The sequence below is a fragment of the Coregonus lavaretus genome (genome assembly GCF_964263955.1).
Source record: "Coregonus lavaretus genome assembly, chromosome: 21".
In the NCBI taxonomy this organism is placed as follows: domain Eukaryota; kingdom Metazoa; phylum Chordata; class Actinopteri; order Salmoniformes; family Salmonidae; genus Coregonus; species Coregonus lavaretus.
The window spans coordinates 25956032-26028120 of NC_140008.1; the positions used below are offsets into that span (position 1 = coordinate 25956032).

General features: G+C 41.7%; 2 protein-coding genes and 1 pseudogene across 3 annotated transcripts; all 3 read left to right on the plus strand.

Moving 5' to 3' along the window:
- The first annotated feature begins 5458 nt into the window (after positions 1–5458).
- Positions 5459–10840, plus strand: LOC311149122 (deoxyribonuclease-2-beta-like; annotated as a pseudogene). Its single transcript has 4 exons — positions 5459–5501; positions 9540–9596; positions 9998–10087; positions 10641–10840. The product of its transcript is annotated as a deoxyribonuclease-2-beta-like (transcript).
- A 15571-nt stretch (positions 10841–26411) lies between these two features.
- Positions 26412–30034, plus strand: LOC311149123 (deoxyribonuclease-2-alpha-like; the record flags this gene model as incomplete). The annotated part of the gene is made up of 6 exons (XM_084186221.1): positions 26412–26485; positions 28315–28480; positions 28580–28664; positions 28941–29099; positions 29343–29534; positions 29694–30034. 6 exons carry the CDS (start codon positions 26412–26414, stop codon positions 30032–30034), a joined length of 1017 nt encoding a protein of 338 aa, XP_084042347.1.
- A 2092-nt stretch (positions 30035–32126) lies between these two features.
- Positions 32127–46583, plus strand: rpf1 (ribosome production factor 1 homolog). Its single transcript, XM_084185443.1, has 9 exons — positions 32127–32430; positions 38490–38546; positions 38742–38822; positions 38917–39012; positions 40650–40803; positions 41130–41212; positions 43428–43609; positions 45585–45711; positions 46181–46583. Exons 1-9 carry the CDS (start codon positions 32188–32190, stop codon positions 46220–46222), a joined length of 1065 nt encoding a protein of 354 aa, XP_084041569.1. The 5' UTR covers positions 32127–32187; the 3' UTR covers positions 46223–46583.
- Positions 46584–72089: the final 25506 nt, after the last annotated feature.

Genomic DNA, 72089 nt, shown 5'->3' on the forward strand with positions numbered 1-72089 from the left:
TCCTGCTTCCACACAGAGAATGTCACAACTAAAGAGACCATGACTAATCTCTCCTCTTTGTTGCAGCCAGAGGATTTTAGGAACCACAACCAGGCCCGTGCTGACATCTGATGGTTGTGTGGTGATAACTGATTGTGAACTCACCTACATACGCAAACAATCAAACGTGTCAGAGACTGGTGAGTTGTCACGTAGAAAGTGGGACCTCCTCCCGGGATCCTTTGATGAAAGGATATATATTGATGGGATAGGAGTACCTCGAGGGGTTCCAGAAGAATTCAAAGCTAGGAATCAGATCGCAGCTGAGTTTGAATCAAGTCTTTTCTGGTGGTCAACAACTAATAAAAACGTAGATTGGATAAATTATATTTACAATAACCAGCAAAGATTTATAAACCACACTTGTGACGCAATAAAGGGATTAGCTGAGCAGACAGCGGCAACTAGCTTAATGACATGGCAGAATAGAATAGCTTTAGATATGCTTTTGGCTGAGCGGGATGGGGTTTGTGTTCTGTTTGGATCTATGTGCTGTACTTACGTAACATTGCAAAAATCAGAAATTTTCTTTCCAAAAATGATGCAGAAAAATTAATCCATGCATTTGTTACTTCTAGGTTAGACTACTGCAATGCTCTATTTTCCGGCTACCCGGATAAAGCACTAAATAAACTTCAGTTAGTGCTAAATACGGCTGCTAGAATCCTGACTAGAACCAAGAAATTTGATCATATTACTCCAGTGCTAGCTTCCCTACACTGGCTTCCTGTTAAGGCAAGGGCTGATTTCAAGGTTTTACTGTTAACCTATAAAGCGTTACATGGGCTTGCTCCTACCTATCTTTCCGAGTTGGTCCTGCCGTACATACCAATACGTACGCTACGGTCACAAGACGCAGGCCTCCTAATTGTCCCTAGAATTTCTAAGCAAACAGCGGGAGGCAGGGCTTTCTCCTATAGATCTCCATTTTTATGGAACAGTCTGCCTACCCATGTGAGAGACGCAGACTCGGTCTCAACCTTTAAGTCTTTACTGAAGACTTATCTCTTCAGTAGGTCATATGATTGAGTGTAGTCTGGCCCAGGAGTGTGAAGGTGAACGGAAAGGCTGGAGCAACGAACAGCCCTTGCTGTCTCTGCCAGGCCGGTTCCCCTCTCCACTGGGGTTCTCTGCCTCTAACCCTGTTGCAGGGGCTGAGTCACTGGCTTGCTGGTGCTCTTTCATGCCGTCCCTGGGAGGGGTGCGTCACTTGAGTGGGTTGAGTTACTGACGTGATCTTCCTGTCTGGGTTGGCGCCCCCCCCTTGGTTTGTGCTGTGGTGGAGACCTCTGTGGGCTATACTCGGCCTTGTCTCAGGATTGTAAGTTGGTGGTTGGGGATATCCCTCTAGTGGTGCGGGGGCTGTGCTTTGGCGGAGTGGGTGGGGTTATATCCTTCCTGTTTGGCCCTGTCCGGGGGTTTCTTCGGATGGGGCCACAGTGTCTCCGGACCGCTCCTGTCTCAGCCTCCAGTATTTATGCTGCAGTAGTTTATGTGTCGGGGGGCTGGGGTTAGTTGGTTATACCTGGAGTACTTCTCCTGTCTTATCCAGTGTCCTGTGTGAATTTAAGTATGCTCTCTCTAATTCTCTCGTTCTCTCTTTCTCTCTGAGAACCTGAGCCCTAGGACCATACGTCAGGACTACCGGGCATGATGACACCTTGCTGTCCCCAGTCCGCCTGGCCTTGCTGCTATTCCAGTTTCAACTGTTCTGCCTGCGGCTACGAAACCCCTACCTGTCCCAGACCTGCTGTTTTCAACTCTTAATGATCGGCTATGAAAAGCCAACTGAGAGACCTGAGCCCTAGGACCATACGTCGGGACTACCGGCCGTGGTGACTCCTTGCTGTCCCCAGTCCGCCTGGCCTTGCTGCTATTCCAGTTTCAACTGTTCTGCCTGCGGTTATGGAACCCCTACCTGTCCCAGACCTGCTGTTTTCAACTCTTAATGATCGGCTATGAAAAGCCAACTGAGATTTATTCCTGATTATTATTTGACCATGCTTGTCACTTATGAACATTTTTGAACATCTTGGCATGGTTCTGTTATAATCTCCACCCGGCACAGCCAGAAGAGGACTGGCCACCCCTCATAGCCTGGTTCCTCTCTAGGTTTCTTCCTAGGTTTTGCCTTTCTAGGGAGTTTTTCCTAGCCACCGTGCTTCTACACCTGCATTACTAGCTGTTTGGGGTTTTAGGCTGGGTTTCTGTACAGCACTTCGAGATATTAGCTGATGTAAGAAGGGCTATATAAAATAAAATTGATTGATTGATTGACTTTCATCTCCAACAACACAGCACCAGACGGGTCCGTGACCAAAGCGCTTCAGGGACTCACCACGTTGGCGAACGAACTGGCTGAGAACTCTGGTATTGATAGCTCCATAAACGGTTGGTTTGATAACATATTTGGTAAATGGAAAACTATTGTTGTAACTATTCTGGGTGAAGTTATAGCTTCTATGGGTATACTTGTTCTTTGTGGATGTTGTCTTATTCCCTGTGTCTGAGGTTTGGTGAGATAGGAGATGGAGAAGGCGGTTTCCCAACAGATGGTGAGATACGGCCCAATCCCGGACTCCGACCTAAGGAATGAAGGATATGACCTACCAGGCTTGGTGGAGTGACACCCTAGAGGGTGTCTAAAGGGGGCCAAAATGTACTTCCCTGTTTGTGTTTTATGTTTTAATAATCTTATGTTTTGTGTTCTATTAATCCTGTGTTTTATGCTTTATTAATCAAGTTAACCATTGAGAATGTTTGTCTTTCCTTATGTGAAGGTTTGAAGTTCCTGGGTGACTTGTAGCCAACCGTTTGCAAGTTGGGTGTAGATGGAAGGACTGAGGGTTTTTATTTTTCAGTATCATTATTGCCTATTAATAAAAGTGTGATTCTTTTTGTTTGTATTGTATTTTAATGAGTGAAACCCTGTGTTTTCTTATTTTGGGTTCACACCCAGTGGGTGTGAAAAGGGGGATTGTGGGGTTCTATTTTATCATAATTGGATCTGTATGTGATGAATAGCTTAGAAGGAATGCATTAATGATAAGCATAGGTTTGTACTATACTGATATAAATTGTTTCACATAACAGGCTGTGATTCATGTAAGGAACGTTAGGGGGTAGGACAGATAAGACTTGTATTTCTTACAGATACGAACACTGCCTCTTTGTTGTCTGTGAACCGTTGTCTGTGAACCGTCCTTGAACTAGGTACTCACAGTACAGTGGAATGGTGTCTTTTGGGTGCTAACTCCACAGGTTGTTATGATAAAAACTTATGCCTGGCAACAGTGTGCAACAAGGGAGCGCCAAGGGAATGGGACCAGCCGGTGCGCCAACGGATTGGCTGAGTAAGTCTAAACCACGCTCAGTCTCTACTCTGATTGGCCAGCAGGGAGTGGGAAATATCTCTGTCAGAGTATTTGAAGAAGAACCTGTAACAATGGATTAGTTCTCTGTCTGCCCTGCGTGGTATTTCAGTGAGCCCGTATACGAACCATCATACTTATCATACATACATTTTGCATATAATAAATTTAGCTTGGATTGAATATCTCTTGATTATGTTTTCTGTTATTCCAATACCAGATTTGAATTACGCAATTTCTAACACTACCTTTGCATGTTGTACAGCCCAACTTTGAATTCTGCATGACAAGCTAGGGGTTATACGTTTCATTGTTCTTGAACTGCAAATTGCACCTGCTCGGAGCTCCCCGTCTCCCGTTGAGTCTTACTCGCTAGTAGGCCTACTAGCTAGTGGAGGTGCCGGTGGTGATGCTGAACTGGCGGCAGCGCTGCTAGCTGAGGCATCGCCATCAGGAACAGTTTGCCCCTCACTCCTCTCCTCCGGCAATGACAGTTATCTGGCTTGTTCTGGGTTCGATTCACCATCTTTCTCTGGATTTTTGGGCTTGAAAAATGTCATCAAACTCGATTGCCTTTTCTTATCCATTTTTTGTTTGGCTTTCCCACGATTCAAATTCAGTAGGGAGATGACTAAGCCTAGGATACGTGACGTGATTACAAAGGGACCTCTTTACTAGCTGACCACCACTACCAAGACCTGTGTCAAGATCAGTTACTTACAACACCGGCCCTCCCCATAACCTCTATGTACAAATAAGAGCGCAAGTCTGGAATCAGTGTGGCAGGATAGGATGATTACACAGAAGGATCACCGCGCTTTTACATGATGGTCTTTCTGGGGGGCGGGAGAAATGACGAGGAGTCAATTTGATTTAACGCGGATCGCTTTTATTAGAATGTCTACAGTGCGAACAGTGAAACAATTAATAAATCATGCCGCGAGAGGTACCTGATCCGGGAAAATAGGTGCCAGAACAAACAAAGTCAAATCTGAGAGGTGCCGGATCCTGTTCCGGCAGGATCCGGCTCAAATTAAGCACTGGCTGATGCCATTGCGACAGCTAGTCTTCCAGGAGTCCACAAGGCAGGTTCTGGCTATCAGGGTTGGGGTCCATTTCATTTACATTCTGTAAATGAATAGGGCTGTGGCGGTCATGAAATTTTGTCAGCCGGTGATTGTCAAGCAAATAACTGCCTGTCTCACGGTAATTGACCGTTAATTAACAAAAACACATTTAGCTTCTCCTGGCTTCCACACATAGCCTACAAGCCACTGATGCAGACCTTTGGAACATCTACATTTAAAAAAGTCTAATAAATCCATGTAATATAGCCTACACCATCACAATAAATCCATTATTTATTTTAGACAGGTCAAAAGAAACATGATATGAAGAAAATGTAGTCTATTTCAGAAGAACAGAATAGCATACTCTGCATTGTCCTTATGTTAGGCCCTGATCTGGCTATGCCATATGGCTGTGGGCTACACAAGTTAATTTAGCTGACAAGATTTGCTTAGAATTCCGTGGCATTATTTTATATATTTTTATAGTATGAAGAATACAATTGAACATAGCTGAATAAATTAGAACAGATATTTTCTCCAAACGATTTGAGGGAGTGCGCACATGTGGCTATTCTGTGTTGAGCAGTTAACAAAGAAAAAGGTACTCCTATATGCTTAATTTATTGTTATTTATGTAACTTTAGTTGTGATACAAATGTTGGACTATATGTTTAGATTTGTAATACATTCGAAGGCTGCATGGTGTGACTCTCATGATGATTTGAAAAAAGTCGCATGAAAGGCATGAGCTCTGCTTTGTTTTTTGCGCAGGCTGTACACACTTCATCAGTCTCTCATTCACAATTTGACAAGCACTTGATAATGCCTAAGATTTCCTGGCTGCATCCCCTTTGTGTGGCCATAACCCCCCTAAAAAGATCCATGCCTTTTGCAGCCAGTGGCTGTTGTGCCCTTGGGCTGAATATAATAATTATAATTCCCTTCTCCCCGCTGCGTGCCGAAGCACCTCTCACTCCCATGGCCCTCAGTCACGTGATCAAGTCTTTCTCACAGGCTACAAGTGAAGACTGACACATCGGGGACACAGCTGCGTGTGTCCTTATCCAATTCCGAGGCGCATATTGAAGATATTTCAATATGGGGCGGCAGGTAGCTTAGTGGTTAAGAGCGTTGTGCCAGTAACCGAAAGGTTGCTGGTTCTAATCGCCGAGCCGACTAGGTGAAATATCTGTCGATGTGCCCTTGAGCAAGGCACTTAACCCTAATTGCTCCTGTAAGTCGCTCTGGATAAGAGTGTCTGCTAAATGACTAAAATGTAAATGTAAATATTAGAAGAACTGAACTGTCCACATTTACTTTTCGTCAGCCAACAAGATGAGTAGGCCTAACGAACAGCAAAAGCACTAGCCCATGTCAATCTACTCTCCCCCATATGACAAAAGTTGACCAATTATTTTCTGTGCGAGAAATAAATATCCCAAACATAGTCCGGGACAGTTGTGGGATACAATAGATCCCAAATTAATACAACCACTAGCATCAAAAAAACTGTTTTAAGCAATGAGCCTGACGCAACAGATGAGAATGTTTAGCTTAAAATGTTGATAAACTATTAGGCTATTTCTTCACATTATAAGCGCAGCAATGTGCACACGACAGTAGGCTATAAGCGCGAATGTTCCATTAGCAGGAAAACACAATTCTCAAAAATGACCACAAATGCGATTATGCATGTCATGCTTTTATTATAAGGGTTCATTTTTATGGTGAAAATTATCTTCCCCAAACTTGAAAATCACACGCTACATATGTATGCCAGTTAGGCTCTACACCCGTTGTAAAGCGGACTAATGTGCTTCATTTTAAGAAGTTATTTGGCCACTTTAGTTGTGATACAAACCTTATCAAAACATATAGGCCTATGGGCTAGGCTACATGGGTTGTGCCACTATGACTTGAAAAAGTTGCAAAAAAAAGCATACGCTGTTTGCCTTAAGCTGGGCATCCTTCACAAGTGATAATATATCATTCACAAGTGATAGGCTAATATTGTCACCCATCACACTATTCTTGATTTAATCTTGACTTTACATATACTAAATAATATATGTGTGAAATTTGTTTTGATTTAGAATGGACCATTATCATACACCTGTCTCGAAACAGGGGCCGCGGGGGAAAAAACACGTCATCTACGCACATAAATAGCCAATGGAGGACGCTTTTCCCGTGGTTAATTTTCATGCCAGCCAGGTAGGCTATACTCCTGTTTTAAAGAGAAGTAATGTGCTTAATATTAGGAAGGTTGAGAAATAAATATAGTAGGCCTAGCCTATAGAAAGCTGATGGGATCCTCCTCTTTTTAAGAGGCCATCACTCTGTTTTCTCATGCAATTGCATAGCCTATAGAAATGTTGCGCAACATGAGCTCATGGGCTCTCATGAAGTGTTTAATTCGATTTTCGATACATTTGCATTGATGTCAGAGTGATTAGAGGGACAATAGAGTGTGGAGTACCAGGCAGTTGGCAAGTTTGGTAGGCTACTAATGACCATGAGCAGCATCAGAACTTGGAGAAGCCTAATTACGGTGACTAAATGGTCACAAGTGAATTGAAATTCCAATTCAAGAGCTGAAAGTTCCTCATTGGAAATTAATGAAGTGGAGTAGAATTTGTGTTAATAAAATGGAATTGACCTCAACTCTAGGATATTCAACTGGCTTCATGACTAGTCTTATTTTCCCATTCATTTCTGATGTTCGTGGGGAATTGTGGTGGTGGATAGGATGGATTGGTGTTCAGTCAGTTTCTTGTATTTTACAAAGCTTTCTTTAGTCCAACAGCTATGCCTACGCCCTGTATAATGATGCTCCTCCAGTGCTGGATTACCTCAAAAACTACGGACACACCAAAGGTAGAGACAACATGAAATGTTAAATGTGACACAAGGTTGTTACTGTACTTAAAACTGCTCTTAGTGGGGACATGTTGTGATAAAAATGCACTCATTGTCCTGTATAGAGTATGTGTCCACTATTTGCCTTGTTCTCTGGAGAGTTCCAATGTAGTCATCTGATGGCGCACAACATGCTATTATTCTTCAGAAATGAGCAGACCAATTTGTGACCAACCGCCTCGATTCGGTCTTATGTAGCAAAATTTGAAATGGTGTTTTTTTACATTGGATAAAAGTAGAGACTCCGAGCTAGAAAATGGAATATCATACACTGTAGTTGAGGAACAATGGGAAAGTAATTCTGCTTTGAAAGTTAATAAACTTGTAACCCCACTTTTGAGAAAATGCATCGTTCACACCCTCTTAAGCCTTAGCCCCACCCATCTCTTTAAGAATTCACATGTGAGGCCATGTGCTAAACATAATGAGTAGTTTAGTAAACAACCAAAGAGTTCAAGACTAAAAGAGGTAAAAGTAGTGGCCTACAATAAGGAAAAAAATACACTTTATCTAGTCCTTGGCCTATATCCTAATCTGACTTTGGTGCAGGTCATGTTGTTATTCACATTACCGTATCTGGTAAACACACACTTTATCAAATACAATCTACGTTTATTTGTCACATGCACATGATACAGAAGGTGTAAATGGCACAGTGAAATGGTTACTTGCATAGTAGCAATATCAAAAACAGAAAGTATCCAGATAAAAATATTGTATAATTATTAGATGACGCTTGCCCGACACACTTGTCTAAATTGATGGGTCATGTGAAGGAAATTATATAACTACCCCCCAGCCACATCTAGCTAAGTGGATGGGTCACTATTGTCTAGACATGTACACATGTTCATGAAATAAAAATGATGGCCGTAATCACCCCCAGACACACCTGGCTAACTTGCTAGGTCATGTAATCATCTGGCGAAGTGGAGTCTTTTGTTTAGACATGTAGCCAGCTAGGTAGCTAGCTAAACAATGAACCGGCATAATCCCAACTCATACTACTACCAATACAAACATTGTCATAGCTGTTGTATGAATCTGCAGGTAGCTAAAGCAAACCAACTAGGTTCAATGTTAGCTAGCTAACATTAGGCTATAACTAGCAATGCAAATGGGTTTCTGATTCAAATAATATTAATACACAGATCATACACGTAACGTTAGCTAGCGAGCAAGCAAGTTAACGTTCACTAGCTAGCTAACAGTACGCTTTAACTTGAAATGAAAATGACTTGACAAAATTAGAAACTAATAAAATCTCTTACCTGTATACATGGATGAACGATTTGTGGCAGACTGGAACCATTTAACGCAGTTTCATTTGTAGCTACATCTTGTTTGGCCAGCGTTGTGTCAAATCACTCCGGTTCACACTAACCGACAGATCAGTTGGAAAAAGTGCATGGGCTACTTTCTGCACGAAAGTAGCCCATGCACCTTTTCCAACTGATCTGTCGATAGCGCCTGCTAAATTCAGGGCATCAATTTTGCTGAGACAAGTAGCAAAACGTTTGTAGTTCTCGATCGCTAACATTATATCTTTAAAAAACGGTCAACATATTGTCACGATCGTCGGATATAGAGGACCAAGGTGCAGCGTGGAAGGTGAACATACTTATTTATTAAATGATACACGAACAAAACAACAAATCGATACGTGACGTCCACAGGTGCAACACACAAACCAACACGGAACAAGATCCCACAAACACTGTGGGAAAACCACCTGACTAAATATGGTTCCCAATCAGAGACAACCAGCAACAGCTGATACTCGTTGCCTCTGATTGAGAACCACTCTGGCCAACATAGATATACAAAAACTAGACTAGACACAACGAGCACAAAACATCAACTCTACACACCCTGGCTCAACTTAAAAGAGTCCCTAGAGCCAGGGCGTGACACATATATTGAACAGCTCACATTATAGACAGAAGCATGCTACATGGCAGACCAATCCAAACTCATCTCCCAGCATGTCCAGCCCTCCCATTTTCTCAGCCAATCATGGCTAGCGGGAAGGTTCCTGTCTTTTTCCGTGGCTAAACCAACTAGGCTCGTAATTTTTATTTTAAAAAATTACGTTCAAATGCCTCTCCTGTGAAGTAGTGACATGACAAATCTGCCAAAGTGAATGGCCAGACTGCACTCTGTGTCACCTTTAAATAAGGACAGTTCCCCCAAATAGGTGAGCATACACAAGTCCTAAGGTCTCGGGACAAAGGTACTAATCATGCAACAGAAAGACATCCGCTATACTTGCACTCATTAATCCTTTTTGTCTTCTTCTAATGCCTCTTAAAGGGAAATACATCCAAAAGTAACTGAAAGCAATCAGATTACGTTACTGAGTTTGGGTAATCCAAAATGTATGTTACTGATGACAATTTTGGACATGTAACTAACTGTAATGGATTACATTTAGAAAGCTACCTATACCCAACCCTGTATATGCATGTTAAAAATTAGCAACTTAACTTCTTACAGGCTCTAAAGTCGTGGCTTTGGCCACTGACATCTTGAAATTCCTCCCTCAGTTTGTGATATGATGTGAGAATTCAAACATGTTTCTCCCTTTTCCCCTCACAGCCCAGCAGCTCCTGTACTATAACCCACATGTTTATAACTGCTCTGTAACTGTGGCGTTCCAGCCAGAAATGGCTATGTTAGCACAGCTCTGTGAGGGTTCCAAACCACCAAAGGGGAGAGATTTATCAGATTTTCCAAATCACAGCGCTTTATCAATGCTAAGGGTGTTTGTTATACAAATTAGATTGTATGAGATTAATAATGATAACACATTTAACTTTTTTGTGAGATTGTAGGCCTGTTTTGGGTCACGTAATTCTTTATTGACACTCATAAATGCCAAAGTTCAAGAGTGTTCTAAAGTAACTATTGACGTTTCTCACTTAACATAGTACTGGAAATTAAAAGGGGGAAAGTACTTGTCGTTTCATTATGCTGTTTTGCTTTATCCGTCATTGAAATCGTGCAATTTTTATTTTTGAAAACTCTACAAACCATTATTCATACAATGTGGTCATTTTCTGTTCACAAGCTGACCTTACAGCATTTTCTTTCAGATATAAATGATCAGAACAGCGCAGAGCACTCAGCTTTGACTCTGCTATGTTATACTGTAACAAAAGCCTCAACATCCAACAGCTGTCCTTCAAACCATCCAATAGATATAAAGAGTGCCCATTGACCTCTATTGACCTTCCTACAGACATCTACACTGGCTGGGTGGCCCAGGCCTTGGGCACCGACCTGCTGGTGGAAAGCTGGCAACGAGATGGTCACAAGCTGCCCTCCAACTGCTCCATCCCCAAACACACACTCAATGTCAAGAGGGTTATTCGGCCCGGGCCCGTGTTCAGTGGACCTGTCTGGGTGGGTGACCTGAACATAGGAGGCTCAAGCCTGTAGGGGTCTACTGTGCTGCCGTAACCCAGTCATCTACAAGGCCTTCCACCAAGCTGTGGCCTGGTAGGTCGGCTGCTAGAGTGAGAGAGGTCAGATATCACTCACTCCAGTGTCGTGTTCATTAGGGCATGCAGCAGGAAAACATTTTGCAACAGAAAACTAAAATTATTCTAAGTCCTGGTAGTCCCTCTCCGTTTTAGTCTGTTTTATTCCATTTGGTGTCTATGACCACAACCCGGTGTGATGTTGATTATCCTAGTTGTCACGAACATTGAGAGACGGGTCGGACCAAGGTGCAGCGTGAAAAGCGTACATGTTTATTCACCCAATACACATACAAACCGAAACAACGTAACGTGAAGTCCAAAGGGCTATACACACACCAGCCTAACAGGAACAAGATCCCACAATACACAGTAGGCAATGGGCTACCTAAGTATGATCTCCAATCAGAGACAATGACCGACAGCTGCCTCTGATTGGGAATCATACCCGGCCAGACATAGAAATAGAATAACTAGAACATAAACATAGAATATACAACATAGATTTCTACACCCTGACTCAACAAACAAGAGTTCTATAGGTCAGGGTGTTACACTTGTCAAGTATATTACAAATCAGTAAAATGTGATCTCTGCTTGTGCCTCTCTTTTGGTTATTTTGGTGTTAGAGAGTAAAACAAACATTTGCCTGGTATTTAATAGAAAATGATATGGTAACAATGGGTACTTTCTTGTAGGCCTACGTCAGCGGTTCCCAAACTAGGAGGTACGACCCCATGTGGGGTCGCTGGATATGAAAATGGGGTTGCGGGAGAATTTCAAGAATCCTTAAGAAAAAAAGAATATATATTATAATATCGTCTTTGTATCTAAAATATCAAATTCAACCAGAGCGCGCCCAAGATCATGGGAAAAGGCCGCACTTGACAATGGGTACATATTGAAGATGCGCATGCTCACCCCCCCCAGAATCTTTTTATGTGTCTGTTTTCAAAGCTAAGAACATTAACATATTCATAGGGGGTGCGTGCTCAGCCCCCTCCTGTACTCCCTGTTCACCCATGACTGCGTGGCCACGCACGCCTCCAACTCAATCATCAAGTTTGCAGACGACACAACAGTAGTAGGCCTGATTACCAACAATGACGAGACAGTCTACAGGGAGGAGGTGAGGGCTCTGGGAGTGTGGTGCCAGGAAAATAACCTCTCACTAATGGTCAACAAAGGAGATAATCGTGGACTTCAGGAAACAGCAGAGGGAACACGCCCCCATCCACATCGACGGGACCGCAGTGGAGAAGTTGAAAAATCTTCAAGTGCCTCGGCGTACACATCAGTGGTCCTCTGTAGCTCAGCTGGTAGAGCACGGCGCTTGTAACGCCAAGGTAGTGGGTTCGATCCCCGGGACCACCCATACACAAAAAATGTATGCACGCATGACTGTAAGTCGCTTTGGATAAAAGCGTCTGCTAAATGGCATATTATTATTATTATTATCACTGACAATCTGAAATGGTCCACCCACACAGACAGTGTGGTGAAGAAGGTGGAACGGCGCCTCTTCAACCTCAGGAGGCTGTAGAAATTTGGCTTGGCCCCTAAGACCCTCAGAAACATTTACAGATGCACAATTGAGAGCATCCTGTCGGGCTGTATCACCGCCTGGTACAGCAACTGCACCGCCCGCAACCACAGGGCTCTCCAGAGGTTGGTGCGGTCAGCCCAACACATCACCTGGGGCACACTGCCTGCCCTCCAGGACACCTACAGCACCTGATGTCATAGGAAGGCCAAAAAGATCATCAAGGACATCAACCACCCGAGCCAGGGCCTGTTCACCCCGCCATCATCCAGAAGTCGAGGTCAGTACAGGTGCCCTATGTACATAGACATGGAATCACTTGTCACTTTAATAATGGAACACTAGTCACTTGAATAATGTTTACATACTGTCCTCCTGTAGCTCAATTGGTAGAGCATGGCACTTGCAACGCCAGGGTTGTGGGTTTGATTCCCACGGTGGGCCAGTATGAAAAATGTATGCACTCACTAACTGTAAGTCCTGTAAATCTGGATAAGAGCGTCTGCTAAATGACAAAAATGTAAATGTAAAATGTTTTACTAAATGTAAATGTAAAATGTTTTACTAATTTCATATGTATATAATGAATTGTACTGTATTCTAGTCTATGCCACTCCGACATTGCTCGTTGTAATATTTATATTTCTTATTTCCATGATTTGACTTTTAGATTTGTGTGTATTGTTGTGTATTGTTAGATACTACTGCACTGTTGGAGCAGGGAAGACAAGCATTTCGCTACACCAGCAATAATATCTGCTAAATATGTGTATGTGACCTATAAGATTTGATTTGAGTTAGGAACACTATAACAATATGGAAGAAAAATTAACATATTTACAAGAAACAATATCACTCCCTAGAAACACAACCGTATGGAACGATCCTTGGAATTCGTCGATAAATTGGCCCACATGAAAAACTAAAGGCATAGAAACTGTAAATGACTTGATAATAGGAAACACATTTACTGTATTTCCATGAAAGCTTTAAAAAGCAATTTTGGGTTGGTCAATGTAGATATTTTCAAATACATTCAACTTAAAAGTTTTATATCACAACATTTTGGAGCAATCTTGAGGGAATCCTATTTGAGTGAGAAAAGGATATTAATATGATAGGTAAGCTATACAAAAACTTACAGAGAGCCTATACAACTGACAATCTCTTAGAAAAAAAATATTAACTATTGGAACCAAGATTTAAAAAGAACTGATATTGGCACAAGATGGAGGGAATGTTGGATCATAACTAACGAGATTACAGTTAACTAAAATGTACGCTTAATTCAGTATACATTTATTTATGGAATTTATTATACAAGAAAATTAATTCACAAATTCTACAGCACAATGGCAGAGTCATGTCTGAAGTGTAAAACTACTAATGACTCAATAATTCATGCCTTCTGGGAATGTTACAAAATTCAAAAGTTATGGGCTCCTTGCCTATGTAACAAAACATTTCTGAAGCATTGAAGGTCCCCAAGAACACAGTTGCCTCCATCATTCTTAAATGGAAGAAGTTTGGAACCACCAAGACTCTTCCTATAGCTGGCCGCCCGGCCAAACTGAGCATGGGAGAAATTCCCCAAATACAGGTGTTCCAAGCTTGTAGCGTCATACCTGTTGCTGTAATCGCTGCCAAAGGTGCTTCAACAAAGTACTGAGTAAAAGGTCTGAATACTTATGTAAATGTGATATTTCTGTTTTTGGAGTTTTATAAATGTACAAACATTTATAAAAAACAGTTTTTGCTTTGTCATTATGGGGTATTGTGTATAGATTGAGGAGAAAAAAAAAACAATTTAATCAATTTTAGAATAAGGCTTTAAAGTAATTTACAATTGACTGTCATAGCCCCACATTAGAAAAATGTGATGGTGAGTTGAGAAGACAATCATATAGTTGAAGTCGGAAGTTTACATACACTTAGGTTGGAGTCATTAAAACTCATTTTTCAACCACTCCACAAATTTCTTGTTAACAAACTATAGTTTTGGCAAGTTGGTTAGGACATCTACTTTGTGCATGACACAAGTAATTTTTCCAACAATTGTTTACACAGATTATTTCACTTATAATTCACTGTATCACAATTCCAGTGGGTCAGAAGTTTACATATACTAAGTTGACTGTGCCTTTAAACAGCTTGGAAAATTCCAGAAAATGATGTCATGGCTTTAGAAGCTTCTGATAGGCTAATTGACATCATTTGAGTCAATTGGAGGTGTATCTGTGGATGTATTTCAAGGCTTACCTTCAAACTCAGTGCCTCTTTGCTTGACATCATGGGAAAATCAAAAAAGAAATCAGCCAAGACCTCAGAAAAAAAAATTGTAGACCTCCACAAGTCTGGTTCATCCTTGGGAGCAATTTCCAAACGCCTGAAGGTACCACGTTCATCTGTACAAACAATAGTACGCAAGTATAAACACCATGGGTCCATGCAGCCATCATACCGCTCAGGAAAGAGACGCTTTCTGTCTCCTAGAGATGAACGTACTTTGGTGCGAAAAGTGCAAATCAATCCCAGAAGAACAGCAAAGGACCTTGTGAAGATGCTGGAGGAAACAGGTACAAAAGTATCTATATCCACAGTAAAACGAGTCCTATATCAACATAACCTGAAAGGCCGCTCAGCAAGGAAGAAGCCACTGCTCCAAAACTGCCATAAAAAAGCCAGACTACGGTTTGCAACTTCACATGGGGACAAAGATCGTCGTTTTTGGAGAAATGTCCTCTGGTCTAATGAAACATAAATAGAACTGTTTGGCCATAATGACCATCGTTATGTTTGGAGGAAAAAGGGAGATGCTTGCAAGTCGAAGAACACCATCCCAACCGTGAAGCACGGGGGTGGCAGCATCATGCTGTGGGGGTGCTTTGCTGCAGGAGGGACTGGTGCACTTCACAAAATAGATGACATCATGAGGAAGGAAAATTATGTGGATATATTGAAGCAACATCTCAAGACATCAGTCAGGAAGATAAAGCTTGGTCGCAAATGGGTCTTCCAAATGGACCCCAAGCATACTTCCAAAGTTGTGGCAAAATGGCTTAAGGACAACAAAGTCAAGGTATTGGAGTGGCCATCACAAAGCCCTGACCTCAATCCTATGGAAAATTTGTGGGCAGAACTGAAAAAGTGTGTGCGAGCAAAGAGGCCTACAAACCTGACTCAGTTACACCAGCTCTGTCAGGAGGAATGGGCCAAAATTCACCCAACTTATTGTGGCTAAGGTGTATGTAAACTTCCGATTTCAACTGTAAATACTGTTAGAATGTTTTTCATTTGACTGACATGGCCCCAAATAAAAAATTAAACATTGGCTGTTAATTTCATACTTCTTTTCACATGGTAGGGGTCGCGAGAAATTTCATATATCAAAATGGGGTCGTGGGCCCAAAAAGTTTTGATACCCCTGGCCTACATACTTTTACAAAATTCTTTTTTTATATACTTTGTTTATTGAATTTTCAGTACCAGCATTTAGTAAATAATTGCACTTGAAAGTTATTTGGTATGAATATGGAACAACAATTTGAAGACAACGATACAGCAAAACATAGAGAAACAGACATGAAAGAAAAAATAGACATTAAATACATAAATAAGATAAAACACAAAAAAAAAAAAAAAAAAAAAAAAAAAAGGGAAAATATCTGTTTTGATCCAGTTGTTATAGGTCAGCTAGCACAGTTATTACCATCCTTAACATCCGAGATGTCGTATATGCACATACCAGGCTTCTTACATCATCAATATATAAATATACATCACTCTGGAACTGCAGGGAAATGTATTCTTTTAACATAAGAAAAGAAGGGAGCCCACTTTGCATAGAATTTGTCTACAGACCCATTGAGTGTCTGTTTTATTTTCTCCAACTTTATGCAATTCAAAATAGATTTAATCCAAAGAGCATGAGAAGGGGCTGCAGAGGATTTCCATCTAAGTAAAATTAATCGTCTCGCTAACAACGTGACAAAGGCAATTACATCCTTATTCATTTTGGTCAATTGTATTGTGGGTAAGGAAACTCCAAATAATGCAATGAGAGGGTCTGGCTCGATCTGTGTGCCGCTTAATTCTGAGAGTGTGTTAAAGATGTCTTTCCAGAAACCAACAAGAGATGGGCAGCACCAAAACATGTGCACATGATTAGCAGGGGACTGGTTACATCGAACACAATTAGGGTTCACATCCTTGTAAATTTTTGATAGTCTTGCTTTGGTCCAGTGGGCCCTATGAATGAGTTTGCATTGGATGAGGCCGTGTCGAGCGCAAATAGAAGAGCTATGTACCCTTTTGAGTGCCCCTTCCCATAGTTCATCAGATATTTCCTCACCCAGTTCCTCCTCCCAAGAGGATTTGATATTGTTTAATGAGATGGCTTGTAGTGAGCAAATTTGACTATAGATTATTGACAATGTGCCTTTCTGGTTAGGAAGTGGGGTGAGAAATGTGTCGAACTGTGTTCCACCAGAAAGGTTGGGGAATCCTGGATCTATGCTGCGGACGTAACTCCGGACTTGTAGGAACCTAAAAAAATGATGTCTGGGGAGACCAAATTTAGCTGATAATTGTTGAAACGTACTAAATGTATTGTTAGTGTACAGATCTCTGAATCTTTTAATACCGAGATTAGACCATGTTGAGAAAGCACCATCAATCATAGATGGGGGAAAAGCTGGGTTTGAGGCTACCGGAGCCAAGGAAGAGGTTGTTTGAAACCCAAAGTGGCGCCTAAATTGATTCCAGATCTTCAATGTTGTTTTGACACATGTATTATTGGTGAAGGAGGAGTAAGGGCCTGTAATAGAGGAGTGAGCGAGGGAAGACAGTGATGCCGGTGTTGACGAGGCAGCCTCCATCTCCAGCCAAGTTGGGGGTGGGAATATCACTCTGCTCTGCAACCAGTACTGAATGATCCTAAGGTTAGCGGCCCAATAATAGAATCTGAAATCTGGTAGAGCTAGACCGCCGTCTGGTTTGGGCCTCTGCAAGAGCTGTTTTCGCATCCTAGGAGGCTTTTTGTCCCATATAAAGGGTAGAATTAGGCCGTCGATCTTTTTGAAAAATGTATTGGGTAGAAATATTGGAAGGCACTGATAGAGGTATAAGAATTTAGGGAGAGTATTCATTTTAATAGAGTTAATTCTAGCAACTAAGGAGAGGTGTAGCAAAGACCACCGTTCCAAATCGTCCTTAGTACGGGTTAAGAGAGGAGCAAAGTTGGCTTGAAAAAGGTCTTCAAACCTAATTGTGACATGTACCCCGAGATAAATAAAACTACTGTGAGCTATTTTAAATGGCAAGTTATGTAAAGGGGATTTTTTTGCAGCCATGTTAAGTGGCATCAATTCACTTTTACTGAGATTTAGTTTATACCCTGATAAGTGACCGAAGGATGCGAAAGTGGCAAGGGCAGCAGGGACAGAGACAGAAAGATTGGATGTGTATATTAATAAATCATCTGCATATAAAGACAGTTTGTGTTCGTGCCCGTATCTGACTATGCCTTTGATGAGGGGGTTGGAGCGAAGTGCTATTGCAAGTGGCTCTATGGCGAGGGCAAACAGTAAGGGACTTAAAGGGCAACCCTGACGTGTCGATCTTTGCAAAGGGAAGCGATCTGATTGAGTGTTATTAGTCCTGACAGAGGCTTGGGGGGATGAGTACAGAAGTTTTATCCAGGTCATGAATTTGGAGCCAAAGCCAAATTTATTTAGAGTGTAAAAAAGGTATTTCCATTCCACCCGATCAAACGCTTTCTCCGCGTCCAGGGATATAATGGCTTCAGAGGTATTGTCGACAGAAGGATTGTATATAATATTAAATAATCTTCGGAGATTGAAGAATGAGTGTCTATTTTTTATAAATCCTGTTTGATCCGGAGAGATAATTGATGGGAGGACTGTTTCTAGCCGCGTTGCCAGAATTTTGGCTAGAATTTTATAGTCCACATTTAGCAGGCTAATTGGACGGTATGATGCACAGTCAAGAGGGTCTTTGTTTTTTTAAAGAATAACACAAATGGTTGCTTGAGTGAGAGTATGTGGGAGAGCACCATTTACAAATGCATCATTGTACATTTCAATTAGAATAGGGGCTATTTTGGTGATAAACTTTTTATAAAACTCTGTCGGGTAGCCATCAGGCCCTGGGCTTCTCCCAGATTGAAGGGATTTGACAGCGTTAGACAGTTCTTCAACAGTGATCGGCTGCTCTAATTTTTTAACCAAATCCCGGCCGACCGAAGGCACAGATAGTGAGTGGAAGAAATTATCCAATTCCAGTGTATCCGCTTTACTTTCAGAGGTATATAGAGACTGGTAAAATCTCTTGAACTCCTCATTGATCCCCCCAGGATCTAATGATATCCCAGATGATGTACGAATTTTTGTAATCTGAGATGATGATGATTGTTGACGTAACTTGTGAGCTAATAATTTACTGGCTTTATCTCCTTGTTCATAGTAAGTGCTCCTAGACTTGACAAGCATTTCAGTAACCTGGTCTGTTAATAGTGTGTCAAATTCTGCTTGCAGAGTTAAACGTTCCTTATAAATATCCGGGGATGGTGAAACGGCATAAATGTCATCTAATTGGGCAATACAGCGTGTTAGCATAGATAACCTATTCCTTTTCAATTTGTTCTCATGTGCGGTGTAGGAGATAATTTCACCTCTGATATAAGCTTTCAAAGTTTCCCAGAGAGTAGACGCAGAGATGTTTGGGGTTCTATTTGTAATCATGAAAAAGTCGATTTGACTCAAAACAAAATTGACAAAGTGTTCATTACTGAGCAGTTGAGTTTTTAGTCGCCAAGGCGGTCGCTGATTGTCAACATTTTGAAAAGCTACTTCCATAGTAACAGGGGCGTGGTCAGATACAACAATTGGGTTATATGAACATGAAGATATGGAGTGGAGGAGCCGGTCATCAACAAGGAAGTAGTCTATGCGCGTAAAAGTGTGGTGAACCGATGAGAAAAAAGAGTATGCTTTCCCAGCTGGATTAACCATTCTCCAAGGATCTGAGACTGCGAATTCAGACATAAAGGTTCGAACAACTCTAGCTGAGGTTGATAAGGTGGTAGGTTTAGTGGAGGATCGATCCAATTGTGGGTCTAACCAACAGTTAAAGTCACCTCCTAAAATCAACATATGGGTGGACATATCTGGGAGTGTAGAGAAAACCGATTTGAAAAAATCACCATTGTCCCAATTAGGAGCATAGATATTAACAAGAAGAACCTTTGTATTGAGCAGCCTACCACTGACAATTATATATCTGCCATGGGGATCTGCGATCACCTTAGAACATGTAAAAGGTACCGATCTGTGAAGTAAAATAGCCACCCCTCTCGCCTTACTCTGAAATGAGGAATGGAACACCTGACCCACCCATCTGCACCTAAGACTTGAGTGTTGTGATACCTTCAGATGAGTTTCTTGGAGAAAGATGATGTGAGCTTTCAAATGATGAAGATGGTGTAGCACTTTACTACGTTTAACTGGGTTATTTATGCCCCTGCAGTTCCAAGTAAGAAAATTAAAGCCATTCCCTCCAGCAGTATGGGCTACACTAGGCTGAGTCATATCTTAAGAGAGAGAGAGGATGTGTAAAGGACAAGGTACAATGTAAACTGAAGATCTTAGTTGAACCTAAAAGCGCAAATGTAAAAAACAAAGACAAACGAAGAGGCACAAAAAACATATACAAACTATATACAAATAGAGAGTGAACAAACCCTTCCCTCACACCCGCCCTTGCCGAAGCATCTCCCCAAATGAGATGCAAGCAAAACCCTAAATACGAAGAAAGTTTAGAGCTAAGCATGATAACTCTTACTCTGTGCTACCTAAGATTAGTGACCATTTAACTAGAGTAAGCCAAACATGGATAGAATGGTCCCCAATAGAGTCTAAGGAAAACTATCGTCGATTAAGAGAGGTTTAACCTCGACGCAGATGGTAAATGATCAAACTGAAACAGCCATGCAGACCCCCAGATATTGGCATTAGAGGCGGCAAACCTGGGCTGGAAATAAAGAGATAAAAAAGAGAATGACATTCATATGTCGATGAACCCAGCAAAGATGGCTTCGTTAGTCACCCATTCGGCCTGCTAACTAGCCTGCTAGGAAGACCAGCCAGCCAACCATTTGTTACACACCATGCGGTACAACAGCCGCTTTCACGTTCTTGTTGATGAAATCTGCCGCTATAGTCGGGTCCTCGAATCTGTGCATGGAGCCGTCCGGTAAAGTCAGTCTCAAAACCGCAGGGTAGATGAGGCCGAACTTCACGCCCGGGCAGGCGTGTAGTTGGCGTTTCACAGCTCCAAAGCTAGCCCGCCTCTTAGCCACAGCTGTTGTGTAGTCCGCAAATATCGAGATTCTTTTACCTTTATGTAGAAGAGGGGATGCTTCTCCCGATCTTCTCAGTATGTCGTTGCGGACGTGAAAGAAATGCACCCTGATGACAAATGGTCGTGGTGGTTCTCCATCCCTGGGTCGGCTACGCAGAGTGCGGTGAGCCCGGTCTAGCAATGGCTTCTCCTCTAGCCCGAGCAGCTCCTGAAGTAGCTGGGCCATGTACTCCGTGGGCCTTGGGCCCTCCACTCCCTCCGGTATTCCCAGTAGACGAATGTTGTTCCTCCGCATTCTACTTTCCATATCTTCGCATCTATTATCGAGGAATGCCACCCTAGTTGTCAATGAGCCGACGTTAGCCTCTAGCTCGCTAATGCGAGTGCTGTGGTCTGTAGCACCTCGCTCCAAATCTGATAAAGTCACCCCATGTGCGTCGAGCTTATTCTGTATACTCTCGATAGATTTTTTAAGCTCGTCTTTGATCGTTGATATCTCTGACCTGAGATTGGTAGAGAGACAGTCAATTTTTCCGAAAATGTCGGCTTTGAGGGTACCTATCACGGATTGCAGCATCTCCACAGTCAGTGTTTCCGTGGGGCCGGCATTGGCACCGTTCGGTGGCGGGGGTGAGTCGGGAGAAGTTGCAGGCTTGTTGCGGCCTGCTCTTGCAGACTCTGTTTTTGGTCGGGTTGATGTCATTACGAATTTAAATTTATTAAACTTGAACTGAGTTGTTTATGGGTCTCTTCAGACGCCTGGGCAAACAGAAATGTATGCAGTTTTGCAAAGTTAAATATATAAATTTGGTCACTAACTCAGGAGCGATAGGGAGACGCGTGCTACATCCTTGGCTTCCAACAGCGCCCCCCTACTTTTACAAAATTCAACACAATTGTTAACTAGTAGGCCTACCTGGTGCCTAATGCTGCCTTGTGGTAGTTGAATGAATCCCATAGAAACAAATAAGTAACTCAGAGGTTATTACTGTGTAATTACCATCATCATTCTGCCACAGAAAAGTCGACTACAAGCCACCTCCAGCTTCCTACAATAGTCCACTTCAAGCTGCATTAAAGTAGTCAAATGTATTGTCACTAGCTAGGTTTGATGTAGTTAAAGGTCCAATGCAGCCGTTTTTATCTCTATCAAATTATTTCTGGGTAACAATTAAGTACCTTACTGTGATTGGTTTAATCTAAAATGGTCAAAAAGAAACAAAAATAGCTTTTAGCAAAGAGCAATTTCTCTATGCAAGAATTTTGCTAGGACTGTCTGGGAGTGGAAAACTAAAAACGAGCTGTTATTGGCTGAGAGGTTTTGAACTCTCTCTATTATTGGTCTTTTAACTAATTTACCACCTGGTGATGTCACCAGACAGGCCAAAACTCCATCCCACCAAAACATGCTGAAATTTCAGGTGGTCTTTTCAAACAGCTCTTACTTTAAAAAAGTGCATCATCATCATTTTCACAACTCATAGTGTGGAAATATACACTGCTCAAAAGAATAAAGGGAACACTAAAATAACACATCCTAGATCTGAATGAATGATATAATCTTATTAAATACTTTTTTCTTTACATAGTTGAATGTGCTGACAACAACATCACACAAAAATTATCAATGGAAATCAAATTTATCAACCCATGGAGGTCTGGATTTGGAGTCACCCTCAAAATTAAAGTGGAAAACCACACTACAGGCTGATCCAACTTTGATGTAATGTCCTTAAAACAAGTCAAAATGAGGCTCAGTAGTGTGTGTGGCTTCCACGTGCCTGTATGACCTCCCTACAACGCCTGGGCATGCTCCTGATGAGGTGGCGGATGGTCTCCTGAGGGATCTCCTCCCAGACCTGGACTAAAGCATCCGCCAACTCCTGGACAGTCTGTGGTGCAACGTGGCGTTGGTGGATGGAGCGAGACATGATGTCCCAGATGTGCTCAAATGGATTCAGGTCTGGGGAACGGGCGGGCCAGTCCATAGCATCAATGCCTTCCTCTTGCAGGAACTGCTGACGCACTCCAGCCACATGAGGTCTAGCATTGTCTTGCATTAGGAGGAACCCAGGGCCAACCGCACCAGCATATGGTCTCACAAGGGGTCTGAGGATCTCATCTCGGTACCTAATGGCAGTCAGGCTACCTCTGGCGAGCACATGGAGGGCTGTGTGGCCCCCCAAAGAAATGCCACCTCACACCATGACTGACCCACCGCCAAACCGGTCATGCTGGAGGATGTTGCAGGCAGCAGAACGTTCTCCACGGCGTCTCCAGACTCTGTCACGTCTGTCACATGTGCTCAGTGTGAACCTGCTTTCATCTGTGAAGAGCACAGGGCGCCAGTGGCGAATTTGCCAATCTTGGTGTTCTCTGGCAAATGCCAAACGTCCTGCACGGTGTTGGGCTGTAAGCACAACCCCCACCTGTGGACGTCGGGCCCTCATACCACCCTCATGGAGTCTGTTTCTGACCGTTTGAGCAGACACATGCACATTTGTGGCCTGCTGGAGGTCATTTTGCAGGGCTCTGGCAGTGCTCCTCCTGCTCCTCCTTGCACAAAGGCGGAGGTAGCAGTCCTGCTGCTGGGTTGTTGCCCTTCTACGGCCTCCTCCACGTCTCCTGATGTACTGGCCTGTCTCCTGGTAGTGCCTCCATGCTCTGGACACTACGCTGACATCTTCAATGCTCTTACTGAGGGAAGGAGGTTGTTGGCCAAGATCTTGCGATACATGGCCCCATCCATCCTCCCCTCAATACGGTGCAGTCGTCCTGTCCCCTTTGCAGAAAAGCATCCCCAAAGAATGATGTTTCCACCTCCATCCTTCACGGTTGGGATGCTGTTCTTGGGGTTGTACTCATCCTTCCTCTTCCTCCAAACACAGTGAGTGGAGTTTAGAACAAAAAGCTCTATTTTTGTCTCATCAGACCACATGACCTTCTCCCATTCCTCCTCTGGATCATCCAGATGGTCATTGGCAAACTTCAGACGGGCCTGGACATGCGCTGGCTTGAGCAGGGGGACCTTGCGTGCGCTGAAGGATTTTAATCCATGACGGCGTAGTGTGTTACTAATGGTTTTCTTTGAGACTGTGGTCCCAGCTCTCTTCAGATCATTGACCAGGTCCTGCCGTGTAGTTCTGGGCTGATCCCTCACCTTCCTCATGATCATTGATGCCCCACGAGGTGAGATCTTGCATGGAGCCCCAGACCGAGGGTGATTGACCATCATCTTGAACTTCTTCCATTTTCTAATAATTGTGCCAACAGTTGTTGCCTTCTCACCAAGCTGCTTGCCTATTGTCCTGTAGCCCATCCCAGCCTTGTGCAGGTCTACAATTTTATCCCTGATGTCCTTACACAGCTCTCTGGTCTTCGCCATTGTGGAAAGGTTGGAGTCTGTTTGATTGAGTGTGTGGACAGGTGTCTTTTATACAGGTAACGAGTTCAAACAGGTGCAGTTAATACAGGTAATGAGTGGAGAACAGGAGGGCTTCTTAAAGAAAAACGAACAGGTCTGTGAGAGCCGGAATTCTTACTGGTTGGTAGGTGATCAAATACTTATGTCATGCAATAAAATGCAAATTAATTACTTAAAAATCATACAATGTGATTTTCTGGATTTTTGTTTTAGATTCCGTCTCTCACAGTTGAAGTGTACCTATGATAAAAATTACAGACCTCTACAGGCTTTGTAAGTAGGAAAACCTGCAAAATCGGCAGTGTATCAAATACTTGTTCTCCCCACTGTATATGTTAATGTCATCGTCACCAATCAACTGCATTACAGTTAAAAATGACTTTTACTACCACCACCGATTTCTCTATGCTACCAGCTTATACGAACAGGAGTAAGCATTTAGCAGTCACTTCTTCTAAACCTGAAAAGAAGCTACTTCTAAATGTTATGCAGCGAAAACAGCCTAATACTGTATATCCAAATTGGACTTTAGTAACCACATTGTGGGCCTGTTATAATACATGAGGGGTAGGCAACCCTACAGGGCTTTGTTCCAACTAGGCACCACACCTGACCAACTGAGCTAATTGATCAGTTCTGTGATTTGCCTAAATTCAACACACCTGGTCTTCCAGGTTGGTTAAATCAAAAACATGAAGTGCCTGCGGCACTCCAGGACCAGGGTTGCCTACCCCTGCAATACATCAATCATGATGTATTTGACGTATATCCACTTTGTTAAATCAGATTTGTTGAATGTGCGCCAATCCGGCGTCCTTCCTCTACGCCCCCACGGTCTGCATTCCATTGACCTCTTTACCGCATCTATGGCTCTCTCAGTCACCAGATCTCAACCAATTGAACACTTATGGGAGATCCTGGACCGGCACCTGAGACAGCGTTTTCCACCACCGTCAACAAAAGACCAAATGATGGAATTTCTTGTGGAAGAATGGTGTCGCATCCCTCAAATAGAGTTCTGGACACTTGTAGAATCTATGCCAAGTTGCATTGAAGCGATTCTGGCTCGTGGTGGCCCAATGCCCTATTTAGAAACTTTACGTTGGTGATTGCTTTATTTTGGTAGTTACCTGTATGTGGGGTATGATGTTCGCTGGTGCCCTGGTCTTGTTATGCCATGACATGGAATATAGAGGACATATCTATTTGCATGCTCTTCGTCTGGGAGAGGAGATGTCCTAAGAATCTCAGCTGGTGACATTTTACTCACTGTATGGGTTGCATTCATGACCTGTACGTTTGACATTGAGAAGGATTCTGTAGCAGGATGTGGCAACAGAGTTTATTTTATTTTCTAATCTTGATTGATAAACCATGATTCACAACCATAATGTAAGATGTTTCCTGATGTTGTTTGGAAAGGTTTGACCTTCAATTCTAAAGGTACTGTGTGACTGCATCTCTCAGGACTTTCCAGTCAAAACCCAGATTGAGGCGACATATGCAGCGTTTACCGTGAATGCAGTCTCAGTGAACACGGGAACATTACCTTGAAATTTCAATCGCGCTACAGCGTGGCTTTTCAGTGCTACAGAATGAATGTAGCCCAAAGTCACGGGATAGGAACAATAACTACTTACATAAAGGAACATCAAATAAGGAACAAGTGGACCCACTCAAATAACTCAAAACATGAAGAGTGATTGAGCGATAAGCATTATTGTTTTTGGCTTTATGTTATCAGGCACTGGTTATAACTTAAATCACTTCTTATAAACATGGTCTTTATCTATGCACACTAATGAGTGGCTGATTCTTGTTATAAATTGAGTTGGAGAACTCCAGTAGGTCGGCGGATCTCAGACAGACAACTGCTAGGAGCTGCTAGGAGACAAAGTACTACCCTCAACCTCTGATTTTGGTGGGTTTTGAAGTGATTCCTATAATATTTTGTCTGTTTTGTATGCTATTGCTTCAAAATAATATGAAAGTATTAATTCATTAAGACACGGAATGAAATATGACTCAGCATTCTGATGTATTAATATATTGTCTACATCCAGCTGTTTAATCTGTTACTGTTTTCACATGTATTGTAAATACATCAATGCTATAATCATAACCTTTATCTGATGCATTTGTGCTTTGTCCTAGTAAGTGATGTGGAGAGTGTTATTGTGTTTGATGCTCCTCTGGGGTGGGAGTGAAGCCAAATCCACAGTGTCCTGCAGAAATGAGCAGGGAGATGCTGTGGACTGGTGAGTACACATACAGTGGGGAAAAAAAGTATTTAGTCAGCCACCAATTGTGCAAGTTCTCCCACTTAAAAAGATGAGAGAGGCCTGTAATTTTCATCATAGGTACACGTCAACTATGACAGACAAAATGAGAAAAAAAATCCAGAAAATCACATTGTAGGATTTTTAATGAATTTATTTGCAAATTATGGTGGAAAATAAGTATTTGGTCAATAACAAATGTTTCTCAATACTTTGTTATATACCCTTTGTTGGCAATGACACAGGTCAAACGTTTTCTGTAAGTCTTCACAAGGTTTTCACACACTGTTGCTGGTATTTTGGCCCATTCCTCCATGCAGATCTCCTCTAGAGCAGTGATGTTTTGGGGCTGTCGCTGGGCAACACAGACTTTCAACTCCCTCCAAAGATTTTCTATGGGGTTGAGATCTGGAGACTGGCTAGGCCACTCCAGGACCTTGAAATGCTTCTTACGAAGCCACTCCTTCGTTGCCCGGGCGGTGTGTTTGGGATCATTGTCATGCTGAAAGACCCAGCCACGTTTCATCTTCAATGCCCTTGCTGATGGAAGGAGGTTTTCACTCAAAATCTCACGATACATGGCCCCATTCATTCTTTCCTTTACACGGATCAGTCGTCCTGGTCCCTTTGCAGAAAAACAGCCCCAAAGCATGATGTTTCCACCCCCATGCTTCACAGTAGGTATGGTGTTCTTTGGATGCAACTCAGCATTCTTTGTCCTCCAAACACGACGAGTTGAGTTTTTACCAAAAAGTTATATTGACCATATGACATTCTCCCAATCCTCTTCTGGATCATCCAAATGCACTCTAGCAAACTTCAGACGGGCCTGGACATGTACTGGCTTAAGCAGGGGGACACGTCTGGCACTGCAGGATTTGAGTCCCTGGCGGCGTAGTGTGTTACTGATGGTAGGCTTTGTTACTTTGGTCCCAGCTCTCTGCAGGTCATTCACTAGGTCCGCACGTGTGGTTCTGGGATTTTTGCTCACCGTTCTTGTGATCATTTTGACCCCACGGGGTGAGATCTTGCGTGGAGCCCCAGATCGAGGGAGATTATCAGTGGTCTTGTATGTCTTCCATTTCCTAATAATTGCTCCCACAGTTGATTTCTTCAAACCAAGCTGCTTACCTATTGCAGATTCAGTCTTCCCAGCCTGGTGCAGGTCTACAATTTTGTTTCTGGTGTCCTTTGACAGCTCTTTGGTCTTGGCCATAGTGGAGTTTGGAGTGTGACTGTTTGAGGTTGTGGACAGGTGTCTTTTATACTTATAACAAGTTCAAACAGGTGCCATTAATACAGGTAACGAGTGGAGGACAGAGGAGCCTCTTAAAGAAGAAGTTACAGGTCTGTGAGAGCCAGAAATCTTGCTTGTTTGTAGGTGACCAAATACTTATTTTCCACCATAATTTGCAAATAAATTCCATAAAGATCCTACAATGTGATTTTCTGGAGAAAAAAAATCTCAAATAGTCTGTCATAGTTGACGTGTACCTTTGATGAAAATTACAGGCCTCTCTCATCTTTTTAAGTGGGAGAACTTGCACAATTGGTGGCTGACTAAATACTTTTTTCCCCCACTGTACATGCTCAAAGGAGAATCTCCATTAAAAGTGATTTTTAGTCTAGGACTAGGCTTAATCTATCTCAAATAAACTTGCCCTTGGAGTTATCAAAAATTACTAGATTATTGTTATACACATGATGAAATACTCTCGTGATAAAATAAATATGCTGATCTACTTGCAAATCTTTTAGCAACCATTGACATACCTTGTGCTTGTGTTTTTGTTCTGACTGTCCATCAGGTATATTCTATACAAGCTGCCCTCTATTGACAGTGACAACGGTTTGAAGTACTTGTACATGGATGAGAGCACCAATGGGTGGCTATATGGAAAGACAAGTATCAACGACAAGTCCAGCGCTTTGGCTCGTACACTTCAGCCCCTCTATGAGCACATCACAAAGAAGGTGAGAGCAGATGATTTGCCTCTCTTTCTTGTGCTGTAAATAATGATTAAACAGCTCATTATAATCTACATTTGTTGCTTGTTTTTGTATTACTATTAGACAGAGAGCTTTGGATACATCCTTTACAATGATCAACCACCAAAGCCCTTTCATACTTCTGCCTCATCATATGGACACAGCAAAGGTGGGTGGCGCCTTGATGCACTGTTCATGAATAAACAGTAACTCACACTGAATGCTCCAGCTCTTCAGACATTGAATAACACTATTGAGATAGAGGATATACATATCCAGTTATATTCACTAAGCAAATCATCTCTCCAGGTAAGCAAACGTTGTTTAAGGAAAATCAGTCAATTTAAATGTTTTTTAAATGTTTTTTTTATGTGTTCCTGGTGGGTCACCTGATGTTGTCTCGTGTCTAGTACTGAAAATACATATTTTTACATGCGTGTTACAGGGGTTGTGATGATGGACAAATACACTGGAATTTGGCTCTCGCATAGCACACCTCACTTTCCAGGGATGAAAACAACCAACTTCTGGCCCGACAGTGGATACCACAACGGTCAAACATTCATCTGTGGGACCTACAAATACAGCGAATTCAGAAATATTGGTAATGTATCCAAATACATAACCTATATTGAGTATGTGATTGAAACAGCATAATCTAGATTTTACAAGTTTGACTCCTGACAATGTTATTTGAACACCACTGCCTATATGGTTCCTTCAAATATTGAAATCAACATGTGTTTTGGTTTCAGGATAAATATAATTGATTTTACAGCATGGTGATGGTGTGCTAAATTGGAGAAAGAAATATAGTATCTCTACCCACTATTTTCTGTATTCACAGCTATTCAGCTCCAGTACATTCATGTATACTCATATGACTTCAACATCCCCAACTCATTCTACCCCGAGCTCCAGTGTGTGGCCCACCGAGGCTGCTATCCCAAGAAAGGGCCCTGGTACCGACAGCTGAATATGACATCATTGGCAGGAAACAAGTTTGTCAGCTATGTAAAGTACAGCAGATTTGATGACGGTAAGGCACTTTTTTGGATATGAGCCTAAAAATACTACCTCTGTATTTATTCTTCGTCCACATTGATGTAACATGTAAAATTCTAAAGGAATTGTTTTCTGACATATTTGTACTAGTCCAATCATGTCTATCTTTTTTGTGCCTCTTTTGTTCCTGTAGATCTCTACTCTGGTCTTCTCTGTAAATATTTGGAGAGTGCCCTCTATGCCAAGAGCTGGGGCAGGATGCACCAGCCCCTGCCATCCAACTGCACCATTGCCCACAATGTGTACAATGTGATAACGCTGCAGCTCCCCTCGGTTAAGTCATATAGCATCACCGTGGATCATTCCAAGTGGTGTGTGACAACGGCGGGCGCCAAGTATCACTGGACCTGTATTGCTGACATGAACAGAGAGGTTAGCCAGGAGCGCAGAGGTGGAGGGGCCATATGCACAGACAACCAAGCTGTGTGGAAGACTTTCAACAATGTTGTTGGTAGTTATGAGCCATGCCTTTAGTAGAGTCGAATGTCGATCTCTCTTCCTGTGTTCCGTCATTAAATAAGAAACAGCGGCTGTTGAAAAAGTTTATACCCTTTGCAGTCTTAATGTGTAGCTGTTTAGTTGGTTAGGTCTAGAAGCACAGTACTAATGCTCTCAGGAAATCAGACAATAAAATGTAAGAATTGCTATGCATTTATACATAGGACATGCATAACTGTCTTCATTGTATCAACCATTTGTTTTGTTTGTTTCTCACTTACCCACCATCATGTCACATAATATTGTAAACAGTACTTTGTATTGTTATATGTAAGCTATTGCACTAACTCTCAGAGCCCTATCATTCTGAACTGCCTAGTTGTCACAGTAGGCTATTTGCCCTGATTAAAATAGAAAAGTGCTGAAAATGTGAAATATTATCAAGAAAAAAGCTCCCAACTGTATCATAATATGCCCAAATATAAGGTTTTATTTCTCAATTGTTTATAAATATCAATTATATAAACAACCAATGTCATGTGGTTAAAACGATCTCTTGGATGTCATGGACTGTTAGTCCTTGCATATACAATACACTGAGTGTACAAAACAGGGATGCTGGCCCATGTTGACTCCAATGCCTCCCACAGTTGTGTCAAGCTAGCTGGATGTACTTTGGGTGGTGGACCATTCTTGATACACACAGGAAACTGTTGAGCATGGAAAACCCAGCAGCGTTGCAGTTCTTGACACAAACCAGTGCACCGGGCACCTACTACCATACCCAGTTCATAGGCACTTAAATATTTTGTCTTGCCCATTCACCCTCAGAACGGAACTCATACACAATTCATGTCTCAATTGTCTCAAGGCTTTAAAATCCTTCTTTAACCTGTCTCCTCCCCTTCATCTACACGGATTGAAGTGGATTTAACAAGTGACACCACAACATCAATAAGGGATCATAGCTTTCACCTGCACTCACCTGGTCAGTCTATGTCATGGAAAGAGCAGGTGTCCTTAATGTTTTGTACACTCAGTGTAGTGCGCTATCAATTCATGTTTACCAAAACAAGTGACTGTTTACCAAAAGTACCTATGTAAATTGTACTCACAATTCAGCCTGATGCCACCAGTTGTACAATATTGTTGAAGAACAGTAAAAAAAAACATGATTTTATGTTTGACACATAAGTTGGACACTCGATGTAGATAGGCCCACAGGACACGTATATCAATAAACCAATACAATTGTCCTATATCAAAAACGGTTTTCCCCAAGACAGGAGGCCAACCTAACATCCCAAACACTCACATTAAAGTAACCGACAATATGACTCGCGAGTGGCGCAGTGGTCTGTCCCACTAGAGATCCTGGTTCGAGTCCAGGCTCTGTCGCAGCCGGCCGCGACCGGGAGACCCATGGGCGGCGCACAATTGGTCCAGCGTCGTCCAAGGTAGGGGAGGGTTTGGCCTGCAGGGATGTGAAAAATAAAAATACATGTACGCATTCACTAACTGTAAGTCGCTCCGGATAAGCGCGTCTGCTAAATGAGTAAAATGTATATGTAAATATACATTCTGAGGTCAGCTATTACTTTTGTTTTCTGAAATACAATTATGTCTTGATGTAATTGTTTTCTGTCCAAAATAACCATCCCATGTAAAAAATAAAATTATAATAATAATAAATAGCTATTTTCAAAATCCATTTTATGGTTCTCAGTGAAGGCAATCTCTGTTGAAGGCAGATGGGACCTGGACAAAGAAAGATACACAACCCAGAAAGAGTGTCTGAATGCTTTATTGAGGGGGCTCTCTGTAGTAATCACCTTAATACATGAATACAAGTTCTATAAAATGGGTTGGATCTCTGAGGACTCCTTGATCTTTGTGAAATAGTTATTTCATTATAACATAAACAAATGTATAATCTGCCTTTGTGTCCTGTATGATTGACATGGGTTTTCTAAATGTATTATTATTTTCCCCAAGACAGTTGCACGCAGTTGTTCTGTAATGATTTTAGAACTGTTTTCTTCCTTTCAAAATAGGAGCAACGAAGAGGCGGGATAATCTTTGAGAAAGGGCGTTTCGTTTTTCTACTGAACGTAACTTCCTTTTACATGAGGAAGCAAGGCGGAAGTACTGGAAAGCACACGTGAAAGAACATACATTCAGCTGACAACATGGACGTCGTAGAAGAGCATGACATACAGGATAAACCCACGAAAAAGAAGACGAAGAAGCCAAAGAAACAGCCAAAGCCTCAACATGAAAATGGTGACGATAGCATGGTTGAGAAAACAGATCCAGAACATGTGGATGCGCCAGCAGAATTCTCGTTTCCACCCACATTCAGTGTGTCTGAAATAAAAAATAAACAACGCAGACACCTCATGTTCATGAAGCTGAAGCAGGAGAAACGGAAGGTAATGAACGTTTAGCATGCAAATGTGATTTCCACTTCATAATTCTTTAAAGTTCTCTATTTCAGGGATGCAAACTAGTCATCTTTCGGCGAAATTCGCCGTTTTGAATACAAAATAGGTGACCTACGTGATTCGTGTAGATCCGATGAGAAAAGTTTGGGAGGGGTGGGCTTTGGATCAGTACTGACTGTAAGCGAACGAGTGATGCGCGTTTCGAGCAATACTGGCTGTATCCAAGGCTCAGCCAATCGTTCACATAACAACAGAATGCAGCACGCGACTGGAGAGAGAAGAGACAACCAATTTGCTAATTACAGCATCAGCGCGCGCACTAGAAAGACAGCGGAGAGTGGAAAGGTAGTTTGCCAGTTACAGCAGCGCGTCCCCTGAACGATAACGAAGAGGTAGGTGAGAAGCCTGACCACGGAGACTGGGGTGAGAAGGTGATGAAGCGGACTTCATGAGCTGTAACCGAAAAAACAACTGCCATTTGGAAAGTTTGAGGTGAGGGAGAAAGTATTGTTAGCATTGTTAAGTATCTTGCTAGCTGGATCGAATTCTCCGTCAGCTAGCCAGAGAAATGTTGAGCAACGTTAGCCAACTTAACTGATCAAAAATTGAGTTTATGGTGTGAATATTAGCTGGCTAATAGTCAGACAGCTAACGTTACAACATCAGATGAGCTAACGTTAGTAACGTAACCAATTCGCTATAGTATTAACTGGTATACGACTCTTTACCGTTCCTCAAGTTATAACGCGGTAGTTGCTTACTGGACCCTGGCAATCTGTATGAAATGTTAACTAGTTAACTAGCTAACGAAATAACTACTATCTGTGAACTAATGTTTTCCCTCTACAGTATGTGGTTAATTTTCAGAATGAGTGAATTAGGTGACAATGAGGCGTTGCTTGTTAAACAAGTGGATTCAGGGATCAAGTGTAGCTGGAGCTGGGCCTGGCTTAAACTGGATGCCACTATAATTTACATTTGAGTCATTTAGCAGATGCTCTTATCCAGAGCGACTTACAGTTAGTGAGTGCATACATTTTTCATACTGGCCCCCCGTGGGAATCGAACCCACAACCCTGGTGTTGCAAGCGCCATGCTCTACCAACTGAGCTACAGGAGGTTACTATAGAGGTGAAAGGAACACCACACACTTTCCCTCTTTCTCACTTTTTCAATACAGTGGATAATGGGGTATGCCAAGTGTACTCTGCCTGAAAGAGATCAGTTATGCCAACAAAGGGTCTCATGCTCTGCTGGCACATTGTAGAACAGATGTCCACAGGCAGAAAGTGTACAATGTAATAATATGCCGTGTAGCCCAAAGATATTGCTTTTGTTGTGTTGAATTTGACAGTAACACGTGTGTGAGTGAGGGGGGATGATTTAATTTTTTACTCAGTGAATGTTATTTTTGCACACATGTAGTCTTGTGCACTTTATCAATGTCTACTATAGTGGCCACTAATAGAGCAAAAATAGAATGCCTGTTTATTTCTACTGTTCTATTTCTACTTGAATAGGTTTTTTTTCCCCAAGTGCAATATTTAGATGTGTGTGTGTGGTCACAGGCGTTCTATTATAAAGGCTGCCATGGCTAACTGCAATGTTAGTGTATTGTTTTTTCTCAAGACTTGAGTGTCATTTGCAGTAAATTCTAGGCAACAAATAACATTGGATTGCTTTCTTTACATTTTTTAGCTGTGAGTTAGGTTCACATTAACCACTTTTTTTTTTACTGATCATGTAGATCATATTCTTTGTTGTTTAATTAGTTAAAACCTGCATTTCCCCCTAGCAGGGATTTTTTTGCATGTTTCAGTGCAAAAAAAGTGCCACCTTTTTGGGCCCTCAACAGTTTGCATTACATTACATTTTAGTCATTTAGCAGACGCTCTTATCCAGAGCGACTTACAGTTAGTGCATACATTATTATTTTTATTTTTTCATACTGGCCCCCCGTGCTATTTACTTCTTCAGCCGGGTCATCTACGAAAATAGTGACTTTCCAGTCCCCGCCTTAACCACCACCAAAAACACTTAAATGTCAGAATCTCTGACACAATGTTTTCTGTTTAAATTAGTGTTTTATTTTTAAGAAAATATGTATGTAAGACAGTTACAGTGAGGGAAAAAAGTATTTGATCCCCTGCTGATTTTGTACTTTTACCCACTGACAAAGAAATTATCAGTCTATAATTTTAATGGTAGGTTTATTTGAACAGTGAGCGACAGAATAACAACAAAAAAATCCAGTAAAACGCATGTCAAAAATGTTATAAATTGATTTGCATTTTAATGAGGGAAATAAGTATTTGACCCCCTCTCAATCAGAAAGATTTCTGGCTCCCAGGTGTCTTTTTATACAGGTAACGAGCTGAGATTAGGAGCACACTCTTAAAGGGAGTGCTCCTAATCTCAGCTTGTTACCTGTATAAAATACACCTGTCCACAGAAGCAATCAATCAGATTCCAAACTCTCCACCATGGCCAAGACCAAAGAGCTCCCAAGGATGTCAGGGAAGAGATTGTAGACCTACACAAGGCTGGAATGGGCTACAAGACCATCGCCAAGCAGCTTGGTGAGAAGGTGACAACAGTTGGTGCGATTATTCGCAAATGGAAGAAAGACAAAATAACTGTCAATCTCCCTCGGCCTGGGGCTCCATGCAATACCTCACCTCGTGGAGTTGCAATGATCATGAGAACGGTGAGGAATCAGCCCAGAACTACACGGGAGGATCTTGTCAATGATCTCAAGGCAGCTGGGACCATAGTCCCCAAGAAAACAATTGGTAACACACTACGCTGTGAAGGACTGAAATCCTGCAGCGCCCGCAAGGTCCCCCTGCTCAAGAAAGCATATATACAGGCCCGTCTGAAGTTTGCCAATGAACATCTGAATGATTTAGAGGAGAACTGGGTGAAAGTGTTGTGGTCAGATGAGACCAAAATCGAGCTCTTTGGCATCAACTCAACTCGCCGTGTTTGGAGGAGGAGGAATGCTGCCTATGACCCCAAGAACACCATCCCCACCATCAAACATGGAGGTGGAAACATTCTGCTTTGGGGGTGTTTTTCTGCTAAGGGGACAGGACAACTTCACCACATCAAAGGGACGATGGACGGGGCCATGTACCGTCAAATCTTGGGTGAAAACCTCCTTCCCTCAGCCAGGGCATTGAAAATGGGTCGTGGATGGGTATTCCAGCATGACAATGACCCAAAACACACGGCCATGGCAACAAAGGAGTGGCTCAAGAAGAAGTACATTAAGGTCCTGGAGTGGCCTAGCCAGTCTCCAGACCTTAATCCCATAGAAAATCTGTGGAGGGAGCTGAAGGTTCGAGTTGCCAAACGTCAGACTCGAAACCTTAATGACTTGGAGAAGATCTGCAAAGAGGAGTGGGACAAAATCCCTCCTGAGATGTGTGCAAACCTGGTGGCCAACTACAAGAAACGTCTGACCTCTGTGATTGCCAACAAGGGTTTTGCCACCAAGTACTAAGTCATGTTTTGCAGAGGGGTCAAATACTTATTTCCCACATTAAAATCCAAATCAATTTACAACATTTTTGACATGTGTTTTTCTGGATTTTGTTGTTGTTATTCTGTCTCTCACTGTTCAAATAAACCTACCATTAAAATTATAGACTGATCATGTCTTTGTCAGTGGGCAAACGTTCCCTCACTGTAAATTGCTAAACAAATGTTGTAATATATTGTCCAACCCGGCCAGTATCATGAAATGGGCTTGTCCCTCTGGTCATGAGTCAAGGTTTAGTGACACATTTTTTGTAAAAATATTTTTCTCCCACTTTAAATGTCATAATGTTAAAGAAAGTATTAGCTTTATTTCGTGGACTACTTAAAAAACTAAAGATAAAACGTTATTTACAGGGAATAGCTGTCCCTCAATTACATGTCAATGGTGTTACCCTTTATTTAAAAAAAACGCATGGTGTGTCTGCACTCTCTTAATATGTTAGCAATTTGATGATTCATTTGGTAATTTCATGCGAAGCCTTAAGATGTCACTGGTGTTAGACAGTTTTTATAGTAGGGGGACATTTTATTAAAATAATTTATAAAATCACAAGATCAAGTGATTTATTTACAATTTAAGAAGTGTGGTTTGAGCTACTGTGGCCGCCATATTATCTATGCCATCTTGTCTGCAGACTTGGCACTGGTGTTACCGTCACTGGTGTTACTGTTCCTGCTGTTGTTAATAGAAGTATGATTTTTTTTTAAATGTATGCACTCACTAACTGTAAGTCGCTCTGGATAAGATTGTCTGCTAAATTACTAAAATGTAAATGTAAAATGTTTTAATAATGTTATTGGTCACTGGTGTCACCATCATTGGTGTTACTGTCATTTTGTTACCGTCACTGGTATTACACAATGGTACTTTACACATACATGTTTTAAAGTAAATTATTACTAATCAAAACATTGTCTTAATATTATCATTAACATTTTCTCTTTGATTATATATGCAAATTCAATAGTCAAATAGAATTTTGGAAAGCCTAAATTGTCATCTAAAATATAGGTAACACCAGTGACAAAAAGGAACGCAAGCATTTAACTAAAATGTAAAACAAAAAAACGAAGAAAAAAAATGTAATGTAGTAAAAATATCAAAATACATTAAGCTGTCATTTATGTTGATTTATAATGTTAATGAGTTTTTAACTATCTGACTATACATTTTGGTTAAAGAAAATAATAAACTTTTTTAGTAGTTCGTAGTTGAAAAAGCCACCATTTTCGTAGAACGCAGTGTTTTCCCAAAGTACATAGAGTAGTTGTAGTAATTTACTAGTAGTAGTACATTTTTGCAGAACAAGCTCTCTTTTGGTGACCTCTGGAACATTCTAATGCCTTGATTCCATCCGAAATACACTGCGAAATTATTGAATACTTTATCGAGTTTACCTCCCAGGTTGGTACATTTTGTTTTGGTATTGTGTAGAAAGAAATTACTTTACAATTTAAATTACTGAAAATGTATGAATTTAGTGTATTGTTAGTTCTTTTGGAAATCGTCTAGGCTATATGATCAGGACTATTTTCTAAGTGGAGAATATTAAACCTTTTTTAACATTAAATGTCTTATTTACAGTTTTACTGCAAGATAGGAATTGCCACAGTGATGTTTGTTCAAATTATGTATTTTATTAAAACAGAAAAATTAAGTAAATAGGGCACATTATCTTGAAAAATAAATTAAAGGTTAAATTGAAGAAGAAAAAAACCTATTGTTCCTGCAGTGAGGATTCACAATCTTCATCGAATGTTTTCAATATAAGTATGCGAATGAGGAATTTGCACATGGCATGTGCAAATTCACTCACAGAGATGGAGCACCATGCTCTCTCCCTCCTCCAGCTAAAGAAATTAGACACCCCCTCCCCCCACAGCGCACACACATCACTTTGTGACTGACAGGCGCCTGTCCTATCCATAGATTGATAGAAGATGCATATCCTTTATTCTAGCGGGAGATGGCTCAGCTGACTTTTCTGACTAGCGAATTGAAACTTTTTTTAAATGAAAAGTAGCAGTAATTATTTTTGAAGAAGTAGCTGGCTAAAAATAAGTCTGTTACCGGCTGTTTGGCTGATGGCCGGCGCTTAGGGAAAACACTGAGAACAACCCAGTCCTCAAAATAATGATAACCATTTGGTGGATCCTTATATTTGTCCTGTTTATACAAGTGTGTAATGGAAATGTGCGTTTTGCATATTCCAACTCCTCCTGAGACACCCGCAGGGAGTGGGATCACGGCAAGGTTCACCATTGTCCAGCACCCCTGGAGCAATTGGGGTCAAGTGCCTTGCTCAAGGGCACAATGACAGGTTTTCACCTTGTCAGCTCCGGGATTCAAACCAGCAACCTTTCGGTAACTGGCCTAACACTCTAACCTCGAAGCTATACCTGCCGCCCCGGTGGAAAGTCTTACCAGTGGGAACTGGACGAGAGCATCTATGCCGGTCTTTTAGTGTAACCATGTAACATGCAGTGTTTTTATTTAATTTCAGCAAAAGATGGCAATGAAGAAGAAAAAGAAAAAAGAGAGGGATGCTCTAGGTGACAAGGTAAGTAGGTTGGATGCTGCAACACATGACATCACTTGGTCCCACTGATCTGTAAATGAATAGAGACAACTGTTAGAGCCCTCTGTGTGCAGAAAGGCTATAAGAGTAGCCCGTTATTGACAGACCAAATAATTCAAAGATGTAGGCCTAAACATAATTGATATTAAGATGACTCTTCTTACCTTTCCAATGTAGGCTCCCCCTAAGGAAGTTCCAAAGACGATAGAAAACCAGAGGGTATACGACGAAACTACTGTTAACCCTGAAGATGAAGAGGTACTGTCTTTCTGCAGAGCTGTTTGATGTCATCTTGTGCCTTTACAGTATAGTGTTTTGATGTTGCATATTACTCAGATACCCTCCATTGCAGGTTGCCTTTGATGAGGGAACTGATGAGTTTTCGGCCTATTTCAACCGGCTGACCAACCCCAAAGTCCTCATCACCACATCGGACAGACCTAGAGGGGTGAGTGGACTGGAACAGCACCTGTTGACGGAGGTTGCGTTCCATGTCGTCTTTATTGCAGTCCCACTGTGAATCTCAGAATATTGATATCACGGGGGTGATACCTTCTGCAAGCTTTCGCTCTAAAGGTGCTTACACTCCGAAAAATAAAATGCAGCCGCCTCCATTGGTTTCCATATAAAGCCGGCGTCAAATTTGCCTCACACCCCGGCAGCTGCGGCACCGGGAGGGACAGCAGCTGCCAACCACATGCACAAGCAGGGAATCTTTCACTGCCACTTTCACTGACACATTTTGTTGAACCGCTTTCTTTTAAAATATTTTTTTATCAACTGGAGGGGGCTTGGCTGGTGTTTCCCACTTCCTGGCTGTAGGCTCCTTAATGCTGATCTAGCATACCTGATTGTATTAGGCCTAAATACCTGCTGGTTCAGGCGTTAAGACATGGGGGGAAAGCCTGTGTACCCAGTAGCTCTCCAGGAAGAGGGTTAGCCACTCCTGCTTTATCATATTAAAGAAACTACCCAGTGAAAATCTAACTTTTAAAAGTTGATATTCTGGTAACTCATACCCAGTTAATGTTGTTGACTCATTTGTGGCCAAAGCATACATTTGAGAAAAAACCTGTATATCAAACAGATCATAGAACATGACCTCATGTTGGCTCATTGGCTGATCTGGCCAATAAATGGTCTACTCACATTAATATTTTTAATGACAAGTATACGCCCATACCATTCAAACACAGAAAAGCTGCTTTTTAACATACTTAATTACAATTTATTGGAAGGAAAACAATTTCATTAATATTGTAATTAATTATTGGTCATATTTCATAGACATCTATAAACACTGGACAGTTTAATATTGGTCATGAAATGTTCACTTCTCCAGGCATCTGCAAATCAAGTTTATTTGCCATATGCACATGAACACTGTACTCCTGAGTGGCGCAGTGGTCTAAGGCACTGCATCGCAGTGCTAACTGTGCCACTAGAGATCCTGGCCGCGACCGGGAGACTCATGGGCGGCGCACAATTGGCCCAGCGTCGTCCAGGGTAGGGGAGGGAATGGCCGGCAGGGATGTAGCTCAGTTGATAGAGCATGGCGTTTGCAACGCCAGGGTTGTGGGTTCGTTTTCCGGGGGGGGGGCAGTATAAAAATAAAAATAAAAAATATGTATTCACTAACTGTAAGTCGCTCTGGATAAGAGCGTCTGCTAAATGACTAAAATGTAAATGTAAACACATGGTGTACAATGAAATGCTTATGAATATGACCTGGAACGTGCACACTTATGTGTTCATGAGGTGAAACGTGCCCGACTTGTGTGTTCGTGAGGCTGTCTGAGCCGGGCGCTGCACAGCTGACCTGTAAATCACCTCAAATTCCAAACAAAGCGAAGAAGTCCTTTAAAGATTAGACCTACCGAATCTAGCTCAGGCTGATCTCTGTGGACAAGCAGGTTGACGGTTATTGATGCACTGCAATGTAGGAGACTAATACTGTATGTAGGGTTGGGCGATCATTTGTCACTTAATATTCCTTAACAAATAATCAGATATGCACTAACATTTTATGGTAGTTATTACATGTTTATTGCATAACTGTCTGATGCTTTCTGCTTTGTCTTTCAGAGGACAGTGAGGTTCTGCAACCAGCTGGCTACAGTCATACCCGACGCACACGTGTACTACAGAAGAGGCTTGGCACTAAAGAGGGTCATTCCCCAGTGTGTAGCCAGAGGTTTCACATACCTCATGGTCATCAATGAAGATCGTAAGGTGCCCAGTATCCTTTGGTTGACTGACTGAGGGACTGAATAGATAGATTCTACGTTGCGACTGTTCATATGTTGACTGTTTATGAGGCATGATGCTTCTGATACTCTGATGCTTCTGATATTCTAATGCTGTTGTTGGTCTGCGTCCTTATTACATGCACTCACTTTTAGTCACGGACCAGGCTTCAGTATCACAATCCTAAAAGCCTGGCACTAAGTTAAGTCCCGTTTCAAGTTGGACCACCCATCTCGAGGTGGAAAGTTGCTGTTGGGGTCAGTAATAATGCAAAGTCCCTTGTAGATGTCTCTATGTTTCCTTCACCACAACACTAAGATGGTATGGTTCTCTGCCACCTCCCTGATGGGCCTACTGCACACTTCAAAGTCAGCAGTGTCCGACTGCGGAAGGAGATGAAGGCAAGGCATTTCAAAACTGTTCAAACAGACATGTCAATGTCTCACTTAGAGCTACAGTATGTAATTAGAAAAACAACAAACCTGATGCCCTGCCACTTATTTAGGTATATAGCTGAGGGGTAATAATGACATTCTCTAAGGGATGGGGCTGGGTAAATGTAACCTCTCAATTTCATAAACAGTGCACTAGATACAAGGACCGACAGTCCATGTGTTGAAACTATAATTATTAATTTTTTTACAATGACACTGTTTGCAAAAAATGGAGTAAAACAAGCTAATATTTTGGGTTCTGATGGGGTAAGACAGTTGTACTAAGCTCATGAGGTATTTCCAGGTTTTATTCTTCAAGAATAAATAGCTGTCATTCGTTTCAAATTCCCAAAATGTATGTATCAATCCCAGACTGAATGTTTAAGTGTTGTATCCATGTGCTTTAAAATGAATCAAATTAGTCTGTACTCAAATGAGTCTGTACTTTCGCAAGTACAGTGGCTTGCGAAAGTATTCACCCCCCTTGGCATTTTTCCTATTTTGTTGCCTTACAACCTGGAATCAAAATTTGATTTTGGGGGGGTTTGTATCATTTGATTTACACAACATGCCTACCACTTTGAAGATGCAAAATAATTTTTATTGTGAAAGAAATAAGACAAAAAAACAGAACTTGAGCGTGCATAACTATTCACCCCGCCAAAGTCAATACTTTGTAGAGCCATCTTTTGCAGCAATTACCGCTGCAAGTCTCTTGGGGTATGTCCCTATAAGCTTGGCACATCTAGCCACTGGGAGTTTTGCCCATTCTTCAAGGCAAAACTGCTCCAGCTCCTTCAAGTTGGATAGGTTCCACTGGTGTACAGCAATCTTTAAGTCATACCACAGATTCTCAATTGGATTGAGGTCTGGGCTTTGACTAGGCCATTCCAAGACATTTAAATGTTTCCCCTTAAACCACTCGAGTGTTGCTTTAGTAGTATGCTTAGGGTCATTGTCCTGCTGGAAGGTGAACCTCCGTCCCAGTCTCAAATCTCTGGAAGACTGAAACGGGTTTCCCTCAAGAATTTTCCTGTATTTAGCAACATCCATCATTCCTTTAATTCTGACCAGTTTCCCAGTCCCTGCTGATGGAAAAACATCCCCACAGCATGATGCTGCCACCACCATGCTTCACTGTGAGGATGGTGTTCTCAGGGTGATGAGAGGTGTTGGGTTTGCGCCAGACATAGTGTTTTCCTTGATGGCCAAAAAGCTCAATTTTAGTCTCATCTGACCAGAGTACCTTCTTCCATATGTTTGAGAAGTCTCCCACGTGCCTTTTGGCGAACACCAAACGTGTTTGCTTATTTTTTTCTTTAAGCAATGGTTTTTTTCTGGCCACTCTTCCATAAAGCCCAGGTCTGTGGAGTGTACGGCTTAAAGTGGTCCTATGGACAGATACTCCAATCTCCGCCGTGGAGCTCTGCAGCTCCTTCAGTGTTATCTTTGGTCTCTTTGTTGCCTCTGATTAATGCCCTCCTTGCCTGGTCTGTGAGTTTTGGTGGGCGGCCCTCTCTTGGCAGGTTTGTTGTGGTGCCATATTCTTTCCATTTTTAAATAATGGATTTAATGGTGCTCCGTGGGATGTTCATAGTTTCTGATATTTTTTTATAACCCAACCCTGATCTGTACTTCTCCACAACTTTGTCCCTGACCTGTTTGGAGAGCTCCTTGGTCTTCATGGTGCTGCTTGCTTGGTGGTGCCCCTTGCTTAGTAGTGTTGCAGACTCTTGGGCCTTTCAGAACAGGTGTATATATGCTCAGATCATGTGACACTTAGATTGCAAACAGGTGGACTTTATTTAACTAATTATGTGACTTCTGAAGGTAATTGGTTGCACCAGATCTTATTTAGGGGCTTCATAGCAAAGGGGGTGAATAAATATGCACGCACCACTTTTCCGATTATTTATTTTTTAGTTATTTTTTAGAATGTTTTGAAACAAGTTATTTTTTTCATTTCACTTCACCAATTTGGACTATTTTGTGTATGTCCATTACATGAAATCCAAATAAAAATCCATTTAAATTACAGGTTGTAATGCAACAAAATAGGAAAAACGCCAAGGGGGATGAATACTTTTGCAAGGCACTGTAGAAATTCAGCTCACTTAGGGGATGTATCTGGAAAATGTATACATTGTAAGAATATAAATACTGAAAGAAAAACCTTTTACAGAGGCGAGGGAAGGACCCGACAGAACACTCCCCCGAGGTGATCCTCAACAATTTTACCACTCGCCTGGGCCACAGCATGGGACGCCTCTTTGCTGCCCTTTTCCCTCATGACCCCCAGTTTGTGGGACGCCAAGTCGCCACTTTCCACAACCAGAGAGACTTCATCTTTTTCCGATTTCACAGGTGAATGTTCATTAGAATGCCTAGAAATAATTAGCATAAGGATAGCACACATACTTCTGCCCAATGTAGGCACGACGTATGAAGGATACATCGGGAAGATGCTGTTTAGACATTGTTTACTAATTGGCAAGACGTCTTGCAGATGTATTTAGAATACTTACAGTGAGGGGAAAAAAGTATTTGATCCCCTGCTGATTTTGTACGTTTTCCCACTGACAAAGAAATTATCAGTCTAATTTTAATGGTAGATTTATTTGAACAGTGAGAGACAGAATAACAACAAAAAAATCCAGAAAAACGCATGTAAAAAATGTTATAAATTGATTTGCATTTTAATGAGTGAAATAAGTATTTGACCCCCTCTCAATCAGAAAGATTTCTGGCTCCCAGGTGTCTTTTATACAGGTAATGAGCTGAGATTAGGAGCACACTCTTAAAGGGAGTGCTCCTAATCTCAGCTTGTTACCTGTATAAAAGACACCTGTCCACAGAAGCAATCAATCAGATTCCAAACTCTCCACCATGGCCAAGACCAAAGAGCTCTCCAAGGATGTCAGGGAAGAGATTGTAGACCTACACAAGGCTGGAATGGGCTACAAGACCATCGCCAAGCAGCTTGGTGAGAAGGTGACAACAGTTGGTGCGATTATTCGCAAATGGAAGAAACACAAAATAACTGTCAATCTCCCTCGGCCTGGGGCTCCATGCAAGATCTCACCTCGTGGTGTTGCAATGATCATGAGAACGGTGAGGAATCAGCCCAGAACTACACGGGAGGATCTTGTCAATGATCTCAAGGCAGCTGGGACCATAGTCACCAAGAAAACAATTGGTAACACAATACGCCGTGAAGGACTGAAATCCTGCAGCGCCCGCAAGGTCCCCCTGCTCAAGAAAGCACATATACATGCCCGTCTGAAGTTTGCCAATGAACATCTGAATGATTCAGAGGAGAACTGGGTGAAAGTGTTGTGGTCAGATGAGACCAAAATGGAGCTCTTTGGCATCAACTCAACTCGCCGTGTTTGGAAGAGGAGGAATGCTGCCTATGACCCCAATAACACCATCCCCACCATCAAACATGGAGGTGGAAACATTATGCTTTGGGGGTGTTTTTCTGCTAAGGGGACAGGACAACTTCACCACATCAAAGGGACGATGGACGGGGCCATGTACCGTCAAATCTTGGGTGAGAACCTCCTTCCCTCAGCCAGGGCATTGAAAATGGGTCGTGGATGGGTATTCCAGCATGACAATGACCAAAAACACACGGCCAAGGCAACAAAGGAGTGGCTAAAGAAGAAGCACATTAAGGTCCTGGAGTGGCCTAGCCAGTCTCCAGACCTTAATCCCATAGAAAATCTGTGGAGGGAGCTGAAGGTTCGAGTTGCCAAACGTCAGACTCGAAACCTTAATGACTTGGAGAAGATCTGCAAAGAGGAGTGGGACAAAATCCCTCCTGAGATGTGTGCAAACCTGGTGGCCAACTACAACAAACGTCTGACCTCTGTGATTGCCAACAAGGGTTTTGCCACCAAGTACTAAGTCATGTTTTGCAGTGGGGTCAAATACTTATTTCCCTCATTAAAATGCAAATCAATTTATGACATTTGACATGCGTTTTTCTGGATTTTGTTGTTATTCTGTCTCTCACTGTTCAAATAAACCTACCATTAAAATTATAGACGGATCATGTCTTTGTCAGTGGGCAAACGTACTAAATCAGCAGGGGATCAAATACTTTTTTCCCACTGTATAGAGCTAAAATGTATGTCTGGGTCAATGCGACTGGAGCAAGTCACATATTCCCTACGCAATTTGTTACGTCAGCCAAAGGTGCGTGTTTACTGAGTTTGCTACTCTCTTCCCATAGAGTATTGTTGTCTGTCCATTGTTGTTTCCCATTCTAATGGGATCTGAATGATGGGGTTATAGAGTTGTCCGCAACATGTCAATGCCCTTGTACTCTCCAAAGGTACATCTTTAAGAATGAGAAGAGGGTCGGCATTCAGGAGCTGGGACCACGCTTCACTCTGAAACTCCGATCATTACAGAAGGGGACCTTTGACTCCAAGTTTGGGGAATATGAGTGGGTTCTCAAGGTGAGTTGCTCAGTCCTGTTTTGTTCTTTAATTGTGGAACAATTGAAACTGACAGTGACTGCTCGTTTAGCAAAAGCAGTAGAACAGTATACCTTTACAATAGCACTGTGGGAGTAAAGCTCAATTTGGAATAATTCCTCATCTCTGCAACCCATAACCAAATCTCGTGTGATTTGGTTTTGAGGGAGAAGTTGAGATCAGTGCTGTAGTGGAGGGTAAATTCCTTTTGCGCACCTTTTTTGTGTTGACTCACTTTTTGCCGGAAAATGCATTGAAAAAATACATTGAAAATAGACAAAGGTAGTGTTACTTTACTCACCGCGAAGGGCGATCAATGTTTACCCACCAATTATAATTTTTTACCACTACATCACTGATTTTTAGATATTGGACTAGTGTGAGTGGCAGAATCAGGGCAGATCCTCTTTGGTAGCAAAATAATTCCTAAATTTGCTTTTATACTTTTCAGCGACATGAAAATGACGTCTGCAGAAGGAGGTTCAACCTTTGAGTGAAATGTCAACATCATCCACATGAGACATTTGCTACAATGAATACCAGTTTGTGTCAGATTTTGTCCAGGCAAGAATTGCGGTCGTGCCTTTGGCCATGCAAGTCTCTTAAAATGTCACAACTTGTCGTATGTTGTAATTTTAATTTGATGGCCTCTTGTTCACATTTGATGAACAGTCTTTGTGAAAGAGAAAAGCAGTCTGATAGTCTGGCTTTGGTAAAAACACTTGTGTTACCTTTTTATTTGCTTTAGAGAAAACATTCATCTGTACCTGTATTTCATATTTTCAAGTAAAACATGTACGTACTCTGAAATGTTAGTCATTTATTATCAAAGACATGTAAAATGTTGTACAACCACGTGGTATGCAATTTCCTCTTGACTTTACAGTGTCTTTAAGGGGCACCACGAGATGCGTAGCACGTCGCATTGAAGAACAAAGGAGCTGATTCGCTGACACTGCCATTCCAAAATGGCTGCTGTGTCTACTGCTAGCTAGCATACGGACGCAAAGGGCAATTTTCCAGGGGAAAAAACTGTATTTCAATCTTCTCGATGGATCAGTGTGAATGAAGGTAAAATTGAGGGCAATGGCATATCCCATCCCTGCATTGAGGTACGTTTTCTGACCCATATCTTGTGCTGGCTCCATGGTGTTAATGTAATAACCTTGATTGCGTTCTGACCTCAGTGCAGCTCAGTGTAAAAAAGTGTAACTGTAGGGTCGGTATCTTCTGGCAACTCTTCTACTGCATATGTTGTTGGTTTGCGGTGGTTCTGTTGCATGAGCTCCTCTCAATGAACTTGGTGAAGGCCTGGCAGCAGAACTAATCAGTTGGACGGGCCTTTGATTTCCATAGGGGGGGGCTTACAATTTATCCTACCATTTCTACCGACCTTCGTGCCAATTTTAAATTATTTTTATATGCACATTTTCGTGGAACAGTTTAATTTCATTAACGTTTTCGTTTATCAAAATGATTGTCACGTGGTTAATCATAATCTGAATTTTAAATGATGAATCTAAAAGTAAAACTTCTAAGGCGAGCGCACCAGCCTTTGCCATATGGACACATTGATGGCCTACACTGTGATCCCATTGGCGGCTAAAGAAATGAGCACATCGAACTCAAGAGATAGTTTATAAGCCAATGCAGCACTAGACCTATAACGTCCATCGTCAACTAAGTAAAATACATAGGCCTTACATAGGCCTAAATTCCAGATCTTTCAAATAACATTAATCTCTACCCAGCCTGTCAGACAGCTGTTTCCACTGGATATATGGGATCATCAGATCATATGTTCGTCTTTCACAGCGAGGCTTGGTGATTATCGAGGACGGGAGAGTTGGAAAGATTTTTCAAATACTGTGAAGAACTATTATTCGCAAAGGATAATAAAAACAAAAACACTTGACTTACTGTGAGGTGAAGAAAAAAAAGAATGAGGAACTCATCTTATTAGTGGTGGACGCGATAATCAGGAATCCGACATCCCAAATGGGCACTTTCCTCCATATGCACGCATCAGGCCAGGTAGGCCTTATTCTATGCATGTTCAGGCGCGCAAGCTCCCTCTGTATGTTCCTAGATAGAAACCAGACACATGCTCACATGGAGCACATCAAACAAAAAATAATGCAAAAAAAATGACCATAAATGATGGTTATGAAATAAACCAAAACTTGTTTCTCACAAGTGTAGCAGGTTGTGAACTCCGATAATGAGAACGGTAGGCTAAATGACTAATTAATACATGCATTAACAGAAATTCATGTAACCAAATGAGGGAGGACTAACGGTACATTTTCTAGACCTACGACATATGTAATGGGGAATTGATAACGAATATACAATCAAAGGGCAAACAATTAACACAATGAATGAGCAAGAATAGGCGGGAGACAGCTGAGCGCGTTCTGGAGAGCTGAGTGCATGTATTCTGGAGAGAGACGTGCCTGAACACTTAACACACATTTTAGATGCCCTTTTACTGACAGCCGCAACTCAATCAGCTAGGCCTATTGCCACAATCTGCCCAAATTGCGGGCTTCCCAAATAGGCATAGGCCTACGCACTTGTGATTCGAAAGAATCCCACAGCATAAAAAAAAAAAAAAAAAAGCTAATGATCCTCTGTGGCTAAGTCATGCTCTCTGGTGAAGTATTCTCAAAGGAGTAATTATGTAATTTTGGCTACATCTATTTGCTTTAGGGGAAGCCAGCATCGAACCGTGCAATTGCCAACTGTCCATTCCAATTCGCAAGAGCCTGAAACCAGAGATCTGTATATAATGACGAGATGCTCATGTTTCCGCCCTAACAATGTGACTTATTGTCCTAAAGGCAGGAAGGCAGGCTACAAGTTTAGGTGTGCATACTATGCCCATAAAAATGCATTAGGCGTATTCTGGACAGATTTTGGCGAGAGTAAGCCCTCTTGTTTCGCCGCCTCTTCCTCGCTGCAGAAACTTTCGCCGGAGAAGCATCCAAGCGAGCCAAACAGCGCCCCTCTGTCTTACTATATGTAGCACATGTATCTGATCCTGTCTAGCCAGAAAATGTATGACATGTCATACTCTTTTCGTCCAGACAGAAGACGGTGGGGGCGCTGTTTTGAGACGGTGGGGGCGCTGTTTTGCTCGATCGGATGCTTTATCTGAGATTGATGCGTCTTTCTGTTGGCGCGCGTCTCTGTCAAATAAATGATCATTTGGACCGGTAAGGAGGTACGGTAGGGCGGGCCAGGCCTCCTAAGGTCCGCCCACAACGCCGGTCCTGGTGAAGGCCCTCATGGAAAGATTAGAAACCTACAAAAAGAGGGAAAAGCTGTGGATTATTACAATTCAAATGAGCAGTTGTACATTTCAGAATTAGAAAGTTAAATGACATTAAAACATTTTAAACCAAATATTGAATTGTGAAAAAGAACCAATCTGTGCTGTTGGATTTCAGGAGATTTTTGGATGACGTTATTTTGTGTTTGTTAAATATTTAATTGTTGTTTGGGAAAAACAAATGGCTATGTAGGCTACTCTGAAAGACCTGTATGTCACTCGCGTGTGTTTTAAATGAGCAGACTTTCTGTGGTCTGAATTACCTGGCTACCCAAACTCCATGCTCCGGCCAAACACTATGCCACGACCACGGACGTTAGTTTCTTCTCCGCAATGAGTCTGGAACTGAGTACCTCCCCGACAATTTCTAGAATGGAAATCCTTTCGAAACCGTCTGATTGGTCACAGAAACCGATGGGTTGGGCCAGAGCCAGAACACTTGTGAGTAAAGCGTTTTTACATTTCGTCATTGGCTTTGATACTCTGATTGGTTAGAGATTATCCAATCGCTGATGACTTTGTTTTGTACAATACCCCTCATTCTCACATCAAGGCACTGCTTCAAGGCCTTTCTCTCGTTTCCGGTGGGGGACATCAGGGAAATCCTACATCCGGTGTATGGTCAAAGAAAGTACAGTAGAAATAGTGCAAACCAAGAGCAAGTCCTGTTGTAGCGTACCTCTGCCGTATATAAAAATGGGGGAAATATGCTTACTTTCTTATGAAACACCGTTTTCCACCACCATGCTAGAGTTGCTAAATGCTAATCCCGGATGTTGTGTATCGCGTTCAGCCAATCGGGTTGAAACTGACCGGGGTTCCGTTTCTTTCACACCTGCTGCATTAGCATTGCATTAGTGGAAAACAAGACTGTTCTCAGGGCAGACCTGGTTGTTTAGCATTTTAGCTAACCCTAACCCTTTTCCTAACCTTAACCTAATTCTCCTAACCTGCTACGAAAAGTCACTTCTGCTAGTCAAAACCGGCAGACCCGCCCTGAGAACAGTCTTGGTTTCATCTAATGCGATACAGCGCTGCGTTAGCAGCCTGATTGGCTGAACACGATGCACAACATCCGGGACTAGCATTTAGCCACTCTAGTATGGTGGTAGAAAAATTATGTTTCATAAGGAAAGTATGCATATTTTCGCCGGTTCTATTTCCCGCAATCTCGACACTAAATAAAGTTGAGGAAATCAAAGCCTGTGCAGCCTGAATGGAGAATGTTTTAGGTACGAACTGGTCCACGAGGGTTTACGAATGTATTGCTGGCTGCAGACAATGCATTTGGACAGTAAGATGAAACGACTCGATATTGCCATCTGCCGGCCTTTGGTCTAACCACGCTGTAACTAACGTTACCCCATACTCCTGATGCCAGCTAGCCAAATGTTCACTTGCTAGCTAGCTAAACAGTTATCATCATCGCTTGCCTAACAGGCTAGCTAGCTTAAGCCTTAATTCCTAACCTTGCTTGCCATGGTCAGCTAGCCAAATGTTTCGCTTCCTGGCTAGCTAAACTGTTATTGTCGTCGCTAGCATAACAGGCTAGCTAGCTTAATTCCTAACCTTGCTTCCCGTGGCATTGGCTACTAGCTAGCAGGCTAACCAACCACACCAGACGACAGGTTCGATAGGATGTAGCCATTGAGAATGATAGAGGCCTCTAGTGGCAAAAAGACTGTATTAGCATGGGCAGCGCCATTGAGGGCTTCCACCATTTTAATATTGTCTACTGGGTGGGACTTCCAACTTCATTGGCTGATCCCTCCTGGTGACCCTGTTGGAGTCATTTTCAACCGGGTCATCAGGAGGGAGCAGACAATCTTGAAGAAGAAAATGTACTACTTCAAAATGGAGATGGCCTCAATGGCGCTGGCCATGCTGTCACAGACACTATAATGGCACAGATACAAAGATGAGTCTTATCTATCTCTACAGATCAGGGTTTCCAGTTAAGAAAATGTGGTGCCAGACAACATTACTGGCCATTTGAGAAATTTACCGGACCCATATGCATTGGATGCATAACCCATTAGGGCGTCCACCCATGGTGCTCAGAATGACAGATCACATTTAGATTATGCTAATACATCTTAACAGAACATGCCAATTATGTAATGAAGCAGCCAATGAAACTTCAATTTCAAACATTTGTCAAAATGCAATTAGTGGGAAAACACCATTCTAAACATCGCACCTCTTGAAAACACCATTCTAAACAGCGCACCTGATAGCGGTTCAATATGTGACAAAGATGAAAATCTCTATTATAAACTTAGAAAGAGGGTGACTCTAAAGATGCAACAACTAGGATGGGTTGCTAATATGACTAGGATTGTGCCTTTGGCTTCTGGACAATGAAAGAAAGTTAATATGAAAACCAATAGAACAGGAGAGAAATGGCATAGCGGTGGGTCCTATAAGGAAGTAAATGGAAATACATTTGCCAAAGTTATATAATTACTCCTGTCTATACAGAAATACATAAAATACTTCACCAGAAAGCATGACTTAGCCACAGAGGAATCAAGGATCTTTAGCTTCTTTAAAAGAATAGCTGTGGATTGTTGCAAATCAGAAGCTCGTAGGCCTATGCCTATTTGGGAAGCCCGCAATTTGGGCAGCACACGCTGCAATAGGCCTAGCTGGTTGAGTTGCGGCTGTCAGTGAAAAGCATCTAAAATATGTGTGAAGATCATGTCTCTTGAGTATAATTGAACATGTTGAGACAAGAAGAAGGGGAGGGATGTGTTGTGAAGATATAAGCAAGTCTCTCTCCAGAATGGCTCAGCTGTCTCCTGCCAATTCTTGGGCATTCATTGTTTAATTGTGTGACTTGTTTGCCCTTTAATTTATTTTGATAAATTTCTCATTACATGTCACCAGTAGTAAATGTACTGTTAATCCCCATCATTTGGATTTGAAAATGTATGCACTCGCTGGATAAGAGCGTCTGCTAAATTACTTAAATGTAAAATGTAAAGTGTTGGTCTCATATTTCATGAGCTGGTCATACCTGTATGCATTTTGGGGTATATTGAGACAGAATGGGCAGTATTGAGATGTGCTTTATTATCATATGGTACCCTAGATGATAACTACACCAAATTTCCCACAGAACAACGATACCCATTGGAAAAGTTTCAGAGTCATCATAGATTTAGTGTAAAATCTGTCACAGCAGCCTATTTTCAAGTTGGCCACCATTAATTTCAATGTGGAGGAACTGAATTGATTTTTCAATGACATAAAGGAATATATATTGGTGTAATAAGACCAACAAAGGCTGAACATGTCTGTTACTGTGAGGAAAATGCTAAAAGATAGCTCAGAGATGTGAGTTACAGTATATGTATTTAGCAAAATATTACCAGAGTGTCTGCTAAATTACTTAAATGTACAGTAATAATGGCAAAAAAATAACATGACAACGCTGAAAATACGGTCTGAGATTAAGACTGGTTTAGGAGATCTTTTACGTTTTCTTCTATGAGATAATATCAGTCATTGAGGGAGATTTGTTTAGTGGACTATGAGATAAAACTGGGTTAATCACGAACATAGAGTTAGAATTCTTTGTTGCTAGGCAAAGAACTTAATTGGGTCCTTTCACTGTGTGTGTGTGGGTGAAGTGGGAATCTGACCTAGGGTCGAATTGCTCGCTCTTACTTAAATCCATGGCTGTCCTACCTTATCAGAGACTGAAACCAGACCGTGGCCTAATGCATCTCTACTCAAACAAAGGTTCTGAGAGCTGGGGTTGAACAGAGTTTAAACTAAACATTAGTGTTTTTGTAAGATAAGGGATTGATTGATTGTATTACTATTGATTCTGAACTGAATGAAAGTCGAATTTAGCCGCCATCATAGACAAAGGAAGTAGGCGGAGCAATAAAGAGCGGGAAACTGAAGAGGGAGGGGTTTTGAGCTAGAAGGGATGAGAATGTGACTATATATAGACCTCCTCCAGAAAATCACATTGTATGATTTTTAAGTAATTAATTTGCATTTTATTGCATGACATAAGTATTTGATACATCAGAAAAGCAGAACTTAATATTTGTGACAGAAACCTTTGTTTGCAATTACAGAGATCATACGTTTCCTGTAGGTCTTGACCAGGTTTGCACACACTGCAGCAGGGATTTTGGCCCACTCCTCCATACAGACCTTCTCCAGATCCTTCAGGTTTCGGGGCTGTCGCTGGGCAATACGGACTTTCAGCTCCCTCCAAAGATGTTCTATTGGGTTCAGGTCTGGAGACTGGCTAGGCCACTCCAGGACCTTGAGATGCTTCTTACGGAGCCACTCCTTAGTTTCCCTGGCTGTGTGTTTCGGGTCGTTGTCATGCTGGAAGACCCAGCCACGACCCATATTCAATGCTCTTACTGAGGGAAGGTGCAGTCGTCCTGTCCCCTTTGCAGAAAAGCATCCCCAAAGAATTATGTTTCCACCTCCATGCTTCACGGTTGGGATGGTGTTCTTGGGGTTGTACTCATCCTTCTTCTTCCTCCAAACACGGCGAGTGAAGTTTAGACCAAAAAGCTCTATTTTTGTCTCATCAGACCACATTACCTTCTCCCATTCGTCCTCTGGATCATCCAGATGGTCATTGGCAAACTTCAGACGGGCCTGGACATGCGCTGGCTTGAGCAGGGGGACCTTGTGTGCGCTGCAGGATTTTAATCCATGACGGCGTAGTGTGTTACTAATGTTTTTCTTTGAGACTGTGGTCCCAGCTCTCTTCAGGTCATTGACCAGGTCCTGCCATGTAGTTCTGGGCTGATCCCTCACCTTCCTCATGATCATTGATGCCCCACAAGGTGAGATCTTGCATGGAGCCCCAGACCGAGTGTGATTGACCGTCATCTTGAACTTCTTCCAATTTCTAATAATTGTGCCAACAGTTGTTGCCTTCTCACCAAGCTGCTTGCCTATTGTCCTGTAGCCCATCCCAGCCTTGTGCAGGTCTACAATTTTATCCCTGATGTCCTTACACAGCTCTCTGGTCTTGGCCATTGTGGAAAGGTTGGAGTCTGTTTGATTGAGTGTGTGGACAGGTGTCTTTTATACAGGTAACAAGTTCAAACAGGTGCAGTTAATACAGGTAATGAGTGAAGAACAGGAGGGCTTCTTAAAGAAAAACTAACAGGTCTGTGAGAGCCGGAATTCTTACTGGTTGGTAGGTGATCAAATACTTATGTCATGCAATAAAATGCAAATTAATTACTTAAAAATCATACAATGTGATTTTCTGGATTTTTGTTTTAGATTCTGTCTCTCACAGTTGAAGTGTACCTATGATAAAAATTACAGACCTCTACATGCTTTGTAAGTAGGAAAACCTGCAAAATTGGCAGTGTATCAAATACTTGTTCTCCCCACTGTATAGTCTTATTCAAACATCATTCAGAAAACTAGCAACAGACTGTCTTCATTCAATAATTGTCAACATGAACTGCACCACTGGTTAGTTGAAGTAATCTCTTAAATAATGGTACCTCACCTGTTTTTGACTGGGGTCACTGGGGAACAGTTATAGCCGTGGAATTAGTGTTTCCCTTTTCACTGTCAGATAGAGCATCAGCTCACAGTGTACATCTACGTTCCAAGACAGTAATCTCAATATAATAGAGATAGGTGAGAACTTGGGATGGAGAATCTTAGCATGGAATCGGGTGACCTCATGCACTTCCTCAAAATACACTCCATGTTCCTCTACATGAAGAATCTTCATCTCATTCCTCATGTAAGGTTTGGTCCCTGCACAACACAATAAAAAGGAGATAGAAAGACAAATGTTGTATTATTCACCAAACTAAAACATTAAGAATATGCAGTGCAAGATCACAGTAAACTCAAACTCCAAGAATAGTTCATTAATTTATTCAGAAACAGAAACTCAGTTATATGGAAATGTCTTTCTGAATACTATTTTACCTAAACAGACACAGTGTGGCAGATGAACTTCCTCCAGTTCACCTAACTCCATAGTGATGTCCAGCAATGGACCACCTTGTGAGTCCTGCATGAATTTCAGATGTTGACTATAGGGTTCCCAGTTCCTGAAGTGATACTTCAGAATGACATCTCTCTCACAAAATGCTTCACAGAGTTCAAGTAACAGACACATCCCAACATCAACTGTTCAGAGGAGACTGCGTGAATCAGGCCTTCATGGTGGAATTGCTGCAAAGAAACCACTACTAAAGGACACCAATAATAAGAAGAGACTTGCTTGGGCCAAGAAACACGAGCAATGGACATTAGACCTGTGGAAATCTGTCCATTGGTCGGATGAGTACAAATTTGAGATTTTTGGTTCCAACCGCCGTGTCTTTGTGAGACGCAGAGTAGGTGAACGGATGATCTCTGCATGTGTGGTTCCCACCGTGAAGCATGGAGGAGGAGGTGTGATGGTGTGGGGGGGGGGCTTTGCTGTTGATAGTGTCTGTGATGTATTTAGAATTCAAGGCGCACTTAACCAGCATGGCTACCACAGCATTCTGCAGCGATATGCCATCCCATCTGGTTTGCGCTTAGTGGGACTATCATTTGTTTTTCAACAGGACAATGACCCAAAACTCACCTCCAGGCTGTGTAAGGGCTATTTGACCAAGAAGGAGAGTGATGGAGTGCTGCATCAGATAACCTGGCCTCCACAATCACCTGACCTCAACCCAACTATTGACATGTTGAATGCACCGAGCTACTGGCGCACAGCTTTGTTGCATTATAACCTGTAATGCAATCCAATTTTTATTTGGATTTCATGTAATGGACATACACAAAATAGTCCAAATTGGTGAAGTGAAATGAAAAAAATAACTTGTTTAAAAAAATTCAACAAAATTAATAACAGAAAAGTGGTGCATGCATATGTATTCACCCCCTTTGCTATGAAGCCCCTAAATAAGATCTGGTGCAACCAATTACCTTCAGAAGTCACATAATTAGTTAGATTGCACACAGGTAGACTTTATTTAAGTGTCACATGATCTCAGTATATATACACCTGTTCTGAAAGGCCCCAGAGTGTGCAACACCAATAAGCAAGGGGCACCACAAAGCAAGTGGCACCATGAAGACTAAGGAGCTCTCCAAACAGGTCAGGGACAAAATTGTGGAGAAGTTCAGAGCAGGGTTGGGTTATAAAAAAATATCAGAAACTTTGAACATCCCACGGAGCACCATTAAATCCATTATTAAAAAATTGAAAGAATATGACACTACAACAAACCTGCCAAGAGAGGGCCGCCCACTAAAACTCACAGACCAGGCAAGGAGGGCATTAATCAGAGAGGCAACAATGATAACCCTGAAGGAGCTGCAAAGCAAAGTATCTGTCCATAGGAACACTTTAAGCCGTACACTCCACAGAGCTGGGCTTTACGGAAGAGTGGCCAGAAAAAAGCCATTGCTTAAAGAGAAAAATAAGCAAACACGTTTGATGTTCGCCAAAAGGCATGTGGGAGACTCCCCAAACATATGTAAGAAGGTACTCTGGTCAGATGAGACTAAAATTGAGCTTTTTGGCCATCAAGAAAAACGCTATGTCTGGCGCAAACCCAACACCTCTCATCACCCCGAGAACACCATCTCCACAGTGAAGCATGGTGGTGGCAACATCACGCTGTGGATATGTTTTTCATTGACAGGGACTGGGAAACTGGTCAGAATTGAAGGAATGATGGATGGCACTAAATACAGGGAAATTCTTGAGGGAAACCTGTTTCAGTCTTCCAGAGATTTGAGACTGGCAACACTCGAGTGGTTTAAGGGGAAACATTTAAATGTCTTGGAATGGCCTAGTCAAAGCCCAGACCTCAATCCAATTGAGAATCTGTTGTGTGACTTAAAGATTGCTATACACCAGTGGAACCCATCCAACTTGAAGGAGCTGGAGCAGTTTTGCCTTGAAGAATGGGCAAATATCCCAGTGGCTAGATGTGGCAAACTTATAGAGACATGCCCCAAGAGACTTGCAGCTGTAATTGCTGCAAAAGGTGGCTCTACAAAGTATTGACTTTGGGGGGGTGAATAGTTATGCACGCTCAGTTTTTTTTGTCTTATTCCTTGTTTGTTTCATAAGAAAAAATATTTTCCATCTTCAAAATGGTAGACATGTTGTGTAAAACAAATGATACAAACCCCCAAAAAATCAATTTAATTCCAGGTTGTAAGGCAACAAAATAGGGAAAATGCCAAGGGGGGTGAATACTTTCGCACGTCACTGTATGTGGTAGAGGTGGAATAGGGGCCTGAGGGCACACAGTGTGTTGTGAAATCTGTGAATGTATTGTAATGTTTTTAAAATTGTATGAACTGCCTTAATTTTGCTGGACCCCAGCAGCTAATGGGGATCCATAATAAATACAAATACAAACTGAGATGGTTTGGGATGAGTTGGACCGCAGAGTGAAGGAAAAGCAGCCAACAAGTGCTCAGCATATGTGGGAACTCCTTCAAGACTGTTGGAAAAGCATTCCTCATGAAGTTGGTTGAGAGAATGCCAAGAGTGTGCAAAGCCGTCATCAAGGCAAAAGGTGGCTACTCTTCTGTAACAGACCAGGGATGGGTGAATACATATGCATGCACCACCTTTCAGTTATTTATTTCATTTCACTTCACCAATTTGGACTATTTTGTGTATGTCCATTACATGAAATCCAAATAAAAATCCCTTTAAATTACAGGTTATAATGCAACAAAATAGGAAAAATGCCAAGGGGGATGAATACTTTTGCAAGGCACTGTATACAAAGCTTTAAGAATAATGTTATGCATTAAGACAATAACAGAAGGACACATAATTAACCAATGTTAAAAACAAACTAACTCACTCAAGATATTTAACCTTAGTTTTATATATTTATCACATTTTATGTATGTTTCTGCATATTTACCAAGATTTTCAAATAATGTCAAAAACATACACATAATAAGTTAAAATAATACAATATATAAACAATATAAAGACACAGTGGAGACTGAAGAAAGTTAACTCACACAAGTGTCTGTATGTTGCAGAGTGGACTGGTTAGTCCAATACAGAGCAGCTTCACTCCTCTGTCTCCCAGGTCATTGTTGCAGAGGTCCAATTCTCTCAGGTGGGAGTTTGATAAATAATAATAATAATATGCCATTTAGCAGACGCTTTTATCCAAAGCAACTTACAGTCACGCGTGCATACATTTTTGTGGATGGGTGGTCCCGGGGATCGAACCCACTACCTTGGCGTTACAAGCGCCGTGCTCTACCAGCTGAGCTACAGAGGACCACGATGTCTGCAGAGCTGAGGCCAGAGTCTCACAGGATTTATATGTGAGTTCACAGCCATCCAGTCTGGAGAGAGGAGATAATATGTTAGATAAACCAAGCCTTCATTATAATGATACTATATACATCAACACAATAACAGAACTTACAGGTTTTCACTTTTCCCTTAATGTGTTGTATGTCTTCAGGTCAAACTCGTCCAGCACCTCCTCTGACATAAGCAACAGATAGCCCAGGGTTGAACATTAGTGAGGTTTTAGGACCGTTTCTGAAAGAGTTCCTGATCGCATGGCGTTCTGCATGTCTTCAACTAGAGAGTTGACACCGAGTTCATTCAGACAGTGGAAGAAGTTGATGATCCTTTCTGGTGAAGATTCCTTCTTGATCTTGTCTGAAAGGTACCTGACTGTTCTCGTAACTGTTTCCTCATTGCTCTGTGTTGTACTTCCTGTCTGTGTCAGAAGGCCTCGTAACAGATTCTGATTGGACTGCAGTGAGATGCCAAGAAGGAAGTGGAGGAACAGGTCCAGATGGCCATTCTCACTCTTCAAGGCCTGGTCCACTGCAATCCTGTGTAAGTCAGACAATTTGATAGACTCCTTCTCTTCATCCTCATCATTACTAGTGGGGGAGAAAACATATTCCTCCTTTCCCAGACATGATTCTAAAGCATGCACTGCTGCTAGAAACTCCTGAATGCTCAGATGCACAAAACTGAATACTTTCTCTTGGTACAGCCCAGATTCTTCTTTAAATATCTCTGTACACAATGCTGAGTACTCTGTTGCCTCTGTGACATCAATGCCACACTCTCTCAGGTCCTCCTCATAGAAGATCAGGTTGCCCTTCTGCAGCTGTTGGAAAGACAGCTTTGCCAGTTTCAGGATCATCTCTTTGTCTGACTGAGACAGTTCCTTTGAGTTTGTCTCTGTGGCTTTGTTGTACTACTTGTTCTTCACAATTATTTGGATGCGCATGAAGTGTGTGTACATCTTGGTCAGAGTTTTGGGGACTTCATCCTTCTCTGGCTCTTTCAGCATCATCTCAAGGACAGTGGCTGATATCCAACAGAAGACTGGCATGTGGCACATGATGTGGAGGCTCCTTGATGTCTTCATGTATTTGATGATTTCATTGGCCAGATACTGATCTGCGATTTTCTTCCTGAAGTACTCCTCCTTCTGTAAATCATTGAACCCTTGTACCTCTGTCACCTGGTCAACACACTCGTGAGGGAACTGATTGGCTGCTGCAGGACGTGTGGTTATCCAGAGGAGAGCAGAGGGAAGCAGATTCCCCTTGATAAGGTTTGTCAGCAGCACGTCCACTGAGGTTGGCTTCGTGACATCACAGCGGCTCTCGTTGTTCTGGAAGTCTAGAGGAAGTCGACACACATCCAGACCATCAAAAATTAAAACAGCTTTGGTTTCACCATCTTCAATGCTGTCAATCTCTTTCAGCTCTGAGAAGTAGTGGGAAAGAAGTTGCATCAGACTATTTTGGTCCTTTTTCAGGTTCAGATTACGGAAAGGAAGAGGAAACATGAAATAAATGTCCTGATTTGCTTTTCCCTCAGCCCAGTCAAGGATGACCTTCTGTACAGAGACTGTTTTTCCAATGCCAGCGATTCCTTTTGTCAACACAGTTCTGATAGGTTTGTCTTGTCCAGGTAAAGGCTTGAAGATGTCGTTGCATTTGATTGGGGTCTCTTTTGTGGTTTGTTTCTTGGATGACACCTCGATCTGTCTCACCTCATGTTCATTATAGACCCCTCCCCTTCCACCATCTGTGATGTAGAGCTCTGTGTAGATGTCATTTAAGAAAGTTTGGTTTCCATGGTTTACAATTCCTTCAGATATTTGTTGATACTTCTGTTTCAGTTTAGTCTTAATGTCTTGTTGGGCTGTCAGAAGAGTTTGATCTGTAGGAAAATAATGACAGTTGGGACTCATAAATTCATGTGTGTGCATGCATGCATCGTGTGTGTGTATGTGTGTGTGTGTGTGTGTGTGTGTGTGTGTGTGTGTGTGTGTGTGTGTGTTTGTGTGTGTGCGTGTGTGAGAGGGGCCTTTGAACCCTACTTTGTAATTTTGTATGAAACACAGTCTTACTTCTTATGTCCAGAAGGTTGTGTGTGATCTTTAATGGCCCCTCTCTGCCTAAACTCGCCACTTTCTTTTTGTCATCTGGTAATGGTTCCTGGCTGAAAGTAGTTGGCTGACCCACTGACTGATCACGCTTCATTGATAGCAGGCTGGACTTTCAACAACTCTATAGTGGAACTCCTATAATTCCCAATGTATATTTTAAAGCTACAGTCTGTAATTGGCAAATAGATTTTTGGCCTTTTAAATTAATGATTTAGGCCTACATTTTATGTAATATGGGAATACTTTTCTCTTTAATTAGTTTTCATATATTTAATAGACTAGTATATTTTTACAATTAATCTCTTACCTAATCTCTCTCACACACACACACACACACACCTCACCTTAACAGATGTGACTACACCACATTTACAACACCTCACCTTAACAGATGTGACTACACCACATTTACAACACCTCACCTTAACAGATGTGACTACACCACATTTACAACACCTCACCTTAACAGATGTGACTACACCACATTTACAACACCTCACCTTAACAGATGTGACTACACCACATTTACAACACCTCACCTTAACATATGTGACTACACCACATTTACAACACCGCACCTTAACAGATGTGACTACACCACATTTACAACACCGCACCTTAACAGATGTGACTACACCACATTTACAACACCGCACCTTAACAGACGTGACTACACCACATTTACAACACCTCACCTTAACAGATGTGACTACACCACATTTACAACACCTCACCTTAACAGATGTGACTACACCACATTTACAACACCTCACCTTAACAGACGTGACTACACCACATTTACAACACCTTACCTTAACAGACGTGACTACACCACATTTACAACACCTCACCTTAACAGATGTGACTACACCACATTTACAACACCTCACCTTAACAGATGTGACTACACCACATTTACAACACCTCACCTTAACAGATGTGACTACACCACATTTACAACACCGCACCTTAACAGACGTGACTACACCACATTTACAACACCGCACCTTAACAGACGTGACTACACCACATTTACAACACCTCACCTTAACAGATGTGACTACACTACATTTACAACACCTCACCTTAACAGATGTGACTACATCACATTTACAACACCTCACCTTAACAGACGTGACTACACCACATTTAAAACACTGCACCTTAACAGACGTGACTACACCACATTTACAACACCGCACCTTAACAGACGTGATTACAGCAAGTTGATGATATAAAGACCAAAGATATGATGTAGTATATATTTAGAATATATTACAATAAAGATATGTTGTATTTAGAATATATTACAATAAAGATATGCTGTATGTAGAATATATTACAATAAAGATATGCTGTGGTGTATATTTAGAATATATTACAATAAAGATAGGCTGTATTTAGAATATATTACAAGAAAGATATACTGTGGTATATATTTAGAATATATTACAATAAATATATGCTGTATTTAGAATATATTACAATAATGATATGCTGTATTTAGAATATATTACAATAAAGATATTCTATAGTATATATTTAGAATGTATTACAATAAAGACATGCTGTGGTTAGGGCTGTTGCGGTGACCGTATTACCGCCACACCGGTGGTCACGAGTCATGAAGGCAGTCAAATTCCACGTTAAATAGGCTTCTCCAGGCTCTGATGCTGCTGATGGTCATTAGTAGCCTACCAAACTTGCTAACTTTTTTTTTTTTTTTTTTTTTTTTTTTTTTGTCATTTAGCAGACGCTCTTATCCAGAGCGACTTACAGGAGCAATTAGGGTTAAGTGCCTTGCTCAAGGGCACATTGACAGATTTTTCACCTAGTCGAACTTGGGGATTAGAACCAGCGACCTTTCGGTTACTGGCACAATGCTCTTAACCACTAAGCTACCTGCCTGGTACTCAGCACTCTATTGTCCCTCTAATCACTCTGACATCAATGCAAATGTAATCGAAAATCTAATCAAACACTTCATGAGAGACCATGAGCTCATGTTGCGCATCATTTCAATAGGCTACGCAATTGCGCGTGAAAACCTCTACTAAAAATAGGAGGATCAGCTTTCTATAGGCTAGGCCTGCTATATTTATTTCTCAGCTTTCCTAATATTAAGCACATTGCTTATATTTACAACAGGAGTATAGCCTACCTGGCTGGCATGAAAATAAACCAAGGGGAAACGTGTCCTCCATTTGCTATTTAAGTGCATAGATGACATGTATTTTTTCCTGCTGACCCTGTTTCGATACAGGAGCATGATAATGGTCCATTCTAAATCAAAATAAATTTCACACATATATTATTTAGTATTTGTAAAGACAAGATTAAATCAAGAATAGTCTGATGGGTGAAGCAGGCAAGTAGATTAATATTTTGTGCAAATGGGGGATATGATGGACACGCTTGTTCATAACAATAAAAAGGTTTATAACAAGATGCAATCATTTGCCGGTAGTGAGAAGAGAGTAAATGTATTTTGTTTATCTTTGCATTTTTATATATTTAGAAATAGGCATCTATTTCCTAGGCTATTATTTATTTAATTTCCATGATCATTGCATAATAAATTCCTCACCTTTTCTGTGATGGTTTCATACTCATGAGGTAGCATACAGGCCTACAACAAGGATACCATTTGTCCCATCTCTCGTTTAATTAGACCCACTTCACAGTAGTAAATAGATCATATATTTCAAGTATTTTGCTCTATGCATCCGATCCGGAGCGCAGTATATTAACAGTGGAACAGACGGTTAAAAGTCACCTTGTCCTAGAGAGATTTACACGGTTATAACTAACATATCGTCATACTAACGTCTGAATGCTGCCTGCATGTTAATTAAAGTCATAAGGTGCATAGTTTATATTTATATTAATTAAATCTCAACCATAAATGTTAGAAACTTACAGTTTTTCCCATGTAGCCACATGGAGCTATAGTGTAGCCTACGGTTATCAAGGCCTAGAAAAGATGACATCCAATCTAGCTTTCCCTTAACACCTCATGGGATGGTACATTATCTTATATCGCTGTATACAGATGCAAACATTGTTAGCCAATCACAGACTGTGTTGTTAGCAGTTCCCAGTACGTCAAACAACCGATAGGAGTTGTGTCCGTGACGTTCAGTCGAATAGTCGAGTTCATATGATTTCCCAGAGGGGCCGTGCTATCGGGGATCCCAGGTTTTTTTTACAGGAAAAACTATGGCAAAGAAATGGTACACCACACAACAAGCGGGAGAGTGTCTGCCCCAGATAGTTTCCTTAGAGACGATGAAAATAATTACCAAGATGTCCATGATCCGATTGAGGAGTAAGTATATTTAAGTTGTGATATTGTTAGGAAATATTTCTGGCTACTGTGTTGATAAGGCAAATTTGGTTTACTTGAAAATACATTACTTTTTGCTGAGTTGATTACGTATTGTCGAAGGCACATAGGCAATATTATTTACAGTGTCGATAGGGGAGTAGGCTAGTGTATAATAACATAATTTGATGTGCTAGTATAATTTATTTCATGGATTAATTAAATTGTAAATGAAACTACATTGTAATACACTACCCCTACATGCCGTTGTGTGCTGGAGCTATGGGTTTATGTTTCTACTGTCAGTAGGCCTACTCATTCACACCCGCACTGAATTGAATGGGGGATGCATAACTATTTTTCCCTGAAGGAGGGAAGCGAGGTACAACATACAGTGCATTCAGAAAGTATTCAGACCCCTTGACATTTTCCACATTTTGTTACGTTACAGCCTTATTCTAAAATGGATTAAATAATTTTTCCCCCTCATCAATCTACACACAATACCATATAATGACAAAGCAAAAACTGGTTTTTAAAACTGAAATATCACATTTACATAAGTATTCAGACCCTTTACTCAGTACTTGGTTGAAGCACCTTTGGCAGCGATTACAGCCTTGAGTCTTCTTGGGTATGACGCTACAAGCTTGGCACACCTGTATCTGGGGAGTTTCTTCCATTCTTCTCTGCAGATCCTCTTGTCGAGACGTGACTTGCATTAATGTGATGAATGGAATTTATCGAATCAACTAACTATGTTTAATTGTCACCCGATTAAATGAATAATGTAACAATTAACTCATTAGGAATTTGGGGCACCACGGAAGTTGATAAAACGAGTTACCATCTCCCAAATTAAACTCTTAGAAGATATGTTATATATCGATAACAGTCACTTATTAAATCATTACCTCATCAGTCTCATTCTGAACGTCGCATAATCCTTGAACCTGCAAGAACCCTAACCTTATTGATGAATCAGCAATACACAAATTGGCTTAATTATTTATTTACTAACTAACTAAATAATAACACAGAATACATAAACACACACACAAGGTATAGGTTATTGATTACTAACGTAATACAATGAAAACAGGTCCCTAGTGGACTGGACTAACAATAGCATGACTGCTTGGTTAGGGGAAGGAGGGGTCAGTAGAAAGTGTGAAAGGGAGAGACAGAGATTCAACTTATCGTTGTTACATTTGGAAACCACCGCTCATTCGGATAAGAAATGCAATGCATATTTAGGCGTAGCTGTCCTTGATCATCTCTCTGTTGAACCACTTTCTCAAAAAGGGTTTGAGTGTCCTATCCCAATTTGGTGAGACTCGGCTTGTCTTCAAATGAAGTGTGAGAGGGATTGTCCTTCCCAACTTGTGTCTTTAGTGAAAGTTCTAGACAATTATACATGTACAGCTGCAGATAAGGTCTAGTGTGTGGTCTTCTTCTCGTGTAGAGATAGAGAGTTTCAGAGTTTCTCCATTTCAAACGTCTGGACTACCGTCTCACGTTTTCTGGTCTGTAGAGTGTCAACCATTTGTAACGTTCAGCTCCTGCTGCATGTCAGCTGGTCTTTCTGGTCTAACCATTTTAAGCCATGTAGCCACAGCTCCATGCTTCCTGGTCTTTCTGGTCTAACCATTTTAAGCCGTGTAGCCACAGCTCCACGCTTCCTGGTCTAAAGTTTGATTTGTTTTTCAAGGCTTTTTATGCTCTCTGGTCATGATGACACGATCTCTGATGGCACTTGGGGCGTGGAAAAATGATTATCTCATTACAAGACTAAAATCACATTCCTATCTTCACCAAAATACTCTCATAGTTAATCATATATTTAATAAAACATTTAGATGTAAACTTGATAGATAGAATATGTACACTTTCCGAGTTACAGGTATTTCTTGATACTATCCTTAATGACATCACAAAATAAAAAACAATATGACATGATTCTTTAGATCCCCACCAACCATTCCAAACATTTGGACGTCAGAAATAATGTTCCAATGTCCAATCTTTTGGAGAAAAAGGTTTTGGCGGCAAAAGTCTCTCTATAACAAAGAGATTTCAGTCTTACCATACTAGAGAGCCAGAGGGAGAGTTTCTGCAAACTATTTATGGCCGGCTGTTAAGTCATAAAACAGGCTATCTGTCAGCCATTTGCCAAGCTGATCTGGCACCTTTGATCCTCACCAAGGAGAGAGAGTCATGACACTCTCAAGGTCTGTTAGGTTGGATGGGAGCGTCGCTGTACAGCTATTTTCAGGTCTCTCCAGAGATGTTCGATCGGGTTCAAGTCCGGGCTCTGGCTGGGCCACTCAAGGACATTTAGAGACTTGTCCCGAAGCCACTCCTGCATTGTCTTGGCTGTCGGCTTAGGGTCGTGGTCCTGTTGAATGGTGAACCTTCGCCCCAGTCTGAGGTCCTGAGCACTCTGGAGTAGGTTTTCATAAAGGATCTCCGTTCATCTTTCCCTCGATCCTGACTAGTGTCCCAGTCCCTGCCGCTGAAAAACATCCCCACAGCATGATGCTGCCACCACCATGCTTCACCGTAGGGATGGTGCCAGGTTTCCTCCGGACGTGACGCTTGGCATTCAGGCCAAAGAGTTCAATCTTGGTTTCATCAGACCAGAGAATCTTGTTTCTCATGGTCTGAGAGTCCTTTATGTGCCTTTTGGCAAACTCCAAGCGGGCTGTCATGTGCCTTTTACTGAGGAGTGGCTTCCATCTGGCCACTCTACCATAAAGGCCTGATTGGTGGAGTGCTGCAGAGATGGTTGTCCTTCTGGAAGGTTCTCCCATCTCCACAGAGGAACTCTGGAGCTCTGTCAGAGTGACCATCGGGTTCTTGGTCACCTCTCTGACCAAGGCCCTTCTCCCCCAATTGCTCAGTTTGGCCTGGCGGCCAGCTCTTGGTGGTTCCAAACTTCTTCTATTTAAGAATGTGTTCTTGGGGACCTTCAATACTGCAGAAATGTTTTGGTACCCTTCCCCAGATCTGTGCCTCGACACAATCCTGTCTCGGAGCTCTACGGACAATTCCTTCAACCTCATGGCTTGGTTTTTGCTCTGACATGCACTGTCAACTGTGGGACCTTATATAGACAGGCGTGTGCCTTTCCAAATCATGTCCAATCAATTGAATTTACCACAGGTTGACTCCAATCAAGTTGTAGAAACATCTCAAGGATGATCAATGGAAACAGGATGCACCTGAGCTCAATTGTGAGTCTCATAGCAAAGGGTCTGAATACTTATGTTATAAGGTATTTCTGTTTTTTATTTGTAAGGAATTTGCAAACATTTCTAAAACCCTGTTTTCGCTTTGTCATTATGGGGTATTGTGTGTAGATTGATGAGGACTTTTTTTATTTAATCCATTTTAGAATAAGGCTGTAACTTAACAAAATATGGACAGGAACAATAAAATCATAACGGTTTCCTATTGTAATGTGGATACAGGAGTAGCCTATTCTACAGTAATGTAACTGTATGTGCTGGTATTATTTATATAAAAGGATACATTAATTTGTAAATATGGATGGGTACTTCATTCAATGATTATGGTATTGTACAATAACATAATTGAATGTGCTATAGTATCATTTATTTCATTGAATAATTAAATTGTAAATGGGGATAGGTAGGCTACTTCATTCAGTGAACTATGGCAATGTCGAACTAATTTCTAAATCTGTCTTTCTTTTAGACAAGAAGATGTGATGAGCCAGAGCAACCAATCAGCTTCACTGCAGCTGTTCAACCCACCATCCCCACTGCTCTCCCTCCACAAGCAACCACATCCTCTGCTCTTGTTCTACTAATTTCCTGCCACACAGAAAAGGGATGCTAGCCCATGTTGACTCCAATGCTTCCCACATTTGTGTCAAGTTGGCTGGATGTCCTTTGGGTGGTGGACCATTCTTGATACACATGGGAAACTGTTGAGTGTGAAAACCCCAGCAGCGTTGCAGTTCTTGACACACTCAAACCGGTGCGCCTGGCACCTACTACCATACCCCGTACAAAGGCACTTAAATCTTTTGTCTTGCCCATTCACCCTCTGAATGGTACACATACACAATCCATGTCTCAATTGTCCTAAGGCTTAAAAATCATTCTTTAACTTGTCTCCTCCCCTTCATCTACACTGATTGGAGTAGGTTTAACAAGTGACATCAATGAGGGATCATAGGTTTCACCTGGATTCACCTGGTCAGTCTATGTCATGGAAAGAGCAGGTGTCCTAATGTTTTGTACACTCAGTGTAGTTGACAATGGAAGTTATAGGCCTACTGCTACATTGGCCTAAGCAATCTCTAATTTATTTAGCCGCCAATGGCTCAAGGTGAATCAATGTGTCCAGATGGCAGAGGCTGGTGCTCTAGCATTAGTGGAATTTTAACTTTTAGATTTGTATCATTTTAATTCCGATTTGTATTATTAACCATGTGACAATGATTATGACAAATGAAAACGTTATTATTGAAATGAAACTGTTCCACAAAAATGTGCATATGAAAATCATAACTGGCATGCAGATTGGTAGAAAAGGTAGGATAAACTGTAAGCTTCCCCAGACTTGAAACTCAAACTTGAGACTCACGCGCCTAGGAATAGACCATTGTGAACAGAGCGCACATTTGTTTGAACTGCATAATTACAATGTGTGTGTGTGTGTGTGTGTGTGTGTGTGTGTGTGTGTGTGTGAGAGAGAGAGAGAGAGAGAGAGAGAGAGAGAGAGAGAGAGAGAGAGAGAGAGAGAGAGAGAGAGAGAGAGAGAGAGAGAGAGAGAGAGAGAGAGAGAGAGAGAGAGAGAGAGAGAGAGAGAGAGAGAGAGAGAGAGAGAGAGAGAGAGAGAGAGAGAGAGAGATGTTGTAGTTAAGATTGTGCCTATTAAAACTTAGCACAAATGGACAGCTATGTGTGCCATCGCTGAGAAAAGCGCTAATCTCGATCTAGCGTCAGCGGGTGGAAAGCACCACTCGCTGGGCCGGACCCAGCACTGTGTTGCTTGGTATGGGCAGGAGCAGGTCTGCGAGCCGAGGACGAGGAAATGCCATTTTCCTTATTTGATATTGTTCCTATTCCCTTTTCGCCAAGTTTAGAATTGTAAACTAATAGAAAACAGAAGTGAAGAACTAATTGCACTGCTCCAGATCACTTGATATCCACCACAAGTGGGAGAGAGGAGAGCGGGACAGAGAGGGAGAGAGGGACGGAGAGGGAGAGAGAGACCTGACTTAACTCAAACAGAGCATATGTCCGAACTCCAAACCCCCACAACTAAATAGATAAAGCTCCCTCACGACGCCAGGACAGCGGAGTCACTCACCACCTTCCGGAGACATTTGAAACCCACCTCTTTAAGGAATACCTGGGATAGGATAAAGTAATCCTTCTACCCCCCCCTTACCCCAACCCCCCCCCCCCCCCCCCAAAAAAATAAATAAATAAATAAATAACATTGTAAAGTGGTTATCCCACTGGCTATAAGGTGAATGCACCAATTTGTACGTCGCTCTGGATAAGAGCGTCTGCTAAATGACGTAAATGTAAATGTAAATGATAAGAGCATATCATGAGCGCACTGCTTACAAAACAGAGCTGAGAGCTCTCCATGCAGAATGGGCCCCATATATAAATATTCCATGTTTTTTTCTCTCCCCTACCCCAATCCCATTATAATTTATATCAATAATGTAACAGAAAAATAGTTCAATTGTTTTTAATTCCGACACAAATTCTTAGTTTTACCATCTCACCACCAGGGGGTGCTGCAGCGCCTTCAGCACTCGTACTTACAGCGGCTATGCAAAACCCTAGCCTTTTGGGGGCTCTAAGTGAAATAATGTATATAATTGTAAAATAGTGTTTGTCGGGGGCCATTTAGAAAAATGCATTCCACGCCCCCCAGGGGCCAAATCTGAGGTGACTCCTTATCTCAATCTTTTCAGGGTACAGAAATCTACCTTTGTACCAAATTGGTGCTTTTATCACAAAGTGAACATTTGAGTAAAATTTGGCAGCTTAGCAACTCTACTATGATGCTTCAAACCTGTGGCATGAATACCCTTCTGTTTTAGAATGCATAGAATACAGAGTGGTTCTTCTTGTCAACAAGCACCATCTAGTGGTGACGTCACAATATCACATATGTCATTGCATCAAACATTGGAATGGCTAATTTGAGTTCCAAATGCATTTTGCATTCAGACTGCTATTTCCGCTACTGGCGTTGCTTGCATTGCTCGATTATATAGCTCTTATTTCAACTTTCTAGACAATTTTTTTGTCTCGTTTTTCAGTTAAGTTTTCTGTACAGAAAGCTTTTCTAGTTGTTTTACTGGTCTCCTTGTGATCCAAGGGTCATCTTAGGTAGAGTGTTACATTGATGAGCAGGTACATTTGTCATTATACAGTAGCTCTCATGTTTATAAGCATCTATTTTGGACCTCTTTAGTATTAAATGAATGTTGTGCCCTAAAGTAACCAACCACATCCATGTGTTTTAATAAATGGGCTGTTAGCTCTCTTTTCACTGGTTCCAGACCTAATGATGGCCTGTCTTACAGAGGAATAGATTAATAGATAAAGCTACGATAGCCTGAACCAAATGACAGTGTCGAATGGGCACAAAATTAGTTGTGAATATTTGTATTTGTAAACAAAATGTGTGATACCATGGCTATTATCATAGACTCCATGAGATTGAGCAGCGAGTTCGTAGAGAGCTAAGTGTAACACAATGCCAATGTCACCAGTCCTCAGGAGAGGTATAATCATGTTTTTCCATTACCATACAGTACACCACTGCTACCGTCCACCAGTGGAGGCTGCTGAGGGGAGGACGGCTCATAATAATGGCTGGAATGGAGCAAATGGAATGGCATCAAACACATAGAAACCATGTGTTTGATACCATTCCACCGATTCCGCTCTAGCCATTACCATGAGCCCGTCCTCCCCAATTAAGGTGCCACCAACCTTCTGTGCCGTCCACATAGACTGTTTATTTACCTGTTATTACACCTTTAGTTCACAAAGGAACACCATGAACTAATGTCTTCTTCCTCTCTTCCATCTGAAGGTAACCATGGAGCGCCAGCCTGAGATCAGGTCAGAGGAGATGCTCCAGGTGGAGTCCATCAGCCATATCCAGGTGGAGATTTCACAGGAAGTCAGGGAGGTCATGGAGAGCCTAGTGGACAATTTATTTAACTTTTATTTATTCAGGAAAACCCATTGAGAACAGGGTCTCATTTACAATACAACAAATTCAAAATGGTCAATAAAAAGAAAACAAACTACAAATTACAGAATCAACACTACAGCTTCAAACACCAAAAATACAATTATTTACAATCATTCAATCCAAACAGTTATTAATTAATTCAACATCAAAGTCTTAAACTGCACTAGAGGCACCAGAGAGTCAAGATGTAGGGAGTTTGGTAGGCTATTCCAAAAATGTGGGGCACTAAAACTGAAGGTAGATTTATCTGGATCGGTATGTAGTAGTGGAACCTCGAGAGTTAATCATCCCTGTGAACGGGTTGGTTTCTCATATTGTTTTTATTTTAACAATGAAGTGAGGTAGGTCGGAGGCTTGTGTAGTAAAGCTTTGTAAACAAAAAAGGGGGTAATGAAGTGATCTACAGGACTTTAATGAGGACCAGCCGACCTTTTGATACAACCTTTTGAGACAAGATGGTGGATGGAAAAGACCATGAGATGAAGGCTCAGGAACTTGTGACAAACCCGATCCCCTCTCCCCCCTCATCCACAGCAGTGAAAGTCATGGAGGTCCCGGAGAGAATGACTAGGTCCTCTACTTGTGACTTTTTGCTGTTTAATAGAACTATACCTATACATTTATTAAGATATACACTACAAGACATATGATATGGACTGCTGCTTTAAACTGTAGTAAAGACACCACAGGTGTACATAGAGCTAACATTACAATGCCTCTCTTTCTCTTCCATGTGAAGGAAAATAACATTGAGGTCCTTGACCTGAGCACCTCTCCCACAATCCAAAAGGCCCTCACAGATATTGAGGCCACGGTGAAGTCCACGATGAAGATGAAGATCATGCCAAAGCAGCTTGAGGCAAAGTCAAGCATATCATCACCTTGTTGCTTTCTCAAGTAGATCACCAAGCCTTTCAGGAGGAAGTCTATTTGGAGACATCTGCTATCGTTGACGACACCAAGATCTTCTGTGGTCAATTCACTGGGTCCAAGTCACTGAGAA

Bases quoted from the DNA above. Each gene is read 5' to 3' on its own strand.
- rpf1 (XM_084185443.1), top strand. From the start codon at position 32,188: ATGGACGTCGTAGAAGAGCATGACATACAGGATAAACCCACGAAAAAG. The intron at 32,431-38,489 runs GTAATGAACGTT...ATTTAATTTCAG, and splicing joins TGAAGCAGGAGAAACGGAAG to CAAAAGATGGCAATGAAGAA. The intron at 41,213-43,427 runs GCAAGGCATTTC...AACCTTTTACAG, and splicing joins GACTGCGGAAGGAGATGAAG to AGGCGAGGGAAGGACCCGAC.